Raw genomic sequence first — 72,089 nt, forward strand, 5'->3', positions numbered from 1 at the left:
TGAAACCAAAATTATTTCAGCTTTAATTATATTCTTACTTTAAGGCACTGATGGACTTGGAAAATGTTTCCCGGTATCTACCTTTAGGCTAGCAGTTTTAAAATAGCAGTTCACGCACCTACTGGAGCTTGAGCTCTATGGTCAGTTAACCTTAAGCTGCAACTGCTGATGAAAGAACATGGGCCAGCTTTCCCCACGTGCCTTAGAGCAGTTTCTCAACCTGTGGTACGTGTACCCCTGGGGGTATGTGAGAGACAGGCGGGGGGTGCATGGGTATCCTAACACACTCTCTTTTGCCCTTTTCCTCTCTCTCTCTCACCCTCTTTTCCTCTCAACACTATGACAAAAAATTTGGTGCGCCACATATTGCGTGGTGCTTTAAATTCCCCTGTAATAATTTGGCATCAGCCCCAGTAATAATTTGGTTCAGCCCTCCTAGCTTTGGCCTACATGGCCTCTAGCCCAGGTACATACTTGAGTTGTGCACCCCTGGTGTAAGAGGTGGCAACTCTATCCACACCAGATCAGATATCTGTCATATCACAGCCTTCTCTACACATCCCTTCTTCCAACATATGGCACAGTCTGTAAATATAAAATCCCCTGGAAAATTGAATGCTCGGGCACTTATTAAAATTTTCAGAAGTTAAGGGATACTTGCTACTTAAAAGGTTGAGAAACACTGCCATAGAGCAGCAGCAGTTCTACAGTTCCCTAAAAATACAGTTTTACCACGTCTAGTATAGTGTTGAGCGTTCAGGGCATGTCTTACAGTGCATGGTAAGGTCCAATTAGGTCTTTTGGATGCAACTGGAGTAGAATGTATCTCAGTATTTCTTGCTTTGGTTGAAGTTAGCAATCGGTATAATTTCCCTATACCTGCCCCTTCAAGTCACAACTTTCCTCCTCAAGAGATCAAACAAAATGCTTCACAGGATTTTAAGGCTACAGGAACAGATAGGTTTGATAATTTGTGTTAAACTTCAAGACTCAGTAATGCAATTTTTGTTTTTTTAACTTTGTGCAAGTGTTCTGCCCACTCCTCCCCTAAAAGCGACACACAACTCCTTCCCTCCCCTCCTTGGAAGCAAAAGATCAAAATGCTGCTTGCTTGTTGGAGGCAAATTAAACTATAGCCTTATGGATTATAGCTGTTGAGGCTGCCTGTAAAGAAATGCCATATTTAAGCAGTTTAATTGGTAGAGCACCTCATCTTAAGAGGCCCACACATTCAAAATGAGGAACTTTATTTTAAAGGAGACTGAAAAGTGTTACCAGTGTATGTGAAGCAGACAAAATATGGCTTAAGATCTAAAGTAACCTTTTTATTAGGTTGTACTGATGGTTGGCATTTGATTCTGTGTCTAACTAGAGGGCAGATAAATATGGTGATTATGTCAGAAGCCAGCACTAATCTCACTGAAGGATGCTATGGAAGAAATAATAGAACTGGCACAAGTAGCTACAGCAGTCACAGAAGTGACTGAAGCAAAATGGTAAGACTGGGTCAGAAATGTGCATTTAGAGTAGGGCATAAATGTTTCACAAATATTCTTGGTAGTTGCTGGATAGCAGCTGCAAAGAGAGTTTAAATATGGGGAAGGGTGCTGTAAATACCAAGCGTGTCCAGGTAGTGGTTTCCAACTTATAATGCAATAGCTTTCACACAGCAAAAGTGGTATAGGAAGTAGTATTATTTAAAACAGGAAGTTACCCATTTACCTTGAGTTAAACCATGTTTGTTATAGGATGCCCCTATAAAAGTGATTTGAGTCAATCATGATAGAAGCACTTTTTCACTCTTTCCAGAAGGACAAAACCATAATGCTTGTCCTTAAGAATGCTTCTAAAAAGAACAAAAGTGGAATGTACTCAGCTCACACACACACTGCACGTTCCTTTAAAGATGACCACTACAGCAAGTTGAACAGAGGCTACTTTTCCTTAGCAGTCAGTCCCAGATGCAAAGCTACAGCTGTTTCCTTGATGGCAAAACAAGTTTTAAAAGGTTCATTCAGTAAAATGCAGTGCATTTATTTCTTGCAATATCTATATGGGAGTTTTAACTTTTGAACTGAACACATACAAATGTGTACAGCTTTGACAATTATCGACAATAGAAGCAAGGAAGTCATTGTGTAGAGTTCATAGGGAGAAAAAAGAGAGAATAATTTAAACTGCTTGGCTTCGTTAACTTCCAACAAAAAAGACAAACTTAAAGGCCTTATGAAAGTAGCATATCCCTTAAAAAAAAAAAAAGAGGTTAGCAACTAGAATCATCCATCAATGTATGCAGCCAGAGTCTAAGTTCTCATTCTCTCTACAAGCAAAGAATGTAACTTACACACAGAAGTTTCCATTTTATCTAGATAATTGGTGAGAATTTACTATTATATACACACTTGCATATGTAACAGCAGGTTGGCTGGAAACTGCTACTCAATCTCACAAATTTGATTTTTGGTTCACTCAACCCAGACTGCAGTGTTGGCATCAGCTGGAAAAGAAATGCAGTTTCTGAGGAATGCATTGCCACTGGTATACAGAATACCCTCACCAATGGCTTCATTTATCTTACATATTTGTCAAATGCATAACTACAGACATGAAGCGAGTGGAACCCACATAGGAAACATCACCATTGTGTTAATGAGAAACAAGGACCAAATTCAAGTATTATTTCAGTTTGTTTATATTCCTCCACGCTCTAGGAGAGCTAAAACTCCTTCTGCCATTTCTTTGTAGTCTTCAACATATTAATGGACACTTACAACATTTGTTCCTGTCATCCACAATAGAAATTTAGTGGTAAGTCAAAAGCTTAGTTTTCTCTCTCTCATTGCTTTAAAAACAAGACTGACTCATCAGCATGAACATGATAGAGGGCCTGCTAATGGCTGTTTCATTAAGTCTAGTAATGAATTACCAGGAATTTCTAAATACAATCATTATGGCAAGATACAACTTGACTGAGCAGCTAACTACCTAAGCATTCTGACTTGACACATCGATCAACCCTCTCCAAAAAAGTTACTACAAGAAAGCTGAAGTATTCACTTGCTCCAATTTGTATTCAGAACAGACGAAGTTGACAACTTAAAGCTTTATTGTAGTTTGTAATATAAACAAGTGCTGAAATTTAGTCAATGTCCATTTCAGGAAGTTTCTTTTCTGTAGGTGTTGGGGCAGCTTCATTGGTGGTCTGTTCGGTAGCCTGGGACCCATTGTTGGCATCTCCCTGGCCTTCTACTGGTCCATTCTGTTCAGCCGGTTTTTGCTCCTCTTTTGGGGGTTCAACCTTGGGTTTTGGTTTTGTGACTATAGGATGGCAGAAACTTATCAATTCCTATAACAGAAAGAAAAATAAGATATCAAAGCTCATACCAACAATTATACCTTAGCTCATTGCTCAAATTAAATTAACTATACAAGGTGGATGCCAATAAACTGAAGGTAGGTTATGTAGTTTGTTTTGCTTTAAAATGGTACTGTCCATCTACTGAGAATTTTCTATTTGCAGAAAGATTTCATCCTTAAAGCACTAAAGGATGAAAGTAAAGAAACACTGGTAACCAAGACAAATCTTCACAACAACAATTTATTCCTTCCTTTACTGCAGTGTCATTTACTCACTTTCGTTTTAGCTTGGATGTCCTTAGCCTTTATAACAGGGTCTAAAGTAAGACTTCTCTTGTTCTGCAGATTGAGCTTATTGTTCATCCATTCCATGGCTTCATTTGCACTCTTTTCTACTTTTCCTATATCTTCTCCATCTAAATGGTCATACTGTTCATCCTAAAGAAAAAAAAAAAAAGAAAAAAAAAGATTACAATATATTTAACAGCAACCCTATTTAACTATTTAGGCTAGTAATTTGTTTGTTTTTCATCTAAATCTTATCCCTCCGCTGTACTGTTTGTCAGTTGGAACTTGCCTTAATGCTCACACACTAACCTATGCAGCTCGCTGTACGTTTATCAATATGGTCAAATTGAAAAACTGAAAGGTGCTTTCTCTTCAAATGGAAGGGAAGACATCCAGAACCCCACCTCTCCCCAGCCAAATACTCTCCTCAAGAATACCAGCATTTATCCCAGAATTCTGGTTGTCTTCATGAGAAACCCAGGTGAAGTTAATTCCTGCCACCACTCCCCAGCCAAAGGCTGCAGGTTTGTTAGCTATTTCCACTTCATCTCTACATTAAAAAGGGATATATTTTTTTTTGGGGGGGGGGGGTGCCACACGCAGCGGACAACATTTGTATAATATTTCCTTACAGAAAATGGGAAAATACCTTTGCTTTGAATGCATGAACAGCTTTCATGTATTGTTGTATTTGTTTTCCAAGGTCCTCAAATGCTTTTGGTCTTTCCTCAGATTCTTGAAACCTTGCCTGAATAGGCTGACCCAAAGCCTGAAATGAAACACAGGAAAGTTTTTGAGAAAAAAAATTAAAGAGAAGTTACAGCACTATATAGGATCTAGAGAAATTTCTTGATGCCATATTGGAAGATACCAAAAATAAAATGTTGTAGTCATGATGATACATAAATTGAGGGGCAAGGATTTCTGAGGGTGATAGCATTTATTGGACCAACTGCATAGTTGGGATAGAGTTAGGTGAACTTTTGAATGCACAGCATTAGAGATCTGTCATGCACTCACAAAAGCTCATCTAACTATCCCAACTATGCAACTGGCCCAATAAATTCTATTATCACCCTAAGAAATCCTTGCCTCACACATTGATGACAGAAATTTCTAAATCATTTTAAAAGTTAATTCCTCTCCAACACTGCAGAAAAATAAGTCAGTTCATATTATTGGCCATACCACGTATTGCTATTCTTTTTCTTTTCGTAAGTCATCATTTTATGTGCTTTTACTGAAAGTGTAAGTGTAATCATTAAAAGTACTGACATTCTGATCACAGGCAAAAGCTGACGCCAGCTTCAATATGGGGAAAGCTTGTTACTTTGATTCACCCCAAACCTCTTGTTGAAAGATTCTCTGCAGCTGCTTTTTAAAAAGAAATTTGAGACTAGAGGAAGACAGATGTCTGTCAGCCTTTCCTCCTGCTCCTGGTTAGGACTGCGTCTCTTCTAGAGGCAATACCCCACATGCTGAGTATCAGTGACTTACTGCATCCTTTACCATTATTACAAAATATAAATATAGAAAAAAAATCCTGAGACCGGGGGGGGGGGGGGGGCGCGCTATGGAAATCAAATCAGGACAGCTTAAGCCAGATTTGGAAGCTCTAGCATAAATAACTAATTAGTTTGTGATATTTAAAAACATTTAACATTATACACTCTTTCATCAGTTACATAAAGCTTTCTGTTCACTATTCCAGCTAGAGATATTAAAGCATCATCTACTGCCAATACAGAATCTTACTTGCCAGGTAGCATTTTCTTCTAGTCTCCAAAGTATCTATCCATAACATTGATTTATAAAAATTATTTCCCTGTTAAAAGTACTGTTACCTTTCAAAAGCAAGTAGCATTTTCCATGTCTACTCTTCCTTTCCTCTCCCAAGCAACTTTTGATGAAAAGGAAAAAGCCCACACAATGCAATACTCGGACCACCAGAAGCATTTATTTCATTTTTTTTTTTCATTGAGATGAAAAAGGACTTCCACTGCTAATTTAAGTGTTTTCCAAGATTTGGAGGTAACCCTACATACCAGCTCATCTAGGTTCAAACAGCACCTACTCTGTAGCCAGTGTGGGCACATCCAGATGAGCATGCCAGTGTGGGCATATCCAGTTGAGTGTGCCAATGTGGTCTGTGGCACCTCAAAACCAGGGCTGAATTAACCCTTTAGTGGGCCCTAGGCAAACAAACTTGTGGGCCCCCAGCTGATGACGACATTTTTATATTACTTTTTTTTCAGTCAATTATAATATGTAAAATAAGCAAAACTGGGACTCTTCTTCACTTAGGACCCTAGGCATATGCCAATGTTTGCCTATGCATTAACTCGGCCCTACTCAAAATTGCTTGTAGTGCAGCAAAGTTTCATACGGGAAACTACTGATACAAAAAAAGTGGTGTGGTGCACACTCCAGGAGCATGTGCCAGAGCAACTGGAGGCCATGTCTTCCAGGGAGATGCTCTGGCATCTGGCACTCCTTTACACATCCCCTGGCTCCTCCAGCACACTGGGTGCCAAGGGGAGCGGGGAAACAGCAGTTTCCCTGAAGTGGTGCATTTTGCCCTGCAGCAAACCCAATGTTCAGGGGGTGCACAAAGCAGCAAAAAAGCAGCAGCACAAATTGGTGCTGCAACAAATGCATGCCCCTGTATGTGGGGACCCTATGAGATCTGAAGGCTTCACTTAGTGGAGAATCGCTCACCTTCAGTTCTGTTAGTTTATCAATGTAAACTTGTTTGGGTTGGTCTTCCCCATCTTCATACAGCCAGTTTTCTGTGTCTTCCAGTTTCAGAGTAAAACTATTTCGATCCTAAGAACAAAAACATTGCAGAATACTGAATTCCCAGAAGTTATTCATTTGTATACAATATTACCTGTATACACTCTGCAAAGAAAAAACTGTAGCTTAAAATAGATTAAGGATATTCCTGAAACAGCTGATGAAAGGGAACAATTTTGTGAGTTCTAACGAACTGTGGAATTTGGACATTTTAGAGTGACCTAGACCTGGAGGATTGGGCCAAAAGGAATCTCATGAGGTTCAACAAGGACAAGTGCAAGTCCTGTACTTAGGACAGAACAATCCCATGCACCAGTACAGGCTGGGGGCTGACTGGCTGGGCAGCAGCTCTGCAGAAAAAGACCTGTGGGTTACAGTGGACAATAACCTGAATATGAGCCAGTAGTGTGCCCTTATTACAACGAAGGCTAACGGCATACTGGGCTGTGTTGGTAGGTGTGTTGCCAATAGGTCCAGGGAAGAGATTCTTCCCCTCTATTCAGCACTGATGAGGCCACATCTGGAGTACTGTGTTCAGTTTAGGGCCCCCCACTACAAAAATGTGGACAGACTGGAGAGTCCAGTGGAGGGCAGTGAAAATGGTTAGGGGGCTGCAGGACATGACTTATGAGGGAAGACTGGGGAACTGGACTGGTTTAGTCTAGAGAAGAGAAGCATAATAGCAGTCTTCAACTGCCTGAAGGGTGGCTCCAAAGAGGATGGGAGTTGGACTGTTCTCAGTGGTGGCAGATGACAAAACAAGGAGCAATTGTCTCAAGTTGCAGCAAAGGAAGTTTAGGCTAGATATCAAGAGTTTTCTCACTAAGAGGGTAATAAAACACTGAAAGTTTTCCCAGATAGGTGGAAGCTCCTTCCTTGAGGGTTTTCAAAACCCAGCTAGACAAAGCTTTGGTTGGGACGATATAGTTGGGGTGGTCCTGCTTTGAGCAGGACGTTAGACTAGACATGACCCCCTGAGGTCCCTTCCAACCCTCATTTTCTATGATAGTGTGTGAAGTGTAGGCAAACAGTAGAAAGTCATTCTTTCAAGGCTATCTGCACTACAGACTTGTTTAGACTATACTACACTGGCAAAGAGTATTAGTTCCCCCAGTTAAATAAGTTATAGAACCTAAAGTACATTTTTATATTAGGGATTTAGTTCCTTTGTCTATATAGTAATTGAAATAAAGTGACTGTGTTGCAGAACATTCTACTGTAGGCCTGGCTTTAATACAATAGGCCATTTCGAGCCGGTATGCTTAATACAGTAAGTGAGAAGGAATAAGATTTCACACATCTGAAGATGGATTATAAATTTAAGAATTGCTCAATTCACAGCATTAATAGAGTCTAATCGGGGGGGGGGGGGGGGGAGTGCCAAAAGGTACACAACCCACCAAGGAATGCTCCCAATTCTCACCCTCTGGATTTAAACTTCCAGTCTTTCATTCCCAGAAAGAACCCTGATGCTGCTGCTGCTGCTGCTGCTAATTAACCAAACGATAATTAGCAAATTATCATGGTCCACCACAGATTTGTGCAGGGGACAGATGCAAGCTGCCCTCCAGGGGCACAGGGCTCTCTGCTCTGCTGCCTTTGTCCCAGGAGCCCCATGCCAGCTGCACATCCCATGCCCACCTGGCAGCACAAGGCACAACCTGCTGCCCCCACTGCTGCCAGGTGGGCGGGGACATGCAGCCAGTGCAAGGCTACCTGGGCAAAGGCAGCAAGGTGGAGAGCCCCGAGACCACAGCAGGCAGCCTGCATCTGCCATATACAGAAGTCTGTGCTGTACCGTGATAATTTGCTGATTATCATTTGGTTAATTAGCAGCATTATCAGGGTTCTCTCTCCTACGGGAATGAAAGACGGGAAGTTAAATTCAGAGGATGAGAATTAGGAGCATTCCTTGGTGGGTGTGCTGCCCCACACAAATCTGGGAGGAGACACATGCTGTTCCATGCCTCCCCCAGGGGGTATGCGCAGTGCCGGAGAGCTGCCCTCCCCCACACGCTCTGGATGAGCCTTCCCTGGCTCCATCCTGCTTCCCACCCTGGGTCCTATGCACTGCCCTCACTAGGCAGTGCCCCCAGCCCTACTTCCTCCTTCCCTCACTGTGGGGATCTCAATCTACCCACCGCCCATGCTCCTTCCCTTCCCCACACTTTTCCCTCCACAGACTTACCTGCAGGAAGCTGCTCTCAACACTGCCCAGCTGTACTTCTAGCCCTGTGCAAGAGTGCAGCCATGCACATGCACGCAGCATCCCCGGCATCTCACTCCTGGCAACCCTAAGAAGGATCCCTAGCAGGCTAGAACGCTGCCTGCCTGCCAGGGAAAGCCCACCATTTCCCAAGGGAATCTAGGCACCTGGGGGCCCTGGCCAGAACACATAATCATCAATAAGCATTAAATCAGCTATAACAGCCAAAAAAAGCCAACAGCCGATAATGTGAATTTCCCTTTTATCAGTGCCAATCTGATAGGCAACCGACGTATCAGTGCATCTGTACTATTAGATCCCAAGTAATTAATTAATTTGTCTGTACTTACATCTTCACAAACAAATTTCTCATAAATGCCACAGAGTTTGTCTCGCATGTCATACACATATTCTTCTACTGCATTCTTGGCATCATTCCGCTCCTTCTCCAATTTATCCTGCATGATCATTTTACCCTGCAGAAAAAAAAAAGGGAAAAAAATTAAATCTGTCACACACTTTCTTTAAGATCAACTGCTTTATTTAGTTTAGCTGTTAAAACGTGCAATAACTACTATCTGGGTTGGAAAAAATCTTGAATTTCTCTGGGTCCAAAGCCAAGACCAATCATAATTTAAAAAACAGTAATATTTAAGGCCACAGTGAAGAACAGATTTTAGTACAGAACGTCCAACATTATCTTTCTCTATTCAAGTAAGAATCTGATTTCTACAGCAAGCTCATCTGTCCATGTTCAACAGGTCATGCAAAAAAGCAGATGACACCAACAAGGTGTGAAGTCCTAACCTGGCACTTCAAATCAAGATGACTTACTACCTTACATATGGGTTTCTTGAGCAGCAGCTTGCTTCCCAAGATGACTATTCCTGATTAGGGATGCCCTTAAAAGGAATTAAGTCTCTAGGAACCCATTCTATTGTTGAAGTTGCTAACTAGGGTGTTGTTCCACATGTCCATTTCATTCATTTGGCTTTAAAATATTCTAGGAAGAACTGCAGAGAAATACTAAGCACCTTTAGTTTGAAAAGGTGCATTTTCTGCTTTCTGTCATCATGCCGTTTCTTTTATAAAGGAAGGATGAATTTAACCATAGCATCTGATTAAATTAGCTGCATTATCCAGCCCAGTGGGCTCCCCCTAGGTCTGAAAATGTGGTGGTGGGGAAGCAGTGGCAACAACTGCTGATCCCCTGCTGCCTAATTTCCAGACCTGCAGGGAGCCCTGCAAGACAGATAATAAGGCCCTGCATGCAGGGCCTAAACCCAGGGAGGTGGCTTGTGGCTCAGTCCAGCTCATTGACAGGCCATGTGCCATTTATCTAGGCTCCAGGGCCAAAAGGTAGAGCACCACCAATTTATAAAAGGTGCAAATCTACCCAGCCTTCTACAAGAATAGAGATGATCCATCATACTGGATTCTTTACACAACTATTAAAAGGTAGTGGCTATTTTATACCATGGTCTTTTAAACAGTTAATTTCTCACAGTTCCTTTCCTCGTAAAGAGTTGTTCTTCGAGGTGAACAACCTTTATTAATCAAATTTGAATGGCTCCCTAGATGCTACTTGACTCAGGAAGTAAGAAATCAACTTAATAAAAACGTGCAAAAACACCCTGTTAATGGCAGCAAGAGAGGCTCAAAGAGGAGTTGGACCCCTGTAGAGTCCAACTCTTATCTACTTCCTGTCAATGCAACATGCTTTTTTAGGCCTTTAAAGTACTAACCTTGCATGACACAAAGGAGGTGCTCAGGAAAGCCACAACCATCCGAGTCACACCTCATTTATGGGTTCTACAACTTTTGTCATGTTGCCTACATTTTGGTTCACAAGGTGATACACTTTAAATCCCATCCAATTTGTACAACATGCTGAAGTAAACAACAGTTCCTGCCCCATCAGTAAAAGGGCTAAAAAAACTTGCTAAAGTTTGTTCTTTGTGGAGAAGGTCAGTCATATTGTTCCTTTTTTACTTGTCATGAGCTGGCAGTGCAGCACTGTAGCCAATAGGGCAAACATACTCTGGCATGCATCAATCGATGCATCTCCGGCAAAGCCAAGGAGGCGATTCTTGCGCTTAACACTAGTGAGATCGCAGCTGGAGTACTGTGTCCAGTTCTGGGTGCCACACTTCAACAAGGACGTGGACAAGCATGAGAGTCCAAAGAAGAGCCACCCGTATGAGCAGTCTTAAAAGGCAAACCATACGAGGAAAGGCTGAAGAGTCCCAGATCCCTCAGCCCAAGGAAAAGAAAGCTGAGAGGGGATGTGATAGCAGCTTACCACTACACTAGGGGAGTACATCAAGGGCTTGGTGAGCAGCTATTCACCAGGGCACCCAAGGAGAAAACCAGAAGAAATGGCCACAAGCTCCTGGAAGATCAATTCAGGCTCAACATTATGAAAAACTTCTTCACAGGGTGTTCAGACAGTGGAATAAGCTCCCTCCACAGGTGGTGCAATCACCTACCCTAGAAATCTTCAAGAGGAGACTAGACAGTCACCTTGCTGGGGGTCACCTGACTCTAGCAAGTACAGGGGGCTGGACCTGATGATCTTCTGAGGTCCCTTCCAATCTTACAATCTATGAATATCTGCTTACCCTACCATCCCATTTTGTCATTTCCCAGTTGGAACAGCATATGCCTCATGACCAGCTGTCTGGATCAGTTTGTGGGTAGAGGCAGAAATATGATTCAGTTACATTTACCTCATTTTCAATGTATAAATTCAGCATGTCCTTTCCAATCTGCCACACCAACTGATTCTCAATGGGAAGGTCCACTGTAGTAGTCTTTACTTTAGCCTTCTTTGCTTGAGGTGGCTGATCCACTTTCTTATCTTTTGAGTCAGCCTGAGAGGTCTATTAAAGGAAAAGAAAAAAAAAAAAGTCACTAGAAGGGACACTTATTCGAGTCATAATTGTATTATGTTTTCCTTTCATGGTCTTTACCTACACCTTGTTAATCTTTCAGTCCCACTTCATTCTTTTAATGAAATTCTGAGACAATCCCAAAAGTTAACAGCTCTCCAGTTTAGCAAAAAGTGAAATTCTAGGGCAAGTTGTCTTAACCATGAAGGCCAAGTAGATTCAAAATAGAATATAACCAAAATCCTGCTGTTATTTGAGTTCAGTTTTCAACTGACAACCCCCAGTTTCCTTTCCTTTGGGAGGTGTGGGGGAGGGTGCGGTTGTGGGGTGTGCATGGGAGCCCCCCCACGTGCACCCCCGAGCCAGTCAGCACCTGCCCTTGCCCTGTAAGAGCCCATGCACCTTGCAGCACCTCCCCGCCACTGCCAACAGCATGCAGCCCCAACTTGCCCCACACCTGTTCAGTGCTGGTTTGCCGTGGTGTGTCCTGCCGTCCCTTGGGCACACAGCAGGGCTGGGGCCACTCCTTCCAGCTGCTGCCACCCCCGGCAGTACTAGTGGGTACCCACACACACAGCCCCGACCCAGCACACCCTATGCCTGCTGTGGACTCACCCATCCAAACTGAGCAGCAACAGCAGCAGCAACAGCACTGGGCAGGAACTGGGAAAAGCAGCCTCTCCCCCTCACCACTGCCAGGTAGTTCTTGGTGCAAGCCCCTGGAATACACGCTGCAACAAGCTGCCCTGCATCACCGCCACCTCTGGGCTGCCCTGCAGCTGCTCTGTACTGTCACCACTGCTGTGCTGGGCAGCCCAGAAGCAGTAGTGATGGTGGCGGAGCAGCAAGGTAGCCCAGTGGGGTGCAGGCTCTGGGGGCTGCACCAAGAACTACCCAGTGGTTGGGGGAAGTGGGCTGCTTTTCCCCTGCGCTGAGCAACAGTTGCTGCCTAGCAGCCACTGCCACTGCTCAGCCCAGAAGAGTCTGGAGCAGGCACAGGATGCGCCAGTCAGGGCTGCACGTACAGGTTCCCACCGATACCACAGGGCTGGGGCTAGTGGCAGCAGCAGCTGGAAGGAGCCACCACTGCCTGGGCTGTGTAGAAAGGCACCCCAGCTACAGAGCTACTGCAGCTCCATTATTTGCCCAAGGGATGGCAGTACACGACACAGCTGGGTGGTGCCTGGTCCAGATGGGACTGAGGTACCTGCTGCAGGCTAGACAGTCTCTCCACAGGCTGGATCCATCCCGCAGGCCATATTTTCCCCACCCCTGCTGTAAAAGCTTTAGCTTTGAGGATGTAGCCTGAGACACGTCTAAGCACACCAGCTTTTTTTTTTTTTTTTGCATGAGTAAGTTATACTGGAAATCAATATTTAAGTTGTCAGTCTAGATTTTGGAATTAATCATCATTTTTATACATGGGACGACTCATAGCTATCTGTAGTCTCAGTAAGAGAATACCGCATCAACTTATGCTCTGCTCATGGGGACTAGAAAAGTAATTTCTGTATCCAGAATTAAGTTCTCACGGGTACTGTATTTTCCATTATTATAAAAAAAAAAAAGCAAACATTCCTCCCCCCCCCCCCCCCGCAAAGCAATCAGTACCTCAAAACTGTGTGTGTGCGTGCATTAAGCTGGGGAGCTAGTTTACTCTCCAACATAACAGCACCCCGCTTTTATTCTTGCTTTGCAGTGCAAGAACTGTAGCATTACTCTTCAAAAAGTTGAGCGAGTCAGTCCGGAAAGTTAACAGCTCTCCAGTTAAGCAAAAAGTGAAATTCTAGGGCAAGTTGTCTTAAATATGAAGGCCAAGTAGATTCAAAATAGAATATAACCAAAATGCTGCTGTTATTTGAGTTCAGTTTTCAGCTGCCAACCCCCCCGTTTTCAGTGTGCTCTTTTTAACCAAAACCGTGTGCTAGCCATGAGACTTAACAGTTCTTTGCTCTTTACTCCACAGGTGTGATCAATAGTCTCTTCATTTTAAAATCTTCTACTAATCAGGCTAAACTTTCTTAGGGAAATATTACTGTCTACTAGCTACTCCTGGTCTCTCCTATTTTATGCCCCTGGACACAGTTTCACTCTTTTCAAAAAAATCACAAATCCATCAGCAGAGACCAGTCTTCAGTAGCTGTTAGAGTTTCAGCTTTTGTTAAGCAGAAGGAAGGCAAGTCAACTGAAGATTAGGCTCTGCTCCTGCTCTATGCAATCATAACTCTGGGGAAAAAAAATTATTTTTTCTGACTACCCAAAAACAAGGTGTGTATTATATTCTACAATATGCTGTATGTGGAAAAAAATTAAATACCTCCATTTCTTCAGATTCTGTCTTATTTTCACTTTGTGCTTGTTGTTGCTGTTCTTCAGTCTTTTGTTGCTCTTCCTGATCAATTTGCATTTTCTGAAATCAGAAGTACTTTAGTAAAATGCCAACTGTGACTAATTTTCTTACATATCTGGAAACCTACCTGAACGGCCTCTGGAAGAACACATGAATTTGTGGGAAATCACTTACCACTATATTTGACAAAGAGAAAGAACATGCCTCCAAGGGAGAGATGGTCCTGTCTCTATATCATGCCTTTATATGTGGAATGTTTAATACAGGACTCCATAAGCCTCCAAAGGCTAGTGGTTTGGCATCCCATTCGGTTTCTCTATCAGGCCTATCAGTAAGGCCCCTATCAATATGCATAGCAAAACGTTTTGGTATCAAAGTAGTCTGAACTCTGGCAACAGGTACCATAGAATTAACTGCTGAAGTGGAAGATACCATGGCTACAGAAGTACTATGTACTGCAGCTCCAAGTACTGAAGTACTACAGCTGGGCTCAGTACTAGTACCAGTCCAGTGCATTTTCTGGAAAGCTTTCTGTCTTGGAGGACCACACCCATGTGTCAAAGCTCAACTCGTTACCCTTAGTAATACATTGTAGACTGGGATATAAGTAACAGAACCACCAAGAAGCACTTAAGGGGTCTTTTCTCAACTGTTTAAGACTACTAATTTTAATAAGCTCACCAAATTAATTTTGCAAGTAGTTTTGAAATTTAGTTTAGGAGACACGCTTAAAAGGGCATTGGCCCATTTCACTGCTTTGTTTGTCATCCCCCCCCGGAAGGGTGGGACAGGGACTGCATTAACATTGATGCAGAACTGGGGACTAAAATACACCAGCCTATGTCCTTCCCCAGTGCATTCGTAGGTACTCTGTCCAAGCACAAGCATCTCTAAGGCAGGTTCACTAATCTTTACATAGTGTTGGCATTTATCAAGACACTGTTTATTTGAGCATTCAGCTGTTCCACAGCACACAGCTGCTTCACTGTTCTTAGCCTACAGTGAGAGCTAGACCAGGACATTTTATCCTGTGATGAAGCAGCACAGTTAAGTCAGCCCCATTTAGCTTTCACTTAAATACAGAACATCTACTACTGCAAATTCTCACCCCCTATAATTACAAGCACACAAATAGTTACTGCTGTAACGGGTTGTTCCAGAGAGGCTGTCTATGGCACAAGACCAAAAAACAGTCCGCTTTATAAGTGTTATCATGTGTGTACGCACACACAATAAATAGATCTTACTAGCTTCCCTGTATTTAGCAATATTCTTCAATTCTAACCTGTATTACTGTACAATTATGAGCTTCTCCTAAACAGACTTAAGTGATATAATTTTTAAGTGATGCATACATATTTTTTAAGAACAATGCATTCACTTGTAACCTAACCTATCTAATTGGTCCTAGCTTCAGAAGCCAGAGATTAACAAAATCCAAAAAACTATCACATTTGAATTAATAGATCTACAAAATATGCTGATGCCTTAAAACTAGCATCTGCAAAAGGATACAGATCTTCAAATTGAATCGCACAAATTAAAATGTGCTAGCCCTGGCTTCTATTGAAATAGGGACCTAGTTAACAGGTTTCTAGGAGACCTTCACAGCCATAAAAATGCATTACCTCTTCCTCTTTAGCATGCTGGTCTGTTTCCATGGGCTCTTCATTCTCATCAGATTTGTGAACTTCCACTAAAGATGCACTGGAAACACTGAAGATGCCATGGATGTTTACTCTGACTTTGACTTTGACTTTTGAACTGGATCCATCCGTTTGTGGTGTGACCTTCTGGACCAAAAAGTGAGCTAAAATCCCAGAAAAAAATAGAATAGTTTAATATGAAAGCGACATTACTAAATCCTGACTCATAAGCAGCACTAGAAAATATCATGGGGTGGGGGGGGGGAAAGAGGTGCAGAGCATGCCTGCCTGACCCCACCCCTCCTTCCCACAGGGCTGTTCTGGAGTCAGCACATGCTGGTGCTGTGCATGTGGCAGTGGAGTGTGTGGTGGGGGTGCTGGGCGCAGCGCAGCCACTGTCACCAGCCCAGTTTGAAGGGGCTAAACCCCATTAGCCCTGGCCTTTGGCTGCCTATATCCTGACTACTGATGATTTTGGCTTCTTCGATTGGTCACAAAAGGATATTTACTGAAGAGTTAGCCTTATATCCTGGATACACTTTAAAACCTCAGAAGTTTGGCACCGAGATGGCTGTGGGTTAATTTAATAAGACACATTCAGCCTTGCCCAGCTACTAGACTTTGCATATTTTTTGATGCACACACTTCTCTTCCACTAACTGGTGCAAAATGTAAGGTTTTCTCCTCCAGTCATATCAGTTTAAAAAGTCATAACCCTGTTCATATGAAACACTTATACCCAAGACATCAGGTCTTAACAAATTGGCTCTCATACTAAAGTTGTTGCAGTGAGATGGGAAAAGCCCAATCTAAAGGAACAGAAGGAAGGCTCAGAAGTACTTTTTTTAAATATGTAACAACTTAAAGAATAAGTGAAGGAGTCCTTATTTCTCCTTCCTTTCTTAAATACCTATAGCAGGGTCTGGGTAAGGCAACTCCTTGGGAGAACAGTAGTAAGCTTCCAGAGTGAAAGGCTCCTTTCTGTAGAATGTGAGGACCTTGGAGAATGGAGCTGGATGATTCTTGGGGAAGACCTCACAATCACTGGGAAAAATAAATAAAAATCATCACTAATACACAGATATTACAAAGTAAGGGAAATACAGTAGTTCAGAAGCACTGAAGTTAGAGTGATAAAAAAAGTTTCCTAGACAAAGAAAAAAAAAATACACCTTTACCTTGACCACATTACAAAAGGGCTCTAATCAGCAATGATACAAAAGAAGACTGCACACCCACAAAGCCAAAGCACTGAGCATGATAAATTAGAGAACTACTTTTCATTGTTTTCATGAGTCAAAGTTTCAGTATTTGAACTTTGAGATGGCACTTTTAGAATAAGCAGATTTATAATAACCTGCTTTAAAGTTTAGCAGCTTCCATAGGCAGGCAAATATTTTTGGTAACACTAAATCTTACCTTATCCCTTCCTCTGCTGGTGAATTCCATCTTAAGGAAATAGGATATGGTACTAAGTCTGTGATAGAAAACTCTCTCACTTTGAAAGCCGGAGACAAAATAGCACACTATAAAAAACAGCAAAAAAAAGTCCATCAAATTGTAAAATATGCAGTTATGTTGTTTCTTTAGGTATGGTAAATGACTAAGCTACTTAACATTAAATTGACTCCAAGTTAAACTCACTGATTAAGTGCCTTATTTATATTTTGACTGTCATGCATCTCAGCAACAGGTAAGCATATTTGTATTCAACCAGACTTTCTGTGTATAACTCATAATTTCAATCCATTTATTAATTTTTCTATTATTTTTCTAGTGTCAAGATAGGAGTAAAAAAGATGATTAGTAAGGACAAACCACCAGGGTTACTGAGTACCATAAACAAACAGTCCTTTGAGAAAAGCTATACAAGTGGCAAAAAGATTAAATACAAAGTCAGTAGTTTAAGATACTAGTTACTAAACCTCGCCAGAAGCTACAGGAAAGCAACATGGCTCAGAATATTTTTTTAAAGGTATGTTTAGCAGTCAAACAAAGCTAGAAATTATCAAGAATTTGCTTCTAGCTATGGATGAGTAGTGACTTCAGATCTCTAATTCTAGCAATGATATTAGCATTGCTTGCTGGCTGAATGTGCAAGTACTTTTCATTTACAACTATTGTAGATCATCAAGGATTAGCTTCAGGTTAGAGGAAGGTCGGGCAGAGACACTATGGGTCAAACTACAAGGGGGGCGTGGCGAAAGGGACCTTAGGGTGGGTGTCTACTACAGGCCACCCAACCAGGGGGAAGAGCTAGACCAGGACTTCTCCAGTCAGCTTATGCAGGCAGTTAGGTCAAGGGATGTTATTGTCATGGGTGACCTAAACTACCCAGACATTTGCTGGGAGGAGCAGACAGCCAGGTCTGACCACTCGCATAGTTTCTTGGCTGCATTACAGGACCTTCACCTTATCCAGGAAGCGCACAGCCCCACTAGGGGTAACGCCTTGCTGGACCAGGTCCTGGCCACGGGGGATGACCTAGTGAGGGGACTGCAGGTCCTTGACCACCTGGGCAATAGTGATCACCACCTGCTGGAATTCACTATCCAGTGCAGGGTGTCTGGGGCTCACACCAAGGCTAAAGCCCTTGACTTCAGAAGGGCCAACTTCAATGAGCATAGGAGACTAGTGGGGGACACACTAAGGGCCCAGAAGGTAGAGGAGATGGGAGTCCACGAGGGATGGTTGTACCTTAAAGGGGCAATCCTCCAGGCCCAAAAGATAACAGTCCCTGAGAGAAGCAAGGGGGGTAAGAATGCTCAGAAACCCCCTTGGCTCAGCAAGGGCATTCAGCAATGCCCGAGGACTAAAAGGGAGGCGTACAACCAGTGAAAGGGAGGAACTATCATCAAGGAGGAGTACTCCTCCTCAGCCCGGGAGTGTAGGAGGGCTATTAGGAAGGCCAAGGCAGAGATGGAACTCAGGCTAGCGTCCAGGATTAAGGACAACAAAAAGTCCTTTTTCAAGTACATTGGGAGCAAGAAGAGGGCACCAGGCAATGTAGGGCCCCTGCAAAACACAAACAGTAATCTGGTGGCCACGTCAGACAAGAATGCTGATATTTTTAACAGTTTCTTTGCCTCCGTTTTCCTGAGCAGGGATCGGGATATCCCACCTACCAGAGGTAGGGACAATCTTGGGGATAGCTCTATCAAGCCTTCAGTCAGTGCAGATGTAGTTAGGGATCTTCTGGAAGGGCTGGACATTTTTAAATCTGCAGGTCCAGATGCCCTCCACCCAAGGGTGTTGAGGGAGCTGGCAGGGGTCATCACAGAGCCCTTGGCCCAGCTGTATGAGCATTCGTGGTCATCTGGCCAGGTGCCGGGGGATTGGAAACTGGCTAATGTGGTCCCTATTTTTAAGAAGGGGAGTAAAGAGGACCCAAGTAATTATAGGCCTGTAAGCCTCACCTCGGTGCTTGGGAAGCTCCTGGAGAGAATCATCAAAGAGCACATCTGTGGGGGGCCAGCAGGGGAGATCAAGCTCAGGGGCAATCAGCATGGGTTCACCAAAGGCAGGTCCTGCCAGACCAACCTGATTGCCTTTTACAACCAAGTAACTAAATCTTTGCATGATGGTGTTGCTGTGGACATAGTCTTTCTGGACTTTAAGAAGGCCTTTGACACTGTCTCTCACCCCATCCTCATCAATAAATTAAGTGACTGCACCATTGATGCCTGCACAGTTGGCTGGGTAAAAAATTGGCTAACAGGGCACACCCAGAGAGTAGTGGTGGATAGGTTGTACTCAACCTGGCGAGATGTGAGCAGTGGGGTACCCCAGGGCTCGGTCCTCAGGCCCACACCATTTAACATCTTCATCAGCAACTTGGACAAGGGGGTGGAAAGCACGCTGTCAAAGTTTGCTGATGACACTAAGATGTGGGGCGAGGTAGACACACTTGAAGGGAGAGAGAGGCTGCAACTAGATTTAGACTACATAAGTGGGCAGACAAGAATAGGATGGGGTTCAACGTAGACAAATGCAGGGTGCTGCACCTTGGGAGAAGGAATCCAGGGCATACATACAGGCTGGGGAGTTCCCTTCTTGAAAGCACAGAGGCAGAAAGGGATCTTGGAGTCATTATTGACTCCAAGATGAACATGAGCCGCCAATGCCAGACCGCAGCCAGCAAGGCCAGCCATACCTTGAGATGCACCTTTGGATGCATGACAAGTCGGTCCAGAGAGGTGATACTCCCCATGTGACTTTGGTCAAGCTGCAGTTGGAGTACTACGTCCAGTACTGGATGCCACACTTCAAAAGGGATGTGGCCAGCCTGGAGAGGGTTCAGAGGAGGGCCACCTGCTTGGTGAGAGGGCAGCAGGACCCTACAAGGAGAAACTGAAGGACCTGAACCTGTTCAGCCTCAGCAAGAGGAGGCTGAGGGGGGACCTGGTGGCTGCCTACAAGCTCATCGGGGGGGGGGATCAACAGCAAATAGGCAGAGCTCTTTTCTCCCCAGCACTACCTGAGGTGACAAGGAACAATGGTCATAAGCTGATGGAGAACAGGTTTAGGTTAGAGATCAGAAGGCAATTTTACAGTTAGGGTGGCCAAAATCTGGAACCAACTTACTAGGGAAGTGGTCCTCGCCCCTACTTTGGGCATATTCAAGAGGAGGTTGGATGATCACCTGTCTGGGGTCTTGTGAACCCAGCATTCATTCCTGCCTGTGGCAGGGGGTCAGGCTAGATGATCTGTTCAGGTCCCTCCTGACCCTAGCTACTATGAATTTAAAAAGTCAGGCTGTTATCTAAATCCTAACCTAAACAAAAGTTTTACTTGCACATTGGTTCAACTAAAAGACAATGCCCCATTAAAATCTTAGTTTATCTTTTACAGACCTGCTTGTTAACTTTTCTGTTAAAAAAAACAGCACAAACAATTGCTAGGAGGTACCACCGATTATTTTATTTCTTATATGTCATCCTTCCCCAAAAAGTGCCCAGGGTAGCTTACGATGAAGACAAATGAAAGAAACTGTGTCACGTTTATAATAAAAATTGTTTCATAAATTGCTGGACTAGAATCCCTCTACAACTCTAGGCAACCATGCTTATCTTTTGGTTGTGCTGTAGGTTGAACTGTCAGTCTGGCATAAAGCAAACAGAAGCTGTTTAAGGAACAAGCCATTCTCTACTACTTAGCTGCTTCTGTTGGTATACTTACTTGCTAGAAGTTGAACTTTAGGAGGACCAATCTTCTACTGCTCAATACCGATCTCTTATGCCTTTAGGCTCAACCATCTTATACTTAAAATTATCAGGCCTTTGTAGCACATGGGCATTGTTTCTTACCTGCAATGCACAGCCTCGAGCAACAGCCTCATCTGCATTCAATGTTGTACTGATTTCTTTACCAAAAAATTTACTGATCTTCTCTTTTACAGCAGGGATTCTTGTAGCGCCACCAATTATTTCTACTGCATATATATCCTCTTTCTTTAACTCTAGAAAAAAGTTGCATATATTGGTGTAGGGTTTTCCATCACAACAAAGCTCTTAAATGGGCAGAAATAAGTTTAAACAAAATACTACTAAATGAATTATGCTTTCTAGAGATTTTACTGGAAATTTTGCTACATGCACACAGGTATCCATCCTATTTACCCAGGTATTTGTCAGATTTTTATGCAACTCGCAATTGCAAGTAAATGAAGTCTGTCAAATTAAGAAACTTATATTTGGCATATAGCTAAAGAGAACGATCCCCATGGATATTTTCTCCTTTGTGCGCACCATTAGACACTGTAGCCAACAGAATATTTGTATACTTACTGGCTTGTTCCAGAACACTGCGAAGATGTGGTTCTACCCTAGCCAGAAGACCTTCGCACATCTCTAAAAATTTACTCCTGTTGGAAGAGATCATAACCGATATTTTCATTTCCAACGAATGACAAAGCACACTTTATTTTTGCAGAAAGATGCAAATTTAATATTCTGTAACAGCATATTTCAAAGTGTTCCTTTGCTACAGAACTAGCAGAGGAGATGTATGCAACATTAATTTTTATATTGATAGATAAAAGCTGAACATTCTGCAAAATGTAATTTTGAACATCTTCCAAATTACAGCAACAAAGAACCAGGCATTTTGGTTTATACTTTTAAGAGATGTCCCATTCTCAAGAGATACTTAGGCTTCCTTAACCCCTCCTAAAATCAGGCATCTTTTATGTTAGGATGCTGCCCAGAACCTCTGGTCAGTATTGCACTCCCAGTGTGCTAAAGGCACTACTGACACACAATCCCCGCCTTATATTACAACTGTTTGTTTCTAACTAGTATTTTGCGTTTGCTGTAGTCAACATGCACACAATTTGAAATACTGAACAAAACTGAAATACTAATCCAAAAAACCTCTTTTTTATTGCACCTACTGTTGAACAGAAGTTAGAACTGAAGTCTGAACAACATGCTTTTAAGTTGTTCAAGTGATCACATGACCTCAACAGTAGTTACAAAATCTATGAAAGTCAGTTTACACTATTCCCTCTCTTCCACTGTACAAAATATCACTATTGACATTTGCAAACACTATTTCTCGACAGCCTCACTGTCTATTTTTATTGGCAACTGCAAAGGTAATAGGTTTAGTACTACCAAATTTCAGTGTTCTACAAATTGCCATCTTAGTAATTTAAGTCTTCTAGCACTTGCTCATCTCAAAAGTAAATCTTGCTTTGAGGTATACCATGCAAGACTACAGGATAACTCACTATTTAAACTGTGACCTTCAAAACTGCCAACCCCACACACACTCTTGAAAAAAAAAAAATAAATAAAAATTGGACATTAGTAACTTTGGCTCCCAGTCACTGGTAAGTACTCTGGTGCCAACAGCTTATGTACATAACCTAAAAATAGCAAAAGGACACATTTATATTATTATTACCTTTTGCATTTTTTTTTTTTTTTTTGGAACTCAAGACTTTCTATAAAGGAATCTGAAAATACCTGTTCATTGTTCCAGAAACATCTATGTCATTCATGAAGCATTCAATGTTCATTGGGAGGTCAGAAGCATTAGCACTCATCAGTTTCTTCAATTTCTCACATTCTTGATGCAACCTCAACAATGGACGAATCTTTGTCTTGATGTCAAGTTTGTATTTCTTCCCAAACTCTTCACAAAAATAGCCAACCAACATCTCATCAAATTTCCTTCCTCCAAGTGTGGTGTCAAATGCCGTGGCAAGAACCTAGAAGAAAAAAAAGCCAACAATTTCAACAAAGATTGAACATAACTAAAAAAAAAAACCCCAAAAAAACCTACTTCAAAACCTATGGGTAACTACATTTCAAACAATATCGTTGCCTGAACACGCAGATTAGTTTGACATCAAGATTCTGTCTAGAGGTATCACACCTGGCTGCTCCAACACAGTTCTTTCTTTGTAGTAATGGTAGGAACAAAACCAGAATCCAACACAGTGCCCAGTTTTATTCTGCACCTGCCACCACTGGTGGGGAAATGCCTCATGTTGGAGCAGCACGGTTACAGCTTTCTGCTACTAGAAGAAAAAAGAATCAAGTATTAGCCTTTTATTCCTGCCCCTCAAAATCCCAATCCTTTAACTGGTCTGCCTCCCTTTAGCAAATTCATTCCATGTTGTTCTGGTACACTTCACAAGAAGAAACGAAGCTATTTCTTCCATATGTGTCACTAAGAATACAACAGCATTATCTAGCTGGTATACTCATAGGGATGCAGCATCTGGTCTTTCACCCTGTCCAGTACTGTAAAAATGGGTAACACTTTAGTTACCATGTATGCAGCTGGTCAGATTCTTAAGCAAGTCATATTGTATCTGTTTACATCAGTTACCCGCTACTGAACACCCCAAAATGGAGTAGTAGCCTGTTATAGCAAAAGAACGGTGTAATGGTTTGACAGTTACATTAGTTTTATGTAGCCACAGAGCAAATCCACTAACTTCCAACCATATGTACAGACAGACTCCCTGTGCAAGAGCATGGAAATAAAAAGTTTCAGTATCCACAAATATCAAAAGGCAACTCAATCTCATCATGTGTTCATACGGTGAAACAAGCAGCTAGAGCAACAGAGACATGTTCCCTCAAAGAAAATTACTGCCTTTGTGTTGCAGAATAACTTGGTGTCAGCTTCAAGTCTAATACTAGACTTGGGGTGACAGCTATTCCAAACAGCACAGAAAGACAGTTTGCTAAGCTTTTCCAACACACAGAATATTGGTGGAGACAGTTACAATAACTCATACTCTGACTTAGTTACTAGGAAGGTTTTCAACCTCTCCCCTAAACCTTTACTACAGGTGAGTCATAACCCCATTTCATATTTGGTGTGTCATGAGGGTGCGATACCGAGCTAAAAATAAACTCATTTGTCCTCTTCATTCTTTCCTCTAGCACAAGAGTGCTCATTTCATTCATTTACAGCCTGGTATCTACAAAATCCTTTATTTCCAATTTGTCTGAATTAAAGATAATTTCACAGAAAAAACTACTCTATCACCTGCATATGCACATACACCTCACCAAAGTCTAAAGAGGCCTCCTCCCTCAGTTTCTAAAAAATTAATTCCAGTTTTAAGAGTTCCTTCATGGTCATAGCTTATTGACTTAGTATTCACTCTACTCTGACCCACAGTAACAGTGAATTTTCGTGCTGTATCACATTACATTCAAATCTAACTTATTTGAATGTAATGAGAGTTCCAAGTCTCAGTGCCTTTCAAGTCTATTGTGTAGTCAAAGAAAATAAATGTAAGGGCCCTATCCAGCTCTTCAGGTTTGTGCTTATTAGCAGCTTCCCTTAAATACATACTATTCCTGGTGCTTCACACTGTTAATGTAACCAAATATTTTCATAAAACTAATCTGATCTTGAAGCATGTTGCAGCCTTCTAATTATGTACACAACTCACTGAAAGTCCACTGAATACACTCCAAAGTCTTTAGCTTAGTTTTCAGTTCTCAAGGCATTAATCTAACTGAGCTCCCATGACAATACACTCCTGTTTATTCAGCTAAAAGGAACAATACAGATTGCCAAGTCTGCCTGCTACAGGAAGGTTAACAGCATTTAACAGTTCTATCTTATGGCAAAAAGGCCTTTTAGTATCTTACTAGAGGAAACTTAAATGCATGGACAACTGTGCTTCAGCAAGCAGCTAAGTATAACTCAAGCAGCTTCTTTTGCTTGCTTAACCTTCATTCACACTTAATACAGTGTTCACAGGAAATTAAAAAAAAATAAAGTCCTTATGAGAATCAGATTAGGCGAACATACTAGTAACTATCTAGTAATTCCTACTTTGATACTTGTGACCAAATTTGAGCATCTTTCAGAAATATAGCACATCTTAAGATTAAGATAACCCAATACTGTAAAAAAAAAAAAAAAAAAAAAAAAAAAAAAAAATATATATATATATATATATATATATATATATATATATATATATATATATTTTTTTTTAGTCTTACACCTTTCAAAAGAAGTTTAAAGAATCAAGATCTCAGTTATAGTTTCCCATAAATACATGGAATTCTTTACTATTAAATGGATTCATAAGATTGTTTACTTTAAGTTTTCCTTTGTTGAACGCGCATACTGAAACTTGATATGCAGAATGTCCCATATCCACAAATACAACATTTCTTGGCTTCTCTTCTAGGGCAGGGAGGTCTTGCTTATAGATTCCATATGCGAGGGCAACTAGACAAAGGAGAGACAAGTCAACACACTATACATCACAGTAACTCAGCAATTTGGGTGTTGTTTTCTTAAGCCTGCATTTATTGAAGCAACGACTATATTAAAACCCTAATAATTCTCAAAGTTTGAATAAGATTAAATCTAGATCCTTTCCTAGTCACCTAGAAGGGCAATAGTATGAAAGACCACTTATAAAAAAAATATATAGCATTATTCTTCTAAAGTAGTCATATAAAAATAAGATGTTCTTACAATTATGTTTTGAAATACAATTACTAGCTCCAAAATCATCTGGAGATAAAGGACTATAGAAGTAACCCAGGAACTTCTGTGAGCCACCAGTATCAGTTTTAGAGTTCATCTGATTTAACCATCACTATTCCCTGCCCATAAGGACAATGTCAGGGGATGAAGTTTCATAGCCTTATTAACTGTAATAGTTAAAGGGAACAAAATTACCTGCAGTAGTTTCATTTATTAATTTCAGGCAATTAAGGCCAGCAATCTGCGTAGCATCCATCACTGATCTCCTCTCTGCATCCGTATAGAAACATGGAACCTGCAAGAATTGTACATGGCTGAGAAACCCAATTTAGAAGAGAAATCCTACACTGAACCAGAAAAAACACACAGTTTAAAGTATCTGGTACTGAGGCCAAAGGATGTTTTACTTTGAGTAGTTCTTTCACGTCTAAAACTTGTTTTGAAGTGTTCCAAGTGAGGAAAAGCAAGCATTTTGTGGAAAAAAGAAACGTTTGGCTTGTTTACTTAAAAAGACCCCCCTCATCTTTCATTCACTGATTTTAGTCAACACAGAGTGCAAACAACTACGGCAGCAGTTTATGATATATTCTAATGTTAGCAGAATAAGTGAGAGAAAGATGCAAGTCAGAGTCAGTTGAACAGAGAAAGCAAGAACACTGAATTTTGCCACCAGATTTCAACAGTACTACAGAGCCAAGTTTAGTATAAAAACTAAGTTTACCATCACCTACTTACAGAAACAACACAGTCAAGTACAGGCTTCTTAAGTGCATTCTCTGCAGTTTCTTTTAGTTTAGTGAGAAGCATCCCCATTATCTGCTCAATGGTGAAATTTCTTTCTTCTTCCATATACATAACCTTTATGGAAGAAAACATGTTTAAGGAATAAGCTACAAGAAGAACAATGCTCAAATGAAACAACCTGGCATGAACCTGCCAGAGAAATAAGTGGTGTTTAATGAGGGTGACCATAAGTCCTTGTAGTTGAGAATTATGATGGGCATTCCAGAAACGCAGGGGCACAGGGTAGTCTAGGCAAGAGTTGGAACAGCGTGGAGCATCTTGCAGGTGGGCAGGCAACCACCCCAGTGTCCCAAATTACCCAGATGATATAGAAACCCTGGATATATATCTTTAAGCAAAACAAGCCTAACAACAGAAGCATATTTCTTCAATTCCACTGCCCACCAACACTAAACTGCCCTGCTTTTGCCATGCAACTATCGAAAGACAAATTAAGGACAGTTTTAAATTTCATACAAGTTGACATTTGAGAACTTGAGAGATTCTAGTAGTCAGTTTGAAAAAGGATAATTATACAAATGATGTATCCCGGGTACAGTTTCAGGGTCCAAAATGCTGCAGAAAATACACAGTTCACTCAGTGCTGTTCAAAGGAATAGGCTTATAAAAGCCCCAGCGTATACTCTAAATTAAAATAATTCAAATCACTACTGAATAGATTTTGTAAAACAAGCAGAGTATTTCAGACTTCTATATATCTCCTCTTTCTGGGCTGCATCTGAAACCTCAGTAGTAAGTCCTGTATTCTGTACTCCCTTCTTCACCCAAACTCACCATGGAGCGCAAAAAAGTGCCACTGCAACAGAGTAGTTTTCTTAAAGGCACAATTAAAAAAATGCCACTAACAGAGTTCAAATCAAGGATGAGTAGACCGCAAGTGAAAAAAAGTAATCCAAGTTTTAATTCCTGTATGGACATGTTTGTCCAATGATATGTTAGTCAGAAACATCTGCTTCAAGCAAGAAATCAAGAGAGTTCAGGTTCTAGGCACACAAGAAAATTTGCATAGATCCTTACAGTGTTAGTCAATTTGTCTGTTGACAGTCTCTTTATCTATTGTTCTCAAGTTATGAAAGAAATGTTCAGGTTCACTTCAGAAGACAGTTTTAAGTTAAGGAATAAGCTTAAAGTAATTGTTGCTTTGAATTTGAGATCTCTCTGAAGAACTAAAACTAAATTGGCCCTCAATTCACCAGTAAAGATTTTCCCCATTCACAAAGATGGAAGAGGTACCAATACAAAGGTTACAAAAATAGATAAATGGTAAAAGCACCACCACTGCCTTCCCCCACAGATCTTTTCCAAGTGTATCTGACTCACCTTGATGCCAGCTGAGCCTGTTGGCAGCTGAACAAGTTCATAGGCAAGGTTGGCTTTTTCAGCTTGAACAAAGGGATCTGAGAATGCACGGCCATGAAATCTTTTAAAGCCTTGTACTGTGTTCTTTGCATTTGAAATAACCTAAGTAGGGGAAAATATCATTAATACAAAGTGACAAGGGACCTTCTAAATTTTAAACAAAAAATAAGAAAACTACATGTTTCTGTTAGTCTTCCCTGCCAGATTTTGTATTTTCAGTCACGACAAGGCAGCAGCTAAGAGAGCCAAAATGTAAACAGACTCTGATCTCCCAAATTATTCTTGCAGGAATTTTGGGACTTTTTCAAATTCTAGCATGGACTCTGCGTGTCTGGTCAGCTTTCCTTTGCTACTGAAAGAACTGTGAAAAACCGGAGAGGAATACATTTAAAATACTGAGGGAAGAAACTGGTAGGGGACTGCAAATTAGGCAGTTATTGTACCAGGCAGATGGTATACTTCAACTCCAACCTGATTTTAAATGACTGCCTTTAAAAAGCAACTTGGTTTTAATTTCCAGGAATCCAGTGGTCAGAGGTCAAATTTCATATCAACTGTTTCCTGCATCACTGATGCACCTACAAAACAGTAAAATCTTAAGAGAAACAGGTCAAGCACACGCAGAAGGAGAAATTCCAGCAAGACGTTTGCATTCAACTCAAGAGCAAGAGAAATACAGGTTTCCCTTGCTTTATGTAGGTTCTCTATGTGCACATTCACTCTTATGCGATGACCCTTTTTATACCAAAAAATTTGTCACATGCAGTATATAAATTTACTCTTATGAGATCTGTGTGGCGGAAGCCCACAGTCAGCTGCTTTGTGCAGTACGGAGTTTCCTGCGTGGATCTGTGCTCCTCGCTTCGTCTGTGATACGTCTTTCAGTCGTTGTCATCCCCGTTTTTATAATGCCCTGTATTTGTGTGTACTGTCTGCTGTTGGCGAGTACCAAAATTGTTTTGTAAAAGTGGTAGAAATGGGTCTGGGGCTCAGTAAAGTCAAGGTCTTGGAACATATCCCTACTTGTTATACTGTAAAGTGTATTCCCTTTAAGTGAATTCGAGTTATGTGCTGTTTTCCAGGAATGCATGTACAGCATAAAGCAAGGGAAACCTGTAATAATAATAATAATAATAATAAATCAAACAAACAAAGGGGCACACTTATAGCATGTTTGTGTCTCAACATTTTCAGGATTCTAGACATTAAGGCTCCATCCAGACAGGCACGGACATGCAGTATGTGGCACCAGAGACCTGTCTGCAGCACCAGACACTGCACTTGCAGGCATTTCCCACACCGCTACCTTGCAGAGTAGGTGGTTTTTTTGATGCTGGGAGATCCCATGGTCAAGAAAACACACGCCAAAAAAAAAAGTGGGATAGCATATGTGGCAGCAGCATATACCACCCAAAAACAGACCCTATCTAGCTGGAGCTACCCTCCAGCTGCTGGCCATGCTTCATGCCACAGCTACACCCCAGGAGGCCCCCAGGACCCTGGGTAAGGCTGCTGGGGCCAGAATGCCACACATGCAGCACAAATGAAACCTTGCCTTACCCCTAACCTGAACTGTCAATTCAACTCTTGGTCACCTCAGTTCAGGTCTAACTATTCCAATGAAGTGATAATATATATGCAAACAAGATTAAAAAGAAAGCCACTTGGGCTGAAGAATCAGGCACTCAAGCAAGTTATGCAAACCAATTTTTGTGTGGCCCACAAGATTAACTGTGCCACTTCTGCCTCAAACCTGTGCACCTGATCCATGAAACCTGGAATCGGATGGAAAGAACAGCCTGAAATCATGTTAATAAAACTTACAAGGTACCTACCCACCATGGGCATCCAGTCCACAAGTAACTGTGAATCTGGCATTTCACTTTGACCAACAGGATTTTCATCATCAAGCGCTTTAAGGGGGAAGTTATATCTTTTACTATGAAAAGTAATAAAGTCTTAATCACCTACCCAAAATAATGACAGATTATATTAGCATTAAAGACTGAACAGCTAAAAATAAATTTAACATACAACAATTAGGATTTCACTTAAAAACAAGCAACTGTTTGTATGCATCTTCATATATGAGAAGATACTAACCACTAATACAAAAGTAATGTGTTTTCAGTAGCTTTGCTTTTGGTTAAAGTAATTCTTGAACACAAAATCCTTACTTGACTTTTAGCTGCAGCTCCAATTGAACGATTCTTGGGTCCAAAGGATATACAGGATCTATAATGAGAAGTGTTTCCATTGAAATAAGATTGCTTTTGACACAAGCAGCTCCCTTCCCCCATCACTTTTAAAGATCAGAACTAACCATCCCAAACAGTCATATTAGCCCTGTAGAACTGAACATGCCACTGACACTCTAGCATAATATTTTAAAAACTACAGTACTCAATGGAGTTTTGTTACAAGACAGAGATACCGATTTAGAGCCACCACAGGAATCCCTAAAATGTAAGTATGCTGGATCAGTGGCAAAGGGAAGAGACCCAAAATAGTGGTGCACTGATATACTGGTTGGCTGTGGGATAGGCACCAATACAAGAAGAAATGACATTATTGGCTATTGGCTTTTTTGGTTGTTGTAGCCGATAATTATGGCCACACTCCTAGAGCAACCTGGCAAGCCTAGTTCAGTCCCCATGCCCCACTGCAGACTACAGGTCCCTGCAAGCAGCAGGAGAGGGAAGAGGTGCCAGGGAGCGGTCACAGGGCACTACGCTCAGCAACAAAGGGACTGTTACCAGTTCCTGCTGCTGCTACCACTGCCATGGCAACAGTGTATATGCAGCAGGGGCCTGAGTGCTGGGGCTGCTGCAGAGATGTCGGGCTGCATGCAGGCGGGATAAGGCACTGGGTGAGGGACACTGCACTCCACCAGGCATCAGGTATCTTTGCAAAAAGTGGCTGAGCTCGGCTGTGCAGGGTCCACCAGTGCTGAGGCAGTGGCATGCTTTGGGGCTTCAAACACCTGGTGTTGCTGTCCACATGAGGGTCCGTCCCACCCGCCTGGGACAGTAGCACGGGCCATGTGGGAAGCAGGGCTGTGGGTAGGAGCCGTGGGTGAGGGGGTAACGTGTGGGAATAAGGTAGTCACTGCCTTCCTCATCGAGGGCCAGAGCAGGGTTATGTCAGTAGTTTTCAATGCCTTGCACCATTACTAAATATTGGTTATTGGATTGACGGCTCATATGGTTGGTTAATCATCAGCTATAAGTATCAGCCAAGAAAATCTTTATTGGTACACCCATAACCAAAAAAACTTATGTAAACACAAGTGCATTAAAAGGATTAACTGCTCATTGTAGTATTTGCAATTTCAGATCTAAATTTCAGATCTAAACATCAACCTTCTTACTTAAAAGGAGGCCATAATCTATAAGCAACTTCTATTTGAAGATTTGTTAACAAAAGCAATTTACACAACTTTACTAAAAGGTTCCCAGAAAAGTGATGTGGCAAAGGAAGTTATCACACTCAAGAGAAATTAATTGTTAGCCATTAATATAGATGCCCCTGTACCTCAGGTGTCCTCAACTAATTAATAGAAAGAAAAACTTCCAGTCCCCACCACTCCCATGCAAACTTGTCTACGGTTCTAAGAATCTACACAGTCTGCCACCTTCATTCGCACATCTTGCCCCTCGCTAGAATTGTAAAACTTCAAATTTGAGTGGGGAAAGGGTGCAGGCAGGTGGAGGAATAAAGCATAAAGAAAAGGCCCACAAATAAAATGAAGACATTAAAGGTTTGAATTATGGAAAGCCAAATAGCAACTCTTAACGTAAAAAAATTCTAGTGGCCACTACTTCTACAACAGACAGAAGGCCCCACTGCTTAAATAAGCACAGTTCTTACAGATCATTAATCCTCCTTATTTTTTGCATGGTAAACTGTAGAAACCTCACAAAATTAAATGCATATAAAAATGAAATTAAACATCATTCCATATTGTTCCTTCAAGCCAACTTCCCTATATTGTTACTTGCTTTTGTGAAATAAGGACTGTGCCTCTCCACGTAGTTTTGGATTTCTATAAGCATCTTTAAATAGCATAATGGTTACTTATCCCAAATTAATAGGCAACTGGTATTTTTTTTAATACAAGTGTCTGTCCCATGGAAAATGAAAATCAGGCTTCCAAAATTCCCTATAATGGTGAACTAACTTGCCACACAGGAACAATACATAATAGCAGAAAAGAAATCTGAAGTGGCATGTGTTGATCATATTTACAGACAGAGGTAGTTAGTCATGTTAGTCTGAAGTCATGCAGAACACAGGGTAGAGGTGTACCGTATAGGCTAACTAAATCAGAGATGGATAGCATAAGCTGTCTTAAGCAGGGGCTTTCTTCATCAGACGCTGCATCATTCTTTTATAGCCATTTTGACACATTACCTAGTTAACGGGTCAATGCTGATCATACACTTACTTAACTTCAATGTAACAAAACTAGGAAGGGATCAATTTATAAATCTATCTTGTACTCAAACAACTATGCAAGGGCTTGGTCAATAAAAAGCATCCATGTTTTGCACCACTGAAACGTTGAAGTCAGTAACCCTAATGACGGAAGCGACAGAAAAAGAATTAAAGTCTGCTAAACACTTGCCAAGAGAACAGATCTCAAATCTACTTTACCCAAAGAAAAAGTACATCAGTACCAAAAGCATAAGTCTCCCCACCGCAGTAGAGGCTAACTTTGACAGGCATGCCTCAAATTAGCCCCCTCCCATGCCCCGAGTGCCACTCCAATTGGCTTCCTGTTTGACCTGGCTCCAATCTGTTTGACCTGCTGCTCTGCTTTCTGTTCCCTGCCCCATCTCCTCAATCTGCAGCTTGCCACACACAAAGGCTGCCCAGGCCATAATTTGGCAACTCCTGCCTATTTTGATATACTTATCTACAAACTGAGCTTCCAAGACATTTTTCTAACCATGCCTTGGTTAACAATGTAATATGTTTGTTTTGCAGATTTCAAACCCCCTGTGAAACGCTAAGAAACAAAAGGGTCTCATTATTATTTCTTTTTGAATGGATGGTTAATTTTTTCAGGTGGTTTGGGCACATGGAGCTGTTCCTTAACAGAACACAAATTTGGTGAAAACTAAATTTAACAAACAGTGATCCATTTTTTTAAATAGAAGAAAATATAAATCAGAGTTTAAATCCATTAGAAATGTAGTTAAAAGCTTGAAAACAGGATTTCAGCAAAGTTAGCTGTGAACTACCATAATACAATTGAACAAAGTAATAACGAAATCCTTGTGGTACATCCCAGAAGTTACCACATTTTGAATTATATTCATCCTCTCTTGCCACATGCTTCCTCTGAAAAATGGGTTCTTCCCTTTTGTCATATGATGGGAATACATATATTTACATACAGAAATTGCAACACTTTTACAAACTTAGTTTCTTAATCCACTTAGTTCATTTCATCTTCCTTTTACATTTATCAAAGAAATACAAAAATCAAGCTACATTTATACCCATCACTCCAGCTACTTTAAGACTGCCCAAATTCAAAGCTGAAAATACTTATCTAGGACCAGCTCCTGTTTTGGGGTAATATGTACAGATCTCAAAATTTAATGCAAACTTAGTAAGAACTAAGAAGTGTAGATCAGAGGGCAAATATTTGACCACATATCACCTGCTTCCTTTAAACCACATTCATGTGCATTTAGTCAAAAGGATTTATGTTGCTGAGATTATAGATATATAGATAGATCTCCATACACTAGCAATTTTCCCATCAAGAATGACTGGGGGGGGGCAGGCAGGGATGGAACAGTGCCACCCACCACCCCATGCTGCTGCCACCTCCCAGGAATTTGGAGGGGAGGGGGAAAGAGAGCTTGCACACTGCATCCAGCCACAGCACACACCCGCCCCCCTCCCCCCCCCCCGGGGAGACTGCAACAGCACAGGGTGGTCCTCCCCAACAGCAGCACTCCATCCCCACTCATCACTGTCGGAGAATTGCCTGTCAAGAATTGTGGGGGGACAAAGAAGCATAGCCACCCACCACCCTCTGTCACCACCGCCGCCACTTCCCAGGAGCAGGGGAGAAAGCCTGTACAAGGTGGCTGCTGCCACCACCCACCACCCTGTGCTGCTGTTGCTCCGCATCCTGCTGCGCGCCATACCCCCACCCTACATGTCTGGCCCTGCACCACCCCCTCTCCCCGGAAAGCAGCGGCAGTGCAGAGTGGGTGATAGAACAGTGCAGGATGGGTGATAGCACTCTGTCCCCACCACCCTGCCTGTCATCCTTGACAACACTGGCTGGAGCCACACCCCGCCCCATCAAAAGCATTACTGACAGACACACAGACAGATGGACTAAGTCCTTTATAGATATAGATATAACCTCAATATAGCCACTACAAAGCATGCAATCAATGTAATATTACACCCCCCCCCCCCCCCCCAGTGGCACCAGGTTGTATTAAACATCAGGAGAATCTCAGTATACACAAAGTCCAAAGGGCCCCAGAATGAATGTGATTTTCTACACCTCAGTATTATTTTGGAGTATGCAACTTGACACCTTACCACAGCCGGATTGTCATGAAATGCTAGTTACCTACACTGGGGAAATTGGGGGGAGACAAAGTCACTTTTTAGTTAATAAATGTCAATACTTAAGTTTCTAAAGTTTGTTTGAAGACTTTGGTTTAAGAGTACTTAACATTACACGTTCTATATTGTAATTAACACTACTATACCGTTAAATCACTACAAGCATCTTGAGTTTTATGGAAAAACGGAGTAGTGCAGAACATCAAATTTAAGCCTCTAACAACTTTAACACGAATCCAGAATGGGTTTATATTTAAGCATCTCCTAACTGTTGCAATAACTGAAGATGCACTGCAGTGCACATATGGAAATGAAAAACTGTTTCTTTCAGTCTCTTAGAACTGAAATGGGAGGTTTTCCTGAAGCTTGGAAACCATTCCTGCAGTTAACCAGTATTTTTTTTTTTTTTAATCTCCAACCTGTTTAATGCATGAAAGACCTTGTTGTGAGCCTTCAGCCTGAATTAAATTGAATTCAATGAGCTGTGTTAACACTACAAGTACCGAAGTCTATATTTAAATTATTTCTTAAAAGTTTTTTAAACCTAGTTATTCCCCGATTCTATTTAACACTAGCTTCAATATTCTTTAAAACACAATAGTTCTCTGCACTTGAAGAAAAAAATCTCTTCTCTATTCCTTCCTTGAGCAGTGGCAGAAATACAGCATCACTCCCTCAAGAAAGGTGATGGATGCCATATTCTAGTTATCTTTACTATCTGAAAGAAAAGATTACATAAAAATGGTCAAATGAAACTACCAGGTACTTTTCCTTTGGATGGGTTCTATGCAAAGCAAATTCCTACCAGCCTGTATTCAAATGAATAACCACTTAACCCTAAAACAGTAGTGCTCAACCCATCTGGTCCACAGGCTGGATCCAGAGTATGGAGCCAAGTCACCTGGCCCAGGGGGCTCAATTTTCTTGGCTGATACTACTAGCCAGCGATTAGCCAACCATATCAGCGGCAGTATCAGTTGTTGCAGTTCCTGGAGCCACAGCCACTCCCTCTACCACTAAATTTCCAGCCTCACCAGCCAAATGATATGGTTCCACCCTTTGGATCCAGCTCATGGACCAACCCTGCACCACTCATCCAACTCAAGGGGCTTCCCCTAAGGCCAGAAGTTTGGCAGTAGGAGAAGGGGCCGTAGTGTTAGTCACTGCAGTTCCAGAAGCCACAGCAGCTAACACAGTCATCACTTACCAGGCTGCAAGTTTCCAGGCCCTTGGTGAGGCCTGTATCCTAGATAATACTGCTCTTGACCAGATCCAGCCCACAGGTCGCATCTTACATTGCATTACTGCAGTATGCTAAGACAGCTGTTTCCAACCTTTTTATACTGCGGACCAGCAAATTATCTGATTTACATATTTAAATTTAATTTCGATATTTAAATTTTATTTTTGGGGGGGGGGAGGGTTGGGGCACTGCAGCCACAGGCACTGGAGGACTCTGCAGGCGAGGCGGGGCTGCCCAGGCAGTGGTCCGGACCCAGGAAAAAGAGGGGCTCTGCTGCCTTTCCTAGGAGCAAGCAGCAGAGCCGCCTCCCCTCCCTGGGCATTTCCCTGCCCACATCCCCTTGCTCCCAGCCACAGGTGGAGCTGTGGGCCCTGGTACCTGGTGTGCGGGCAGCGCCTTGTTGGGTGTGGCCATGGCAGTGGGAGTGAAACAGAGAGCATGCTGCCTCCCTCCTTCCTGGGGCTGCCCCGCCGCCCAGCTTTAACTCAGCATGCGACTGCTGGGGGCAAAAGCCACGACCCAGCAGCCAGGCTACAGCTCAGTGGTTGGCAATGTCTGTGCCAAGAGGCTGCAGTGCTGCTCTTTTTATAAAGGGCAGCTTCTTCCATCAGACTGTCCGAGAAGTCTCGTTATAACAGATCAGCGTTTCTCAGCCTGTGGGTCACAACCCCAAACAAGCACGTGGATCGCAAGCCGACTTTAAAAACAGATTATCCTTTACAGGAGAAAAACGTGGCTTTTCCCTCGCAGGCTGGCAGACTTGGGGAGGGGAAAGAGGTCTGCCCCTCACACTGAAACCTGGTGGCAGGAACCAAGGGACTGGGTCAAGACTGGCTGCGGGGTTACAGACAATCCCTCTCGTCCGCTCTCGGCCCCAAGACCAGGCTGCCGGACCCTCAGTTTTCCACCTCGGCTGCCCGTCAGTGGGGACGGAAGCGGCGCGCTGGGCCCTGCGGGCGCACCGGGGCCCCGCTAGGGGCGCGCCACCCGCCCCAGCCGCTTCCGGGCCTGGAGGGCAGAGGTCTAGTCCCCACGTGATCGCTCGGGGCGCTCCCCAGCCTGCTCCACGCTGCTGCCCGGTGCCGGGAACCGGCCCCTGGGGGCGGGGGGCCGGGGCCGCCTGTCACTCGCTCCCCACCCCCACCCCGGGACAGGCCGAGGCCTGGTCCGCGCTCGCCCCGCACTCACGGCGTGCAGCGGTCGCTGTACTCGTTGGCGATGGTCTCGATGCCCCCGGCGCGGGCCACAGCGATGTAGCAGCCCTGGAAGCCCAGGTCGATGCCCACCACCGACATGCTGCGGGCGGGGCGGGCGCGCTGAGGCGAGGCGGGACGGGGTGAAGCGGAGTGGAGCGGAGCGGGGCGCGGGCGGCGCCTCCCTGGGCGGACGCAGCCGACTCGGCCGGTTTAAATGAGCGGCGGCGGCTCCAGCGGCTCCTCGCGGTGGGGAGGGGGAGTTCTCGAAAGATCCCGTCCCGTCGGGTTAGGGCGGCAGGCCAAGGAATGAGATCTCGCGAGATTTCTCGCAGCGCTGGCTCATTGGCTCGCGCTCTATTAGCCCCGCCTCCCCAGCTGCAGTAGTGGAATGCTGGGGAGACAAGAGACGGCCCCCTGGGATCTCCTCGCGCGGCGCCGAGCCAAGCGGCTGCTGCGCATGCTCAGCCCTCAACGGATTGGACGGAGCTCGGGAGGCCCCGGCCCCCGCTGACGCTACTCTACCTCCTCCCGCAGTGTTGCTTCAGGTGTACCGTAATTATCCTAGTTGTACAGTCGTTTCAACGCTTGTAGGCTGCAGCGTCAATAATAGTCAAAGTGTTCAAAATGTACCATAGGCAAGCAAGGTTTTTTGGGGGTAAATCTGATATCTTTTATTAGACCAACTCAAGTAGTTGGAAAAAATTCTTGACAAGCTTTGGGACGCACGCATCCTCAGGCTGAGGAAGTCTGTGCTCTTATTTTTCGGGCAGTGAATTGATACAACAAAACCCACATCACTGCCTGGGAGTTTTCATTGACTCTTGGGTTTGTTTGCAGGGTTTTTTTATTTAAATTTTCCATATTCCAAGCCAAATTAGCTGTAATAAGTTCCAAATGAGAGTCAGCCCAGAGCCATAAGTGGCCCTGCTACCAGCAAACAACTGACTTTTAGGTGTGTGTGGGGGGTTGTTATATATAATTTGTATCTGAGGCCAAATTTGCAAAAACAGTCCAAATCCAAGACATCCTCTTCCTGTACCTGTGGTTTCAGAAGTTTCCAAAACTTTTGGCAGGCATCCTGCTTGCAGGCTCGAGCTTGGAGGCGTGGGGTTTGGATGCCCCTGAGTTTTGCTTGCCCTCAGGTGTAAGGCCCTCAGAGCAAGCAAGGGAGGAGACTCCCATTTCCAGAAACTGGACTTAAAGCTGCTGCACCTCGGCAGGTCCTGAACCAGAAGAGCTGTTCTGCAAAGCGGTTCAGGAAAACTGCCTTTGTGGACTTTTTTCTTTCTTTTTTTTTAAAGAAATGTTTCGTGTTCCAAGCCAAATCAAGTCCGTGAGTCAAATCCATGAGTCAGTCCAGAACATAAGTGGCCCTACAACCGGCAAACATCTTCCACCTCCACCAGGGGCTTCAGGTATTTCCAAAGTTTTTTGGCAGGCATCCTACGTGCAGACTCAAGCCCAGAGGCTTGGGGTTCGGATGCCCCTGAGTTTCACCTGCCCTCACCTATATGGCTGCAGGAGCAAGCTAGGGAGGAGCCTCCCGTTTCCATAAAGTGGGCTTTAAGCCCCAACACCTCGAGTACTGAACCATGCCAGAAGAATGGTTATCCCTGGGAGCGCTTAAGGGAAACTGCCTTCATAAACCCAGATACATGGTGTTTCCCCTGCCAGGTAAGTCTTCTTGGACATAGGTGTGCTCTGGCACTTTCTTAGGACAGCTTGCCTCGAAATAAGGAAATGCTTCAACTTTGATGACTCAGCTCTCACTCACTGGGAGCTTACAGTGAGCAATATAAAGTAAATTTATATACTTATTTGCATAATTTTTTCAGTGTATGATACTTTTTCAGAAAATACAATAATTTTGAGCCTCCAATACAATAATTTCATATTTAAGACCAGGCAACGCTACTCGGTGCGTTAACAGGGGACCTAGTGGCTGTGCCCTGTCCCCTCCTCAGACCACGCTTCAGTGTTGCCAGCTGTATAATAATTATGTATTTGTACAATAATTTTAACTCTTGTACAATGTACAGTCAATAAGAGTAAAAGCGTTCAAAGTGTATGATATTTTTTAAAGCAGCTAATTGATGCAACATATACAAACCCAAATCACTCTCAGGAAGATCTAACTGACTTTCAGGCTTGCTGCCACTACTGTCTTATGATTGCTTGCCTCAAAATAAAGAAATGCTTTAACTTTCTTACTCACTAGTGACTTACAGAGAACAATATAAAGTATTGCATACTTATTTGCATATTTTTCAGCATACAATAGTTTTTCAACAGGTACAATAATTTTGACCTTCCAGTACGATAATTTCATATTTAAGGCCAGGCAACTCTGCCGCACTTGGCCCTCCACACCGGTGAGGGGTGGAACGGAGGTCTCTGCACACAGCCCTGGTCCTTCCATGATTGCTTCAGAGCCCCAGGCACTGCTCCCTGAAACACTGGGGGCCGAGAAGTAACACGGTGTAAATCCAGAGTCACCCCGTGTGTAGACAAAACAGAACGTGGCCAATCTGGATTCCCCAAGCCGCTATTTCCTAGAGCCTTGGATCGGGGCAGAACCTTTCAGGTCAAAAATACCCTCTTGGCCTGACGACCCCCAGGAGCGCTGCACTGCCAGAATCCAAGCATGCCTCGGGCATCTGTCTGCAATAAACATTTCTGCCCAAGATAATTACCTCAAGCTTCAGATCTCATGGGCCAGGACCTCAAAGTCCTGCTGTTTTAAAAACAGTTACTATTGGTTTCTCTCTGGTTTTTCCTTGGCTTTGGCTGCTAGGTTTTCAAATCTGTGGTTTGAAAACCCCTACACTTGTGTATTTGTGGGTGAGAAACATATTTCTTAACCAGAAAATAACTCTGCCTATGTAATACCCTGCTTTAGAAGCTGGAAGAACAACCCTTGTGACAAATTTTTTAGTTGGTAACACTGTATAGAGCCTTTCTACAGCTTTTTTGTCTTTTGACTCCTTAGGATTCCTGTTTTCATCATTGTCTTTTCTGACACAAAGGCCAGAAGCTGCTTTCTATTATTATGATAATAATTAGGTTACATAGAAATTGGAGTTTGTATTTAATTACCTGACTGCGTGAGATGGGGCTTTGAGAGAGACACCAGTTATTATAAGATGCAATAAAATAATGAACATCCAAGATAATTTCCATTAGTGGTAGCCCTCTATCAGAAAGTGTACCTTGCAAGTGCACCTCAGTAAAGGTTGTGTGCGCATCCCTGGACTGGAGAGTGAACTGGTCATTCCAGTGGGAGAGGAAGAAGGAAAGGTTGCTCCCCAGCGAATGAAGAAAGATGATCAGGGATCAAGGACAGGTAGAAAGTAGGGAGGAAGCTGTATGGGTTCAATTTACTTATCTGCCACATAAACACAACCTTACTGTGATGCATTGCTTACAAGATATTATAACTCAGGAAGTGTTATAACTCAATTAAGTTTGAAGTGGGTTTTTTTTTATTCTGAGAGGGAAAATGCTACGGTAAGCAAATGTTGTATGTTATAATCAGAGAGTTTCCATTTCCCAGCTCCTGTATTGACATCACTGCTCACCATATTTTAATGATAGTTGTAACACGTCAGAGAAATTCAATATTTAAACCAGGAAGGACTCTTGCCCTAAAGACTGTTGAGTAGCCTTAGCTCTGAGTGTTTATAATTCCTTGTAATAAGTTCAGCCACACACTTTGGCAGCTGTAGGTGGGCTGGGAATTGCATCATAGTGCTAAGGAAAAAATACTAATGAATGTTTAATCTCAACTATCCATGGGTGTACTGAGCTACATCCAGGAACAAAGCTGCCCCCTCAGACTCTGTGTAGTGGATAGTATACTTACCAGTTTCAATTAAAAGCAAAAATACCACAGCATTCTTTGTTTCCCTCGCTTTCATTTTCAGCATGAGAGTTGCTGTTAGCAAGGGGATTGTGGCACAATGACAAGCATACGTCAGAGGGGTTTTTATACCAATGTACTTGAAGCTATTATAGCCTCCCAACACCTGTCCCAACATGTGACTTGCTTACCCTCGTCTAGGATATCTTGGAATTCAGCCAGAACTAAGCAATGAAAGAAGCAGATGCTGCATATAAAGAAAGATGACCCAGAAACCCAAACAAAAAAGACAAATAAAACTAATGGAAAAAGCCAAAACAACCCCAAATCAACTTTAATTTGAATTAAGTAGTTTCTCCCCTACTTTACATCTTTTTATTTTGTGGGAAATGGACGTCCAAAATGTTTGGAGGCTAGAATAAATATTATACATTCTGTATGAGAATAACCATGATTTAATACACGTTGGTTGCACATGATATGACTTCTTAGAGAACTCTTGTAATTTATGGCATTTTGGCCAACCAACTGTAAAACTGAATAGCAGTGCTGTAATTGTGATAATTCAGTGAGGTAGTGGAAGTTAATGGATTGTATTTGGAATGTAGAGACATTATGCCTGGAATTGGTGATATGGTAAAGGTGATTATGTTCATTTTACAGATTGGCTAAGAGAGGTTAAAAACAACATTTGTCATAGCTCTGTGGATTTGAGGTTAGAAGGCACATCTAGTCTGATCTCCTGTGTCACGAAGGCCGTAGAACCAAATTAATTACCGCTTCAAATCAAATAGGGTTGAACTAGAGAATCTCTTTCAGAACAACATCCAACACTGATTTAAACATGTCTACTTGTGGATAATCCACCATAGCCCTCTGTAAATTATTTACTTGGTTTATTACTCCCACTGATAAAAACTTGCACTGTATTTCTAGTTTGACTATGTCCAGTTTCAACTTCTAGCCATTGGATCTTGTTATACCGCTGTCTATAAAGCAAGAAGATAATCTATTACCGAATATCTATTATCTGTATAGGAGATTATAAATAGGTATCACATCCCTTCTCTTTGGTTGAGCTGCTTGAGTTTTTCAGTATAAGATATATATTTTGCCATCCTTTAATCATTCTCATGGTTTTTATTGTAACTTTTCCCAAGTATTCAACATCCTTCTGAAGTGTGAGCATCAGAAATAAACACAGCATTATGGCAGCTGCCACACTAATACCAAATACAGAGGTAATATTATTTCTGTACTCTTCACTCTAGTACAGATAGCTCAAGCATGCTTTTGGCCATAGCTATGGCCTCCTATGCCAGGGACTTGGAAAGGGAAGGCATATGGTTGTTATGGAAGCTCTAGCCATCCAGGGATTGTGATATTATATCCCTTACATTTGTGGTATTTTTTTTTTTTGCTAAGTTCGAGCCAATTTTTCTTTTATGATACTATAATTACCCAACAGGAACACAAAATAATCAAGAATTGACCTCCCTGTGCTTTTGTTCCCCACTTTTTATTCTGGAGCATAGCTGATTCTGTATATTCTTGCTGGATTGTCTATATCTTTGCACATCTTTTTGTTTATTTTCTCTAATTCCTGGTGCCTCATTAAACCACACTAGCTACTGCTTCTTCTATGCACTCTTCTTTTCCAGAGAAATCACAATGCCAGATTCACCTTTTTATGCAGAGGGTTTTTTTGGGAAAGCTGGGCCAGAGGAGATATGCAACACCAGTGCATCGGCAGTACTGCTCAGCAGGTGGCAATACCATTGTCCCTTCTTCCAGGTGTTCCACTATAGGGAAGCAGCTTAAAGTTCCAGCCCTGGTTTCAGAGGTTGGCAGAGGCTTCCTGGGAGATATGTTTTGGCTATCCTACTTCAGGTCTTTCCCCATTACTTGTTTAGACTGATTTGGCTGGCTCTGGGCCCCTAGGCGGAATGAACATAGTGGACGACACATACCATTCCACTCCAGCCAGGGTCATTTTCCAGCCCTCCAGGTACTGGTAAGGAGAGAATGTAGCCCACAGTCTGTTTTTCCTCCTCTTAGTAGTGTTAGAGTGATGTTATAGCCATGATGGTCCAGGAATCATGCAAGAGGCAAGGATTTTTCAGGGTGACATCTTTTATTGGACCAACTGCATAGTTGGGACAGAGTTAGACAATTTATGAATGCAATTTACAAAGACATTCTTCTCTGTCCCAACTATGCAGTTGGTCCAATAAAAGATGTCACCCTGAAAAATCCTTGTCTCTTTCCTCTTCTCATCTCCTACTCTTCCCTCTCCCAGATCTTTTCTGTTATACCTATGGTTTATGTACCATGTGACTCAAAAGAGTATTAAACCTAAATTCATTTGCAGGAAAAAACAGTGAGTGATCTGAATATATTTCTGCTTTTAGCTAGATCCATGTGTAAAAGCCATTGCACCTAACTATAGCATTACTGTTTGCTGAGGACATAATTTGTCCCACTCAAGAAGTCTGCTATCAGCTGATGTACTGCCAAGCAGCAAATGAAAAAAGGGTACCTTATGCGTGGTGGGAGGTGACAAACTTTTATTGGTTAACATTATTGTTGCTATTTTGAATAATCTATTGTGATAATGCTGTATGGACATGAGATGTCCATCATTCAAAAGCACAGTACAGGGAGCACCGCAAGATCAGTGGAATGGTAAAGACGACCACAAGGCAGGTGGAATGCTACAACAACAGCCCCTCAGTATGCAGGGAGCAACACTAGAAATGGAAGACAAGTCAGGATGAAATTAAATCAATAAAACTAGGTAGCAGACAGTAGCAGATCATTCTGAATCTGTACTGAATAAGTGTACTTAAACTCTTCGTGCTTCTTCCTGTTTAATTACAAAAACCTGGAATGTAAAGAAACATAAGCTCAAATGTCTTACATTACCAGATGCTTAGAGTGCCTGTCTCATTCACTCATATTCTGACTATGAATAATTGGTCATAATGAATGTTGGTAATGTTGTTTTGATTGCCATGTAGGTATCCCATACTGCTACTCAAAGATGTTTTTAAAAAAGCAGTCTGGGAGAATGCATAGGGGCCAACGGAGCACTCCTCAGCCCCTCTGTTTGTAGCAATACTTTCCTAGAATTGGGTGCTCTGTGTAGGGATGTAACAGGTCGCCCTCCCCAGCGCCATCTTCCTGGTCATCCGTGCCTTACGTGGGGTGCCCTTGGAGCCCTCTTGAAATTCTTCTGTCCCATCCTAATCTCGCCTGCCATGTCTTACGGAAATTATGCAAGCGGGAGATTGCCTATTATATTGGGTATGTTGGGGTCTCTCCTAGGATGGCCTGACCCGTTTTTCTCCAGCTAGGCCTCCCCGTCCAAACCCACCAAACAGGGTTTGACTCCGAGGCTCTAGCTTTCCCTTCCAGTGCCTGGAGGCTCGTGGCCCCCTTTTCTGCTCCCTTCTAGAGCGCGGCACTCCCTGGCCCAGAGGCATGGGCACCAGCCCCACAGCAAGGGGGGGTTGCAAGTTCAAAACCAAGATGCAACCCTGCCAGTCCAAATAAAAGTTAAAAAGTACACATGCACCCCCAGGTGCACCAGGCTTCCCTGGCCTTTTTAAGATCGTCCCTCAAGTGCCAGGGTTTGTGTCGTCCCAAACTGCACCCTTACTGGCACTCGGGCTCTCTGCAGCCCTGTCTTACTCTGTGCCTCACTGGTGCCAGGGCTGTGCCTCCCAAAAAGCTGCGCCCTTGCTGGCACCGGGATCTATGCCCCCAAAAAGCTGCGCCCTTGCTGGCGCCGGGGCACCCACTCTGGAGTGGGTCCCCAAAAATGAGGCCTCCTCCATCCCCTAATAGCCTCACCCAAACCTCTGGTCTTATTCAATAATCACAAAAACAAAATAATAATATAACTGCACGTGCTCAATCAACGCAGCAGGTCAGCTTACATGAACTCTCTTCGAGTCTCGGTTCCACACCGCCGACTACAGTCCTGGTTGTGGATGCTGTTGTCATCTTGTAGGGGCTTCCATAGCTTCCCCCTTCCTGCCGTGGACCGCTCCCCAAACTTCTTCCTGGAGCTCTCAGGGGCACTGCTTCCCCTTCGGCTGCTGACCTCCTTAATGCCGTTCAACCCAGGGTTTTTATAGTCCTGCCTCTTCCGGCCAGCTGATTAGCCAACCCAGTTCAGCAGTTAACCCCTTCCTCACCAGCCCTCCATGCCCAGAAGGTTCTGGCCTAATAGGGGCGCACCTTCCTCGTGAAGGGGTTAGGGTTCCCTGTCACACGGGATAGAAGAGACATGTAAGAGAAAGCACCTCTACCAGCCTTATTCCACAAGCTTAGTAAATGTGAATAGCACCCGGAGCAGAGTAGTCTAAGATACAACTTGTAGGCATAGTGTAGTTATGTAGTCCACAGGGCAGACTGGTATTCAGAATCTGCTGAACCTACAATTTTATTAAAAATATGAAAGGGGAAAATTTGGATCTAACTAATTTCAGTGATCTTTTGTTGTAAAACCACAGGCTTTAGGGTACTTTCTCTGGAGTAATATTATTAGGGGCCCTGTGGAAAGGCACTGGAAAACTAGTGATCATTGAGTCTTATGTCCTGGTGTAGGTCTTCGTCCTCATTTGGGATAGCTGGAGTGAACAGCATTCAAGGGAATCTTGCTCAAAGTTTGCCTTATATCCCTGACTGCACCAGCTGTTTCAAGCAAGTTCCCCTGCAATTGAGAGGTTTTGTTTCTGGAAAAGGAGTAAATTGACAGGAACAACAAAGCCATAACTTGAATTAAATTGCTAATAAAGGTCAGCGGGCACATCTACACATGCCCCTACAGCGCCATTGTTCCTGCATTTAGGAAGTACTAAATGACAGCACAGTAACAGCCGTTACTGTGCCCTGCCAGTGGTGCACAGTTATTTTTAGCCACTGTGTCGCCGTAGCGACATACTACGGCGAGGGAGCTCATCACTATGGCAAGGGAATGCGTCACTGTGGCAACACAGCTGCCGTGTCACAGTTTGTGCCCAAACATCTACATCACTGTAGGTTTCTACTTTGGGTAAAAAAAACCCTTTCCAAACAAAGAATAAACCGATGGTGTTGGCTCCCTAAGTCTGTAGACAGCCTGAAACAATTACTCCAAGAAATGTGAACTTTCTTGCCAAAAATTTCTCTCATGGGAGAGATCTAAAGCCTTGTAGCACTCTAAATATGAGCATGAATATCTTAATTGTTAATATAAGCAGCGACAAGAGAAAGGGGTTTGAAGGGAAACCTAAGGGTTGGGAGCTCTAGGCTGCTTCATGGAAAGAAATGTAGGGAAGAAAGACACAAAGATAAAGAAAAGCAAGAGAAACAGAGAAAGGAAGCTGGAGAAGAAACAACAGTTATTTCTCCTTCCGTGTGATGCTCAGTACAATGGTACGGTATTGAATAAATAACATATAACAAACATAACTAAAAGCATGGTTACAATATAGAGGGCCTGTCATGCTCTTAACTTCTATGCAAAGCTCTCATTGACATCAGTGAGGATTCTGCTGTGGATGAGAGCTATATGGAGCCCTACATTTTTACCATGGCTCACACACCAATGTAATGATTTGTGTCTAAAACTCCCCTCGAGGGGAAAATGCCCTAAAAATATTACCACAGTGTTTGGCTTTGCACAGTCATGTACGCTTTTTAATCCCTCCATAGGTTAACTGTCAATTATTAGCTCTTGTTAATTTTTTACTGAGCTAATTCTTAAGCTGTGCTAAGCACTTAAAGCTCCCTGAGGCAGAGAGCTTGGTGCTTCTGCTACCTTAAGAGAAGGCAGGCTACAGGAGAAGAAGGCTGCAGGTGAAGCAAAGAGGAATCGAGGGAGCTACATGACCTAAAGTGGCTAGGTTTGCAGGATATAAGCCCAGGGCCTGAGCTGGACAGGTAGTCTAAACTAGAAGCCCAGAAGAGCTCCTGAGCAGAAGGGCTGCAGCAAGGCTCCTGACTAATGCTTGAGCTGGGGTAGACAGGACTGGTAGTTTAGGGATTGAGACTGTAGGGGTGTAGAACTGGCCTGGGAGCAGGGCCAGGGCCTGAGGAATAGGGTTCAAGGCCAAGGAATAGTGCCACAACCAGTTAGGACTGGAGAGCCCGTAGCCCAGAAGGGGCACAGTAAGCTGGACTTGAACTGGATTGGAACTGGGGTCAGGGACCTGTAGCCTGGGAGGGGCAGAATCTGTTGGAGGTAATGAGGCCTGAGCCCTGGAGGGGCAGAGAATGCCGGCCTGACCCCAAGGGAGGTTGAGATTGCTCCAGATACAGAGACCCGAGACCAAGAGGGGCCTGGACAGTTAAAAGCACTGGGGCCAGAAGCTCCAATAATGGTGGAGACAATTCCAGGTTCAGAGGCCCGTACTGACCGGCGTTGACACTGAGGCTGAAGGGCCATGGACTCGAGATTGAGGACTGAGGGCCTCAATGACAGATTGACTGGATAGGACAGGGGCTTAATGGCCCATGATGAGCCAGTGATTATTAACACCTGCAATGGTTGGGCATGGCTAGAAGGGGAGATGAGGAGACCAGGTGATTAGCCATTAAGGCAAAGAGTAGTGACACCTGTGTTCAAGAATATGCAATCTAGCTTGAGTAGCTCTGGGGCAGCCTCTCTTTTGAGTTGAAGGGGAAATTGCCCAAAGAACGTAAAAGTGAACAGGGCTCAGGGGGGCTCCAGGGATGTCACGGCCACCCCGGGACAGTACCCTGTTACACTCCTATTGATTTCAATGGATTTGTCCTATTAAATATGAGTATTATTTGTTTATTTAGTACATCTATTTTGTCTGTTGCCTTGGTATACGTATTTTTGCAGCACTGGAGAGCTGTGCCAAACAGCCAACATGTTTCTTGCCTTGGAGATTTACTCCAGGGGTACAAACTGAAATAGTAGTAGCAAAACAGGACTACTGTGGTGCACAGACTTTTTTCACCTGATGTGCCTCAATCACCTGTGTTTTCTGCAGCTAGAGAGTGAAAGAGTTCTGCGTATTTCAGGCACAGTGAGAGAAGATAGAGAGTAAAATTAAAAACATAAGAAATGCCTGCTGGGTCAGATCAGTGGTCCATGTAACCCAGTGTCCCAGTGTCCTGTCATCGACACTGGCAGAAGTGAGTGGTACAGAAGGAGAACATTAAACCAGATACATCTAGAGCAAGGGTGGGCAAAATGTCAGATCTGGCTGGAAGCCAGACTCCATTTCCCAGCAGCCCCTGCCCACATTGCTGCAACTAGCTTCCATGGAGACCCCAGTGGCAGCAGCACCGCGACAGCCTGGGGCCAGGGTTTCCATGGTGACTAGCCCCAGCTGCGCTGGCAGGGCACACGGCTGGGCGGGGAGCTGCTCTGGGGCCGGGGCTGGTGCTGGGATCTTGCAGTAATGACAGCATGGCCCTGAGCTGCGGCAGAGCTGTGATCTGCTGCCTACATGCCCCTGCTCAGGCTGTGTGGGTGCTGGATCACAGCTCTGCTCTGGCTCTGGACCACTCTGTCACCGCTGCAAGATCCCAGCCCCAGAGCAGCTCCCTGCCCAGCTGCATACCCTGCCAGTGCTGATGGGGCTGGTCTCTGTGGAAACCCTGGCCCCACGCTGTCAGGGCTCTGCTGCTCCTGGGGTCTCTATGGAAACTGGCTGCAGTGAAGTGGGCAAGGGCTGCTGGGAAGTGGAGTCTGCCATGGATCCAATCCAGCCCATGGGCTCCACTTTGCCTGCCCTGATCTAGAGCAATCAATCCCTTATTCAGTACCATACGTCACTGGCATCGACCATCATAGGTTTAGAGATGCCAGAGGAAACATTTCCAACCATTCTGTTCAGTAGCCAAACACAAAAGAGCTTTATGTGACCCTTGGAGAAATATTGGATGTACAGATCCTCCTTGGTGAATTCCGCAGCAAAAAAAAGAGGGGGGTTGGCATCTTCTGAGTTCTTCATGGGAGAACGGGGACTCCTTACAAATTCTAAGATTTTCTTGGTTCCATCACATGTTCAATATTTGTTAGCATTTTAGGATTAGATTCAACATAAATTCCAACAGTTCTATCTATCGTGGAAGACACAGCAGGCCCTGTAGTTTTGCAAAAATGGAATTTAGTGGTGGTTACACACTCTGTCATGGTACTGAAGACTGAGCATGTACTATATTGAGTACTGTACCGGCCTTCAGACAGTAATCACACTAAAGATAGGCACAACATAGTGAAACAGGGCTGCTCTTCTTTCTCAGTCTGTTATTAACCTGAACACAGGGAGTGATCTATTTTAATTTTAGTATACATGGTACTACTGTACATTTCTAGTTAGGGAAATTAATACATAGCCAGAGTTTAATATTGTGCTTGGTGCAAACTATACAATACAGCTTTCGTAAGAGAGGATCATTTGTACACACGGAATCTGGAAACATTTTACAAAATTAAATAAGCAGAGGGCTTGGCCTGCTTATACTGAAATCAGTGGCAAATTTCCTGTTCATTTCAATGGGATCATAAGCAAGCCAATAATTTATAGTCATTAATTTTAGTAAATGGAAGACAGCAGTACAGGCAAATGGAAAAGGCATGAAGCTGTACAAGACTTGACAAGAGATAGTTAATGAGTAAGGGACATACCTGAAAGCTATACTCCATTTTAAAGGCTGACCTGGTTAAATGAGCCTTAAAATCTCTCGAGTATTTGATTATTTGTATTGCGGTAATGTCCAGAGTCCCCAGCCAGGACAGAGGTTCCTCTGTGTACAGACACAAAGGATTATCTAGAAAAGAATCAAAGGGTTTTTGGCTAAGAAGTTTTACAAAATATTTAAATATTGTGTTGATGCTCCTGGGTATGACTATAAACTACATCCGACTGGAGGGCCTGGTGGCAAGGCGGTGGGGCTAGTCATGGCAGAGTAGTTTCTATAAAATACCACAATATTGCAACCTCCAGAGTAAGGCGAGTATAAGGCACCTCAAAACCCTAGCCCCCACTGCCTTGTGGGCACTCCTTGGTTGGAGAAAGGCTAAGGGACACCACCCTGGCAGAAATGTGCCCTGTGAGGTAGTCAGGAACAGCTCTAACCTGTTGCTATGTCCGAAGCTACAACCATCAAGGTACTGAACATCTAGCCTTTGGACTCTGACTCAGTGGTGTAAAGGAGAGTTGGTAGGTCTTGGGCAGCCTCCATTTCTCCATACTCTTTCCTAGGCATACACACTGAAAGTCATGTTGTCATGGTCTCATAGACCTCTTGAGCGTACACTGTGATCCAGAGGATTAACGGTTGCCAAGTAATTGTGTTGATATAACAAGATGTATTTTAATACATTAGCTGATGAAGGCATACCCCAAAGCAGAGGGACAGAAAATGACCTATCTGAGGTCAAATAGTAGCGTATCTAGGAATAGAATTCAGGTGAAACTCTGCACCCAAATACCATTATTTTTCACATATTCTGTACATGTATAATAGTGTATATTAGCAAAAGCTTAGCAGGGGAGTCCACCTCTTTCGGGAAGCTGAGTAGATCCCTCTTCCCGAAAGAGGTGCATAGCTGGTATAATTAATCAATAAACACTATTATCTCCTCCTGAGGAATTATGAAGTAGGCATTGATTTGGAGTAAATTATTTCAGTTTATCACAATTTTGCTACTAGAAAATTTAGATACAAATGGAGGGGGGATTTTCTTCATTTGAGGCACTGTGTAGTACATATTTCCATTTACTCATAAAATATGAATGATGTGTATGTTTCCAGATGCTTAAAGGAGAACCTGAACTATTCACTCTTCTAAAATTGTTATCTCAAAGAGGGTTACTGTCCAGCTGTCTGGACATGTTAATGATGAAAGTTTAACCCACCCTTGGGTTAGTTTAACTTATGTATTTTAAAAAATGTCCTGCACTTTGCATTCATGACCTTACCTTGTTTGCTTGGTTATACCTGCTCCGCCTTTGCTTCCCACTCTCAGAGCACTGTAATATAGGCAAAGCTCCCACCTGCATGATTCTAGTGCACAGAGAGCACTAGGCTGGGACTTGGGGAAACCTGGGTTCTGTTTTGGGTTTGCCATTGGCTTCCTGGGCTATCACTTCCTGAGATGTGCTTCAGTTTCCCCTGTCTACAATGGGAATAATGCTGCTGACCTCTTTTTTTAAATCACTTTGAGATCTGCTGATGGAAAAGAGCTCGATCTTACAGTTATCCAGGAATCAATTTGGCTACGATTTCTCATCTTTCAGCCTTGAAAAGTATTTAAAGTGTGTTTATTTTTTAATTGACAAAGAAATCTGAACCTCTGAGAAGTGCAGTTTATGTCTGAGTCAATTATTTTATGTTACTAAATGGGGAAAAAGTTTTGAGTACCATATGGAAGCAGAGTGGTATCAAAGTAAATTACAGCCAGGCCTTATTTTTTGGCTGATTGCTGCACATATCTGTAATGTTCTCATTTTGTGATTAACTGGGAAATATAATTCTGTCATGGGATCAAATCATTCCAGAGAAGCTGGAGCATGATAAATCAAAACTGCATATGCTCTGCTGTGCTAGAAAAGTATGCCCATTTGTCACTGCCATAGGCAGGATGGATGTCTAACACATTTTCACATATTTCACTGCATTGATGCAATTATTATTGACACAGGGATGTATGGCAAAGAGAAATGCCTTTGTATATTAAGAAATAATCAAGTTCACTCCTGGTGTAAGCAAACACCATTTTAGTTAAAGGAAAACTTAATCTCCCTACACAAGGTCTGATTGGGCCTCTCTTCCCATGGAAATACAAGTGATTTTACTCTGATGCACCCCACTGATTTAAATTCATAATCAACTTATGCCTGTAAGATTTACGCAGTCCTGATCTGGACCTATTAGACTGTATTTGTTGCATGGAAATAAAGAACTGGACAATTTGAATGTTTGATTCCAGTCCCCTGAGATGTCAGGCAATCATGTAACAAATGCAAAAGGGTTAATACAAACTAAGCCCGTAAGCAGACCAAAAAAGGTTTAGGATCACAAACAACAAATCTTGTGATATGGCACAGGAAGCGAAGAGGATAGACCTGCGAAGAGGATCTGGGTGGAGGGAAGGGGTGGCGGGGAGAGTGCAGTGGTGCAATTGCACCCCTCTTTGATTCCTGGTCTACCCAAAGTTTAAATCAAACTGCCTGGCAGTGGCTGCAGCATTTCTATTCAGACAGCAGTGGGGGACTCACTTGACTTTAAGGCTCATTATAATCTGCCTGATTCCTTCTAAACTTCATTCTGCAGGTATTAATGGCCCTCTCTCCTTTCTTAAGGGTCTTAAATGTTCCACTAGTTAAGCTACTATTTCTTTTGCAATTCCACTGTCTGCTAGCTGCTCCTGGTAGCTCCTATTTCACAGCCCTGCAGTATTTTTTTAACTCTAGCTAAAAACATTACCTCAAGTGTGGAAATATCAACTCCGGTGACCATTAACTCAGGTGTGGAAATAACTTTCAGTCAGGCACTGGATACACAGTCACGATTCTCAAGAAGACTTGATTTTCTTTCATGAATCGGAAGGAGACGCACATTTACTTCTGATGACTACAGGACTAAAGAAACAACATCTTTTGGGTATATTTTGCCTGGTTTGTTGTGTTTTTAACACATACTGTAGCAAATAACATATAGCAAATGAATGCACATTACAGTAAAGTTATACTTATTTTTGCTTCAATCTTAAACTAAGTAATAAATCCCTAGGCCTCTAGCATATTAGTAAAGCTTTTAGTTTCTTTTTACCTGGATACAAATGTGTTGTGTTATATGTGATGATGCACTGCATCAGCTGCACCCCCCTTTTCAAAATCCTAGATCCATCCGTGCTGGCTGGTCACACTGCAGTTGTTTCTGTTGCAAACTGTGTATAAGTAAACAAGTCAGACATTTCAATCCAGAGGTCTAGCTCCTGCTCTTATGTGTAATCATTTCAGATTAGCAAAAAGGCAGGGTATTTCCTATTCTGTTTGGCCACATGCAAAGAATGACCAATAATTTAATTATAGATTATGGAAAAGACCAAAAACAAAAAAAGAAAAAGAAAGCCTTCAGGCAAAAAAGTGGGCTTTCATGTGTCCTGTAGCAGACTGTTTGAACACAGATCTGCTGCTTCTGTTGACAGACATTCTTAGAAATGTAAAAGGAAAATCAGAAATTAAATCATAAAAGTTTAATAACTACACAATGTTCCCAAGCTTTGGATGATTTGGTATTGTTTTTATCAGCTGATTATTACATTCAGAAACATGTAAGATGGAGGCTGTATTAGAAACTTGATTAAATAATTGCTTAATTTTCAGAAAACCCTATAGACTGAAACTCATGGATATTTCTGGCAAAGGGGATGATTTACTTCTAATTACTTATATATTAGATGCCATGTCATTTGCTTTGAAGTTGCAGTAGTTCATCTGCACAAGGATAGTAGCAGGCATTGCGAAGAACTTCTGTTGATACTCTGTGAACAAAGAAAAAGCAGAAAATCCACACATCTGACTTAGTCCATGAATATAACTGGGAAATCACTGACCAGTGTCCAAAGGACAAAGGTCTTGTCCTTCAACCACTAGATCAGAATTTAGGAGATCTAGGCTTAGTCTGTCCATGCCTTGGCTTGCCTTCAGTAAAACAAATGCAGTATTAATTCCTTTCTCCCTACTTTTACCTATCTTTTTCTCTTTCAACTGTTCATTGGGAAAGAGTCTGTCTTACGAAGTACAGCACCCAGCACAATGAAATCCTTATGTCTTTTGGGGCCTCTAGATGGTACTGTAATACAATTAGTAAATAACAGTAATAACAACAACATAAACTATGATATGTATATTCAGGGGATGGTCCTGAATGTATACACATAATCAAAGTTCACTCCTCAATGGCTATAAACTGACAGTTTGTTATATAAATTTTTATGAAGTCATAAGGGGCAAGGGTCTTTTATAGAGCTATTTAGTACTGTGTTACATCCCATATCAGTGGCTCTTATAGCTGCAAGATATAATACTGTATTCCCTAATAATTGTTCATTTGAAAATTGCACAAAATACTTTGTTTTAATAATAATTTTATATTACTGGCCTCAATGTTGTCAGTTAAATTATAGGTGATTTGCTCATGATGATAGAGAGAGGTGGAAGAATAGGTGTCCAGTGTACTAGAGAATATTAATCATAGCAGACAAAAAATAATGTTTTAAAAGTGTGTGTGTATATCTATATAAATTAAATCTTTTATTCTGGAGGCCATATCCGGAGGCCAGATCATGGGGGTTGGTAGCTCACCCATGTCAAAAATTTAAATTACAGTCTACAAGAAAAGAAAGCAGATGGAAACGATGGTCTGAAAGCTTTTGAAGTTGGAACAGGCAATGATGTAAAACCCATAAAGTGAATATGATGACCATTTTGACAAAAGGTTATAAAAAAAATCATTAATCTTCCGCTGTGAAGCCGGGTTCAACTAGTGTGTGTGTGTGTGTGTGTGTGTGTGTGTGTCTGATCAGAGTATACATTTGTTTTTAATATTGAGCCAAATCTTGAAGCCCCTATTGTTGACATAGTTCAGTTCCCACTAAAACCAATGGAAATCCTCCCATTGACTTTAAATGGAGATGCAATAGGCCCTTATAATTTCTTCAGTCCTCACTTGGGTAAAATTCCCACCCATTCACTAGTAATGTTGTGGGTACTCAGTACTTGCCCAAAGAAGGCCCCTTGAATTGTCAAACTTTATGAATATCTTATCTGGGAGCGTTACAATGGACCTCTCTCTAACAAGGTTCTTCATTTTACATTTAGGTGTGAAAGGCTGCAAATCTTCAATCATTCCCTAGAACATCATCTGGATGCTCCTGGAATTAGATGATTGTTTACAAACTTTACATGATCAGACCTATTATATATCCTTAATTGCTACCGACCTCAGCTGCAAAACCTATGTTAATACTCCTGTTGGGATTTTCACAAATCATTGCCTAGCTAGCAGATTAAGTGGTTCCTCCATCTCCCATAGTCTGCATAGTAATAACCTTGTCTGTTTAAACAGAAATACTTATATACTGAAAAATATGTCTCTGTTCTATATCCCAGTTCCAGTCTGAGTTCCCCAGACTCTGTTTACTGTGGCATGCCCTACAATTCATTAATGCAGGCCACTTATGAAAATGAATATGTTCTTAAAATAAGTAATAGCTAATATCAGTCACAGATAGTCTTTGTGCTGTTATAAATAGTTGTTGCATATTATCTAGTGTATGGTTCATAGTGCTATTCCTGGACCACCAAACACAAATGGACTCTGCACTCTCCTGAACTCAGAGTATTAGGAATATAATGTATCTCAGAACTTTAACCTGACTCATACTGTGTATAACGCAGTTCTCAGAGCATTCCAGCCCTCTGTGGTATGAAAGATTACATGAGAATCTTTTTTCACCCAGTGCAAGCATCCCAAGAATTTGTAAGGAGAGAAATAATGTCAATATACTTTACCCTCTTACTCTGCTTCCTGTAAGTCTTCACCATGCTAAAAGAGGATTTTTTTTAATTGTTTGTTAATTAGGTTATCACATTTGATGAAGTATAAAGACTGGATCAGAAAAAGAAGACAGAAAAAGAAGGAAAGAAATACAGAAAAGCTATGTAAAGTGGTGTGTATTATAACAATGACCTCTAGAGTACATGAGTATTCAGGAGGTGTTTATTGTACTTCTTAATGTTTTCTTGCCGTATATCGTAATTGTGTGAGATAAGGCTAACTGCACCAAATAAAGCACCCCAGAGTAGCAGACTGTAGTCCCTTCCTTTAGAGATCTGTTATTTTCTACCGCAAATGAAACCAATTCAACTACACCCTGCTTTCCCTCAAGTCTTCACTACTTCTGTATATAGAAGTGGTATCTTCCACTGATTGGCTTAGAGCAGTGGTTCTCAACCTTTTTCCTACCAGGACCCATTTGCAAAGATCCATGGCCTGTCCCAATCTATACACCCCTGGCCCTGCTGGTGCTTGACCCCCAGTCCTGTGCACCCCCAGGCCATGCTGGTGTCCTTCACTTCTGACTGGCAGCCCCCTGTCCTCCCCATCCTTGATGGAGGGGCCCCCAGCTGCCTCCATCCCACTTGGGCCAGAGCACAGTGGCTGTGGCGGTCTGGCTCACATGGGTGGCAGTAGAGCAAGCCTGGCCCAGGCATGGGCTGGAGGGAGGAGGAGGAGGAGAGGCCTGTGGCACCCCCCTGCCCTGGGCTGGCACTGGCGCACCACACCAGGCAGCCTGATCATAGCCCCTCCTGGCCCCCAAGCAGCGCCGCCTGGCTACCCTGTGCCTTCAAGCATGGACACCAGCCCCAGTGCTGCCAGCCTGGCCATGCTGCTCTCCCGTACCCGCTTCCTGCAGTGGAAAGGGCAGGTACCTTCCTGCTGTCACTTTGCCCTGTCACAGCTCGCAACTCTTTGAAATATTCTTGTGACCCACTTTTGGGTCGCAACCCACGGTTAAGAAACTCTTGCTTAGAGAACCCCATTGAGGCTCTTTCCCTAATCCTGGGACTATCCTCTGTAACTAAAAGTTGTTTGATGCCTTTTTATCTGAGAAGCAGGTGATTGCTGGCTTTCACATGCTCCCTGATAACACCCAGCAGCTAATCAAACCCAAGGCGGGATAAGACCTTTTCCCGTAACAGTCCACTCCTCCTTATGACATTTGGCTTTTCTGTGACCCACTGATCAATGAAGAGACACAGGAAAAGGAAGAATTATGCTATTTCAGTGAAATGTTCTCTTCCTGTTCAGTGATTACTGCCCAGAATAAAATCTGACAGAAAAATGATAAAGGCTAAAAACACCCAGCACTTTTTGCAGCATAGCTACTCTCTCTGACTTCATAGTCCCAGTGCACAGGGAGACTAACACAATCCCTTCGGAAATGGGCCCTTCAGAAAATGGGGGAGGAAAATGTAATTTTACTGGACATTTTCTTTTACAAGAACCTATAGATGTAAACTCCCTTAAGACTGTTCTGTGAACAGGGAAAATCCTGCTTTCTACTAGGGCTGCATGAAATTTCACTGCCAGTTTTGTTTCGACACTGTTTCGACTTGTTTTAAGGTCGAAACAGCAAAATCAAAATGAAACAGATATCATCGAAACAGCCTTGAAACAAAACGAGGCAAGTCGAAATGTTTCACCGTTTTGACACTGTTTTGATGTTTTGCCCATAGGCTATAATGGGGAAGGTTGAAACAGCCTGTAACTTTGTAATTTCTGCCCTGATTTGGATGAAACTTGCAGGAATAGTAGCCCCTGCTGAGGCAACAAAGCCTGCTAAGTTTCAAGGAGCTAGGTGCAGGAATTGGGGGAAACTGTACCTCAAGTTGTGGACAAGCAAAACGCGTGACATGGGTGACACTGTGTGTGTTAAGGCGCAGCAGGGTGAAAGCTGCAGGGATGCTAGCCCCTGCTGAGGCCATGAAGCCTGCCAGCTGTCGAGGAGATCAGTGCAGGGGGGTTCTGGGGCCCTGAACCCCTAGCTGCTGACACACAACATGAGTTTCACTTTCAAGACTTTAGGGTGCAGTTTCCCCAAACCCCCTGCACCTACCTCCGTGAAACTTGGCAGGCTTCATGCTCTCAGAAGGGGCTACCATTCCTGCAAGTTTCATCCAAAGCAGGCCAGAAATGACAAAGTTATAGGCTGTTTTGACCTTCCCCATTATATTCTATGGGCGAAACATCAAAACGGTTGAAACAACGAAACTGTTTCGACAGAAGGGAATGGAACATCTGTTTTGAATCGAAACAACATTCGAAATGGAACACTGTTCCATTGAAACGTTGAAATGCTGGTCAAAATGGAACGGTGCTGTTTCACACAGCCCTACTTTCTAGCTCTAGGCATATGAGCCCACTGGCAGCCCAGTTTCACTGCATGGGTGGGCAGGATGTGAGATGCCAGCGTAAGGGTACTATATATTTCAGAGCTGTGCTCCAAAGGCCTATCTTCTTTACCAGAGGGCTCAGAGTTGAGTGTTGCAGTGAGGGCCTGCTCACAGCCATTACATAAGCAGGATCAATCTTCACACACATATGTAGGGAAGACAGAGCAAGACTGTAGAATGCCTGCTGCTACTTGGTGATGTAAGGTGGGAAAAATGACTTCCCTCTTTCAAACCCCTTGAAAGTTCCTGCTTCATGGCCCTTGTACTTCATTGGTTGGTTGAAAGACTTGGTTCAATAAGCCTCCCAGTTGAAGTGAGGGAATCATGTATAGGTGACTCGAGGAGAGTTTGGTTACTATGCCCAGTCCATATAATCTCTGTGACAGCTACCATCAAGCATTCAATGCTACAGTGGTTTCTGCTGGGTGCACAGCTGTCCCGTAGGGATTAATTTCCAATGCAATCGGGTATCCATCCATCAAAAGGTAATAGCTTTCACTTACTACCATTCTGGGCCATATTTGAACTAAGGAGCAACAGCTGGAAGTTTCCAGGTACAGTTATGTAAGAGGCAAAGACTTTGTGGGGGTAATAGCTTTTATTGGACCAACCATATGGTTGGGATAAAGTTAGACAAGCTTTAGAGTGCAAGACATTCTTCATTGTGTCTGAGTAAAGAAACAAGCAGGGGCGATGTGTAGGAGGTGTACATGCACCCCCAGAACATGGTGGTGCACCCCCTACCCCTGGTCAGTGCTTGTCACCCCTCCGCCACCAACAGTGCTGGCAGCACCTGCCAGAGCTCCAGCTTACCACTGCCACACTCCCATCGCCGCCACCACACTCCTGCCACCACCACCGTGACCCCCCAGCCGCCAGGGGGCACATGTTGTTCATGGAAGCAAGCACAGTGATGAATAAATTGCATGCCCTATAATTCTTGGACCATTACAGCTACAGCTTCACTACAACACTGCCGGATACAGTTATCAAATCCAAAGTCCACCTACATGATCTTTTTCATTTAGTACAATTTGCTGCCTTTATTCTGGAACAGAAATGCTGTGGGATCATTTCAAACCAATTTAATACATTCCAGTGCTACTTTTAGTGATGAGAGCTTCCACAAACTGCCAAAGTGACGTCCTTGCTACGTCAACATGCTTCTCCCTCCAGCAGATGTTTATGATCTGTTGACACACAAAGATACTTAATGTTCACTGAAATGTGAGCGGAGGGTCTAAAAATATCACTGAGTTTTATAGGCCAAGGCTTGGAACGCTCATCACACAGGCACTTACTAAGGAAACAGTTAGAATGACAACAATATGTTTCCATGGGAACATTACACCAATTATACCCCCCGTGGAAAAGGTTATGATAGCATCATGTTCATAGACAGTGAAGATAGGATTTAAAACATAAAGGGCAATATTCAAAACGAAAAGTCCAAGTGTATAAAATGCTACGTTATTTCTCAACTAGAAACACTGGCTTTTCCTTTTTAAGTCATCCTGTGCTTTTGTTAGTTAACATTTTCAATTCTTTGCCTCTGAAATTATGTTAAAAACCCATATTTAAACACCGAATTAATCTAGGCTGATTTTTAAAGGCGTGAAACCTATTTATTTAAAAGGGAATTGTGGGTGTGTTTTTATTTAGATTATAAAGTTTTTGGGACAGGGATTACTGTTTTTAGTATGTTTAGTACAGTGCCTAATATAATGAAGTGCCAAGTCATTTTAGTTCTCAAAATGCTGTTGCAATGTAAAACTTAAATAATAATCATAATGTTAGGGAATATGTTTAAATTATTGTTTCATTTTTTTTTTTAAAGCTTTCTCCACCAGATGGCACTACACAAAAAAGATCATCAAGCAACCAGGCATGATTTTCTGAGCATAGGCACTGCTCAGAAACAGGAAATGTGGTTTGACACCACTTCTAAGAAATGAGGAAAACACAGCATCATGAGGGCGTTTCAGAAAGTAATGGCAATTTCAAAATAAAATAATTTTGTGTGCAATAATTATTTACTAGACCGCATCATTCCTGTACATACTCATAAACAATGGGTGCATTTGACAATGCCACCATCAATGTTTCCTGCTACCGTATCAATGTTTCCCAATGAGTGGGATGGTTTTATGAATTTCCAAATAAAAAGGTTTTATTTGGAAATTCCCATTACTTTATCAAATATCCGCATAGTTTTCTATTATAATAGAAAGGAGGGAACAAGTAGTTGATAATGAGCTGACATTAGCCGACAATATTAGCACTTCTCTGGAGGTCTCCATTTGTAATTTTATGGTTCAGACTTAATAAGATTGAGCATTTCACTGTTCCTCATTTTAAGAGAAACATCCAGCTACCACATGCTGAGATTGTGGACAAAGTTTCATAGCTTGAGAAGATTTCTACCACTCTTTCCTATTTTTTGGACCACTAGAGTTAGGCAGGAAAAAAAACATATATTTGCTTTCTCTCTTATTCATCTCTCTCATTAATTCCAGTGTCCTATATACAGGCTGGTAACCTCTATGCTGGGTCAACTCTTCTCTCTCTTAATCTCGCCACAAGTTATTATTATCTACTGTCTATGTGGTGACATCTGCAAAATTAGTTCGCTCAGTCTCAGTCCAAATCCCAGGGAACAGATGAGAAATCATGAAAATCATCATGAAAATCACTACCGCAATTGGTGTTGGAAGATGACAGCCCCTCAGATTGGGTGCCTCCCAGGCTGTGATGAAAAACTTGCACTGCTGCTGTTTATGATGTTCTAGATCAGTGATTCTCAACCAGGATGCTGCAGCACCCTGGGGTACCTTGAGAGCCTTTCAAGGGTGTCACAGGATACTACACTATGCTAGCACTGCTAAATGTGCAAATGTGATTCACAAGCTAAACCCAGAGATTTAAAATACTGTAGTGCATGGGTGGAAGTGTACTTCCAGTTTCGCGGCTGGTGCTTCCAGGGGGTGTATGGCCGATTTGGCCTACTTGTCGCCAGTGCTGTAGTGTTAAAACATTTTGACCTATTCTGGGCTTTCTGAGTTCTTTGTATCAGAAAAAAATTGCTCTATTATTTTTCTGTAGTCAAAAAATGAGTGAAAACAGGGTTGGCATTTTCCAAGGGGTGCCTTGAACCTAACAAGGGGTGCTTTGAGTCTAAAAAAGTTGAGAATCACAGTTCTAGATCTATGGATAAACAGAACTCTCTAGTGTCCAGGCCTTTAATCATAGAAAATTAGGATTAGAAGGGCCCTCAGGAGGACAACTAGTCCAACCTCCTGCTCAAAGCAGGACTATCTCCAACTATATCATCCCAGCCAAGGCTTGTCTACCTGGGACTTAAAAACCTCCAAGTATGGAGTTTTTACAATTTCTCTGGGTAACCTGTTCCAATGCTTTACTACACTTCTTGTGAGAAAAGTCTTCCTAATACGTAACCTAAACTTCCCTTGCTGCAACTTGAGACTGTTGCTCCTCGTTCTGTCATCTGCCACCACTGAGAACAATCTAGCTCCCTCTTCTTTGGAACCCCCTTCAGGTAGTTGAAGGCTGCTATTAAATCTCCTCTCTGCATTCTCTTCTCCAGGCTAAATAAGCCCAGTTCTGTCAGCCTCTGTTCATAAGTCATATGCCCCAATTCCCTAACCATTTTTGTTGCCCTCCACTAGACTCTCTCCTATTTGTCTGCATTGGCTCTGCAGTGGGGGGCCCAAATCTGGACACAGTACTCTACATGTGGCCTCACCAGTGCTGAATAGAGAGGAATAATCATGTCCCTCAGTCTGCTGGCAGTGCTTCTATTAATGCAGCCTAGTATGCCATTAGTCTTCTTGGAAACAAGGGCACACTATGGCTCATATTCAGCTTTTTGTCCACTGTAACCCCCAGATCTTTTTCTGCAGAGCTGCAGCTTAGCCAGTCAGTTCCCAGCCCATACTGGTTCATGGGATTGTTCTGTCCTAAATGCAGGACTTTGCACTTGCCCTTATTGAACCTCATGAGATTTCTTTTGGTCCAATCCTCCAATTTGTCAAGGTCTCTCTGAATCCTATCCCTACCCTCCAGTGTATCCACTATTGGTATCATCTGCAAACTTGCTGAGGGTGCACTTCATCCTATCTTCCAGGTCATTGATGAAGATACTGAATAAAACCAGCCCCAGGACTGACCCCTGGGGCACTCCACTTGATACTGGCTGCCAACTAGACATCAAGCCATTGATTACTATTCTTTGAGCACAACAATCCAGCCAGTTTTCTATCCACCTTACAGTCCATTCATCCAATATGTATTTCTTTAGCTGCTTGTGAGAGTGTTGTGAGAGACTAGCAAAAACCTTGCTAAAGTCAAGGTATATCATATCCACTGCTCTTCCCATATGTACAGAGCCAGTCATCTCATTGCAGAAGGGAATCAGGTTGGTCAGGCATGACTTGCCCTTGGTGAATCCATGCTGACTGTTCCTAATCACCTTCTTTTCCTCCAAGTGCTTAGAAATGGATTCCTTGAGGATCTGCTCCATGATTTTTCAAGGGACTGAGGTAAGGCTGACCCGTCTGTAGTTCCTTGGATCCTCCCTTTTCCCTTTCTTAAAGATGGGCACTATGTTTGCCCTTTTCCGATTGTAACAGGGGCTTGAGTAGAAGCCCCGTTACTGAGTAAACCCAGGACACGGGTGAATGAGAGCTGGGGCACAGCAGTGGAGGGTTAGTACACCAGGGAAGGATAAGGGTGATTATAGCTGCCACCACACTTAAAAGGTGGAGCAAGAGAACCAGCACTTGGGGCACCAGAGAGGAGTGGAGTGGCTGCGGGGAGTGGTGGAACAATGGAAGAAACCTCGATCAGAGGAACAACAGATCCGTGGGAAGCTGGTGAGACAGAGGACACTTACCCAGAGGGGCACGGATGGCTCGGGAGGCCGGCAGGACACATGGGAGGCAGGGAGCCCTGCCCCAGGGAAGCCCCAGAGACAAGCAATCCCAGTGACTGGGACAGCAGGGGAATTGCTGCGATCAAGGAAGGATCAGGGGAAGATGGCAATTAGCAGAGCCGCTTCCATTTTAACAAGGCAATTGGAGCGGTTACCTAAATTGTAGCAGCACTCAATAAAGATTAACATCTGGGTGACTAACTTCTGGGTGGTCTGCTCCACCTCACCCCTCCTTAGGGATTAACATCCAATCCTTTTTTCCCATCTTAAAAGTTGTGGCAGGAGAGTCCTGAGGGGAGCAAGAGTGGAAAGCAGACGCACACCTACACCAGTCACCCAGGATCTCCCCCAATTGCCATGAGTTTTCAAAGATAATAGCCAGTGGCTTTGCAGTCATGGTGGCCAACTCCCTCAGCAACCTTGGGTGTATTGTGTCTGGTCCTATCGACTTGTACACTTCTAGCTTTTCTAAATAAACCCTAACCTGTTCTTTTGCTGCTGTTGACCTCTCACCTTCTCCCCAAACTGTGCTGCCAGGTGCACTAGTCTGGGAGCTGACCTCGCCTGTGAAGACTGAGGTGAAAAAAGCATTGAGTTCTTTAGCCTTTTTCACACGTACTCTGACCTTCCTCCTATTGCTGACATACTTGTAGAAACCCTTTTTGTTGCACTTCATGTCTCTTCCCACTGCAACTCCGGTTGCACTTTGACCTTCCTGATTTCATCCGTGCCTTCCTCAGCAGTACTTATACCCCTCCCTAGTTGTTTGTCATAATTTCCACTTCTTGCAAGCTTCCTTTTTGTGTTTTAGCTCACTGAAGAGTTCTCTGATAAACCAAACTGATCTTTTGCCATACTTGCTACTAGTCTTTCTGTGGATTGGGATGGTTTGTTTCTGTGCTTTCAGTAAGGTTTCTTTAAAAAACAACCAGCTCTCCTGGACTCCTTTCCCCTTCAGGCTGGCCTTTCAGGGGATCCTGCCCATCACTTCCCTGAACAAGTCCAAGTCTGATTTTCTGAAGTCTAGATTCCTTGCTTTCATAAGCAATAAAATTGCATTAAAAAGGGCAGGGAGTAGGAATGCTAAAACACAAAATGGTGCCCACTGCCTGTTCTGTTTGATGAAATAATACAGAGCTACTCAGTGTTCATATGATTGGCAGTTAATGATATCTTCCTTGGGTTTTTTTCCACTCCGGGCAGACAGCACCCCTGCTACAAAGCATAGAAAGTAATTTCCTTGCCGAGCACATTTAGAAATAGGTTAATTATACTGCAGCTTTAAATAGAAGCCTAACATGCTAAGGCAGGAATTGTGGTATGTGCACAGTTCATTGAGTAGAAGCTGCTCCCTGGAGCCATCCTCCACCCTGGAGAATTCGGAGTACTGTGCCATGACGCTGCACATTCAGTTGGGAGCTTGGATGATGCTTTAAGTCATATTCTGCTTGCATATCAATCAGTGTATGAACACATTATAAAGACACAGTGCTATTTTTATTTCAAGAAGTAAGTCAAGCCTCAGGCACCTGCAGATCTGGAAGCCCTCAGATTTTCCTACAGGTTTCCTCGGATTTCCTTGAAATCCTTCCTCCTGTAGACAAAGGATTTCAAGTAGATAGTCCTACTAGAAGTTTAATGTTCATAGAAAGTAAAAAATGCACAGCACCTTGGTAGTGTATATTATACCTTATGTAGTATTTTGATACATGACTGTCTGGTACAGATCCTGTACTCTTTGATTAGAGGCCCTTTCTACCCTGGCAACTTTAGGGTAATCAAGCACAGGTTCATTAGTACTGGTGTTATATCAGTGCTAGGAATAATCAGAGTGTTAATACAGATAGAATTCAGACATCTTTATCAGTGTATTATATCAACTTACTCTGTACAAGGTTAAGCGACAGTGGTGAAAATGGGCAGCAGAAAAACAGTTTACCGTAAATCCAAGGCTGTTAAAATGATTCATTGCAAGAGACCTTGCTTTCTTGGGGAAGCTTCTCAGAATCAGAACCTCTGTGAAATAGGAAGTTCTCCATTTTTACTTTTACCATCAGCAGTGAGGTGTTGTCAATAAAGACTTAGAAAACAAACCTAAACACTAGATACTGGCAGTAGGACCTATCAGCAAGCACTAGATGCTACAGAAGGCAATCCTGAATTAAGTATCATACATTCGGTATCATTTAAGATGCATGACTCATATGGGAGTAATCACAGAGTAACATAAGGCATCACCCAGACAGGGAGAGCAATTAAATGCCATGAGGAAGAAAGGTAAAGCAGCAGGTATAATATGACAGGTAGGGAAACAGTAACCAGGCATGAGACACTACAATTCAAATGTTTGGAGCTGAGAGCTGCCATTATATTCCACAATGAGTCACATAATAATTAGCACTGATAAGCAGGTGTTTATGTCTAACAACATCTCTTACTAGTTTATCTGCTGTATGAGACATTTAATTGGTTATGGTGGTATCAAGATGTTATCATTAGTATTATTAATAAGGCACATATTTGTGTGACTGCTTGGCAGGAAGTCGTGTCACTCACATTTACTAGAAGTAGTCTGGGCCTGATTCTGTGACATGTGAAATGCCTTTAAACTTCTGCTGATTGAAGTAAGAGTGAAGGGTGCTCAGTAGCCCATGAGATCAGGCCATATGTGCTAAGTTTACCAGAACAGAAATATAACTAGGGAAAATACTGGAACACCTGAATGAATTAAGCAGAAATAGTGTTTCTAATAGAGCATTTAGATATGGGTACAGAAACAGTGTAGCATATTGATATATTACATGTTCATATTTCTATATTTTGCTCAAGTACAGTCTATAAAATACTTTAAAATGTGAAGTTGCAAATTAAGCATGTTACTAGTCAGTTACCAGCTATGTTTCCTCTTACTGTTGAATTTAGTTTCTCCTTTTCCCGTTGTCGTCAGCAAACTCTCACATTCGGGAATGATCGCTCTCACGAGTCAAGTAAAGGGTTGTAGATGAGTCCATTGATGGCCAACAAGGCCAATCCTAGAGCCGCAGACTCTCTGGCAAACACCACAGATGGTGGTTAAAGGGAGGGGTGGACCATGGATTTCTCCGTCTTGTTTCCTTTCCTTCTGTTTCTGTCATTTTTCTGCCTCCAAGGTGAGATGATTTTCCTCAGAGTAAGATGTGCTTTCTCTCACAAGGTGCTACCATGTAGCCCTGTCTCGAGCTAGTTTTTCCCCAATTTGTGGTATCAATATCACACTTCTTAATGTTTGTCTTGAGGGTGTCTTTAAAGTGTTTCCTCTGGCCCTCCTACACCAGTCACAAAGGAGAACTTTATTGGTTAGAGGGGAGGGTTAGAATAGGGTACAGGGTAGAGCAATATCAGAGAAATCCCATACAGCAAACTCCTGTGGCTGGGGTAGCCTTTGATCTCACATCTGAGTTACTGCAAGCTATATATCTAGCTGGATCTCAGTTAGCTTACTCACAAGTATCATCCAGAGGCAGTTGGAGAATTCCTCTGGAAGCAGGCGGTTCATTGATCATGAGTTTTGAGAGAGAGCAAGTTTCAGATGGTACAGCTCTTCTTTGTTCCTGAGTATCCCTCATGGCTGCTACCTCCCCTACTCCTGAGCAGTCCTTAACTTATATAGCCCTTGTGACCTCATTCACCTGGTCCAATGGAGGCCAGCACCTGTTGGCTGTGAGCCAACCAATTTGAAATGCATCACTAGTTGCCAGGCAGACTCTAGCCCACCAGAAGGAAGCCCTTCACCCAGGTATGTGATGCCAGTCACGTAGGCAGAGGGAGCAGGTTTCCCCCCTCCCTCGGGAATGTATCCAGCTCAGGTTACCCAAAGAGATAGGGTAAAGGTGTGTATCCTCTGCTGGGCCCATCCTAATCACAGTTGTCACATAGCAGAGTTTTTGGGAGAGGAACAAAAGTAGCTGTCTGCCACAGCTCACTCCTGATCAGCAGGGGAGCAAAAACCATGGTTTTAAACATGGCACCGTTTTTGCCTCCCTGCCTGTCAGCAGCAAGCAGCAAGGCCACTGGGGCACCTCAGCCAATCAGTGGTGGGATGCAAGATCAGCACCATATTTAAAACTACATTTTTTGCCTCCCCACTGATCAAACGTGAGCCACAATTGGGGCCCCTTCACCAAGCAGCAGCAGGGAGGGTTGCACAGGGGAACCTGAAAGATGAAAGGAGCTGCAGCGCAGCCCATTTCTGCTGTGAATTCAGTGGGGCCCTAGCGATGATCTTCCCTCTATATGCCAAGGATCTTCTGGAAGTAGCACTAGTGATGGCATTCTAGGCTTTTCAGGTGATCCCTTTAGGTCACCCAACCTTCACAGCTATGGTTTTGGCATGGAGGCAGAAGAGATTGAAAAGGTTCCCATCCATTCTGTAGTCAATGACCCTAATGACCTAAGAGCAACACTGTTGGGAGCCCAGTATTTCTGGTAGGGTCACCCATGGCACTAAGGTCAAAGGTGAGGTATCAGATGAAGAGCAGACCACCACAACACAAAGACCTCAATGGTGGAGTAGCTGGATGCAGAAGACATACTTCTCAACAGTTGTGAAGGTGGATGAACGTTGCAATAGAGGAGTAATCTCAGTTGTCTTGGATCCCCTTGCCACTGCACACAGATTTCTCCTTTGCCAAGATTCATGTGGTTGACGATGCGGAATGGCACCTCACATAAAACATGTCATGTGCAGGCTTTTCCCAAGGGTGCAACACGTACTAAAATTCCCCTCCACAGACTACCACCTTGACAGAGTGGAGAGGCTTGTGTGTACTGGTGAGTGACCCTCTCCTTTCCCCATTCCCCTGCTGGGATATGCCCACCTATTATATTTTGTCTTGGAGCAGGAACTCTACTATTTCTTGGGTGAATACCACCAAAGCATTTGTAAGGCTATTTTCAACCCCCCTATAAACACATAATTAACACATTTCTAAGAATTATATGAACACATATTTCAGTAGATACAATTAGCATATAAACACTTAAAATAAGTGACAATGATCATGTTATATAGATGATCTTTTTTAATTAAAGTCTGGATGTGAATTGCTCCTAGGATACTGGTGTTAAAGTTGTCCTATATAGGATTATAAAAACAATCTTTTTAGATGTTTTAAATTCAATTTCTAATGTCACCTGAGCCTTTTATTTCATGAGACAGCAATGTTTTCCAAAATGACAATTTCAAGGCAAATGTAGGGAGCCAGATTCTCTGTTTCATTAAAGTTAAGTTAAGGGCAACTTTAACCTATGTCAGCTGGCATTGGTTCCCAAAAGACTGCCTGCTAGCTGAGCACAATTGGAAAGGGGTGAACTCCTGCTCTCCATCTCTCCTTGCCTCCTATCCTGTGCCAGAGACTATATGGAGGCAGTATGAGAGCCAATAGTGCCAGCTGCTGCCGGAATAGCTGAAGAATCCACTCCCTAGGCCACATGAAGTGGAGCAAAGAATGTTCCTCGTGATTCCCAGGCGTACCAGCATTGTATTTATTTACAAACCATTACAGAACTTGGTTTATACAGGGACATATGCCATATTGGTACTTAATAGCCTCACTCTTTGCAAAGATTTTATATATATATATTAGTGAACCATGATCTTGGCTTCATATTTAAGTCTGAGTTTATCTTTTCTATTGAAGTGATGTATTCTTTTCTGTTACTGAGGTGCATAAAATTGGGCCTGATACCAATTAAGAGCTGGAATAAGTGGAAAACATCCAAGTAAATACCAGAATTGTGAAGGAGTGAAATGAGTCCTTTCTGTAAGATGGGGACTATCTAATATATCTTTGGATCTGACAGTTTTAATACCACTTCAGACTTTCCACATGGTCACATCTCCTTGACAGCTCAGGTACATGCTTGCTTATAATTCTTATTAACTACTTATGTGAAGAAACCAGGGTGTAGTTATTATCAAATTGTTATACTTACAGTGGTAATGGACTGTAATGTTGTAGCATAAACTACAGTTCCCATAAGGCTGTTGGGGAAGAAAGGAAGCAAAGGAGAGCTAGGACTGCAGTGAAACAGCTTGGGAAAGGCAGCAGCTGGAGAGACTCATGGCAGAGGCTAAAAGCAGTAGCAAAGCTGAATCTGCAAGCCACCACAGCCAGGCTCAGGAGTAGAGCTTGGGGAGACAGTAGTGTTCTGTGGGAGCAAAGACTGGTTTGCAGCTCCCTCTGGAGTTGAGGGAGGGTCTAAAGCAGGGATTGGCAATCCCTGGCACATGTGCATCATGAAGGCATTTTGCTTGGCATGTGTACCTCGGGGCAGACAGCAGGGAAGGGGCCAGAGCTGCACTGCCACAACAAGGATAAGGTCCCTTGCAGCTGCCCTTCTGTCAGCTTGGAGACGCACATGCACCCACCACCAGCCATAAGCTAGACTGGGGCTCTGCAGGCCTCAGTACAACAGCTTGCAACTTTGCAGTTGCCTGCTGCAAGCAGCCCAGGCTCCATGGCGGGTGGCAGGAGCCTGCTCAGAACCCAGATTGGCTGTGGCAAGCAGCTGGGAGACTGCAAGTCGCTGCACAGAGGTCTGTGGAGCCCTGGCCTGGCTTGTTGCTGGCGGTGGGTGCATGCATGCCTCCAGACGGACAGCAGGGAAAGGGATGGGGCTGTGAGGCCACAACTAGGATCAGGCCCCTCACATCTCCCTTGCTGCCCGTCTCTGGTATGCTAACATCTTAGAAGCTGAAGTTGGGGTCTTTTTGCCATGCTTCCCAAAAATGTTACTGACTCCTGGTCTGAAATTTCTTCAGCATATATACAATGTTGTTAATGTTCCCTATCTGTTACCTTGCTATCTGCCCCTGAATGGTTTCACAGCTAAGTCACTGTTTGTTACCTGCTATGTATATCCTGAATATTTACCCTAATGTGTATCCACCTGTGGTTTTCTCCATCTCTTTAGCCCATTGGCCTGTGACCCTAAGCCCCAGCATCACCTATATAAAACTGAAACCCCTCCATTTTGGCTTCCTGTTTCAATTTCTGGGGCTCTGGAATTCAGTACACAGTCAAGCTCTTGTCAATACCTCAAGTCATTGCTAAGTGGTGGCATGTGACATCAGAAGTAACTCACACCATATCTTTCTCTCCATATCATTTATCTTGTGCAATTCTATCAGTTGAGATTCATTATAGAACAAAAGGCCTGTATGTGTTAAGAGATCTTAGTGGATTCTCTTCACACACAAACAAAAGGAAACAGATTGGCTCAGGTAGTTGCATAAATCTTTCCATTTGTTTACATGTAAGTTAAAATATGACCAATCTAAGAAAACCTTGTAAATGAAGGACAAGTATTTTTTTGTCTGAAATATAATATGCGAGTCTGAGTGTACTTGCACACCAATCATTCATAGCTATAAAGCCTGGTAGGATAAAAAAAACCTATAAGTATAAAAAAACCCTAATTTAATACAAAAAATGTTATCTCCATCAATATATAAAAAGGCAACCAAGCTCTCAATTCAAAATGTTCAATGGTCAGCTCCATGTTCTGCAAACTCCTTAAAGTGTCTTTGATCCACTAATAACAAATCTTACAGCAAAAGGAATGAGTCTGAAAGTGCTTGATTGCATAAGTAATAGTTTGCAGGGCTGTTCTTCTGTTGGGGATTTTTTTTGACAATGTATGGAAACTCTTGCTGCGTCAGCACTAGTGTGCTGAATGGCTCAGACAAATCCATTTGGTAACACCCTGTAGATCCTATAATTGTGATTGTTTCAAAGTCATCTGAGATTGCAAGTCATTGTCCTTTCTGTTCAGAGTTAGTTTCCTTGTTCTCTGTGATCAAAGTAGGTATTATAAGCACTGCATGGAGATGTTTATGAGAACAAAAACTAATTTTTCTTGACTGACATTTTTTTGACTTGTTAAAACACATTTTTTCTCCTCATGCATACAAACCTTCACACTTGAGTCCAAAATGAGTTCACAGCATCCTTTAAAAAAGTTAACTCAAGATATACTTTTTAAATATCATAAAAGAAAAGGATTTGAGATTAAACAGTCCCCTTGTTAGCACCACTCCTGTGCATCACGCCGTAACAACCTACCGAGACAGAACAAATCTCCTTTAGAACATTTTTGACCACCTCTAATATTGTACAGTTTCGGCCCTAAAGCTGAGTGGAGCCCTGCCACCGCGCAGAGCTGCAGGGGGCAGTGGAGACTTCACAGGTCTGACCACAAAGATGTAGGTTTGGCGTCTTCCTGAGGTGCATGCAGCCTGCCCGCCACTCGCTGCACCAGACCTCCGCTACCTCTCAGCTTTGGGGGAAGGGACTCAAGTCCTATTTGCATCTCAGATCCCATTTTTGCTTTTCAGAGCAGCTGACGTCCTCCCCGCTCCTCTTATTCCATGACAAATTCTTATAAGTTTTGACCCCGAGTCAAAAAGACACTGAAATGCTACTGTCGGCGTGATGCAGACAGGTACAGATACGAAGTGCAAACAGCGAGACCTCTTGGTTCAGCAATGATACCAATGATAGTTGGTACCAGACCAGCGATATACAGAATGCTACTTTTGCGATTCCCTAGTTGGTCTATCTAATACAAGGCATCATTGGTGTATCAAGAGATCTAGATGTTTGCCTTTCCTTTTGTCTCAGACCAACACGGCTACCAAACCAAATTCACCCCAGTACAGATCCAGCACTTGGCCTCAAGCCCTTGCTCTAGCACAGCCGCAGCAACAACCCCGGCTTGTGCGGCCAGTACCCCCTGAAACTCACTATGACGTCATGCCAGCGCTGGCTGTGCCCGCCTCGGGTGAGGGCTTGTTTCAGCCCCGCCCCCCGGCCAACATGGCGGCGGGGAGGAGTAGAGAGGAGGCGGGGACCGTCCCGGCGCGCGGCCTCTCTAGCCCGCTGGCGGCTCACGCTCGGTGGCAGCCGCCCGGCAGTCCCCCAATGGGGACGGAGGAGGAGGGCGGAATTGCCCGGCATGCCGCGCGCTGGGTCCATCACTTCCCGCCCAGGGGCTAAGATGGCGACTCCCATGCACCGACTCATCGCTCGGCGGCAGGCGTGAGTGCGCGGGGCAGGGACGGGGCCCGAGGGGCGGCGGGATCCCCCGGCCCGAGGGCTTCGCCCCGACCCTCTGTACATCGGGGCGGGGGTGGTGAAGTGGTCCCGGGGCCTGGAGCTGACATATCAGAGCTGGGGAAGGAGTGGGTTCAGGTGACGCCCGGGCTGGCTCTCAGGCGCCCCCTCCCCCTTTTACTCTTCCCCTCCCCCTTTAAGGTGCCGTGCTTGTTTGTTTGGACACAAGCATCAGCCCTGGAGGGTGGTGGCTGACAGCACCAGGCTGCTCAGGGCTGAAATCCGAGGAGGTGTCAGTCGGGTTAGGATTGTGCTGCTTGTTGCTAAGGTCAGGGGGGTAATTAAGGTCCAAGAGGGAGGCCTTGATGAGGGTTTGGCACTCCCGCCCTTCCTGGGAGGACGCACCTGACGAGTCCATGGTTTGCCAAACCCGTGCTGGGGACGTAAGACACGCTCCTGTTTTCACGTTG

General features: G+C 43.2%; 2 protein-coding genes across 3 annotated transcripts in view; one reads left to right on the plus strand and one right to left on the minus strand.

The window, feature by feature from the left end:
- Nucleotides 1-2,013: 2,013 nt before the first annotated feature.
- Nucleotides 2,014-36,983, minus strand: HSPA4 (heat shock protein family A (Hsp70) member 4). The gene is made up of 19 exons (XM_006263398.4): nucleotides 36,710-36,983; nucleotides 29,853-29,910; nucleotides 27,637-27,777; nucleotides 26,248-26,370; nucleotides 25,708-25,807; nucleotides 25,115-25,248; nucleotides 22,503-22,747; nucleotides 21,321-21,397; nucleotides 20,841-20,992; nucleotides 16,954-17,060; nucleotides 16,445-16,578; nucleotides 15,517-15,698; nucleotides 13,856-13,948; nucleotides 11,377-11,529; nucleotides 8,998-9,123; nucleotides 6,364-6,471; nucleotides 4,295-4,414; nucleotides 3,634-3,795; nucleotides 2,014-3,346 (listed from the first exon to the last, which is right to left on the minus strand). The coding sequence occupies exons 1-19, from the start codon at nucleotides 36,814-36,816 to the stop codon at nucleotides 3,140-3,142; spliced, it is 2,529 nt and encodes an 842-aa protein (XP_006263460.3). The 5' UTR covers nucleotides 36,817-36,983; the 3' UTR covers nucleotides 2,014-3,139.
- Nucleotides 36,984-71,467: 34,484 nt separating this feature from the next.
- The window catches only part of ZCCHC10 (zinc finger CCHC-type containing 10), a 16,995-nt gene continuing 16,373 nt past the window's right edge, over nucleotides 71,468-72,089 (plus strand). Inside the window, exon 1 of one of the 2 annotated variants that reach the window (XM_019478635.2) lies at nucleotides 71,468-71,604. In XM_019478635.2, the coding sequence (XP_019334180.1) occupies nucleotides 71,522-71,604 (83 nt within the window). In that variant the 5' untranslated portion in view covers nucleotides 71,468-71,521. The remainder of the gene's footprint in view (nucleotides 71,605-72,089) is intronic. The other variant, XM_006263399.4, reaches the window with a different exon arrangement.

The sequence above is a fragment of the Alligator mississippiensis genome, chromosome 9, assembly GCF_030867095.1.
Source record: "Alligator mississippiensis isolate rAllMis1 chromosome 9, rAllMis1, whole genome shotgun sequence".
In the NCBI taxonomy this organism is placed as follows: Eukaryota; Metazoa; Chordata; order Crocodylia; family Alligatoridae; genus Alligator; species Alligator mississippiensis.

What these genes read in the sequence shown, in the direction of transcription:
- HSPA4 (XM_006263398.4), bottom strand. Translation starts at nt 36,816, where the DNA reads ATGTCGGTGGTGGGCATCGACCTGGGCTTCCAGGGCTGCTACATCGCT. An exon ending in TACTTGACTGTGTTGTTTCT is followed by an intron (nt 25,808 to 26,247) that starts GTAAGTAGGTGA and finishes CAATTCTTGCAG; the next exon opens with GTTCCATGTTTCTATACGGA. An exon ending in TCAACAAAGGAAAACTTAAA is followed by an intron (nt 22,748 to 25,114) that starts GTAAACAATCTT and finishes TTTTTCTTCTAG; the next exon opens with GTTCTTGCCACGGCATTTGA.